The sequence below is a fragment of the Arachis hypogaea genome, chromosome 17 (assembly GCF_003086295.3).
Source record: "Arachis hypogaea cultivar Tifrunner chromosome 17, arahy.Tifrunner.gnm2.J5K5, whole genome shotgun sequence".
Lineage (NCBI taxonomy): Eukaryota > Viridiplantae > Streptophyta > Magnoliopsida > Fabales > Fabaceae > Arachis > Arachis hypogaea.
In genome coordinates, this window is record NC_092052.1 from 115,817,481 (window position 1) to 115,889,569 (window position 72,089).

General features: G+C 35.9%; 2 protein-coding genes and 3 non-coding genes across 5 annotated transcripts; 1 reads left to right on the top strand and 4 right to left on the bottom strand.

The window, feature by feature from the left end:
• Positions 1 to 887: 887 nt before the first annotated feature.
• On the bottom strand, positions 888 to 996 carry LOC112768866 (small nucleolar RNA R71). The gene has a single exon (XR_003186247.1). It is a non-coding gene; the product is annotated as a small nucleolar RNA R71 (small nucleolar RNA).
• A 4,782-nt stretch (positions 997 to 5,778) lies between these two features.
• LOC112767861 (small nucleolar RNA R71) lies at positions 5,779 to 5,886 on the bottom strand. The gene has a single exon (XR_003185302.1). It is a non-coding gene; the product is annotated as a small nucleolar RNA R71 (small nucleolar RNA).
• A 9,172-nt stretch (positions 5,887 to 15,058) lies between these two features.
• Positions 15,059 to 18,062, bottom strand: LOC112763708 (glucan endo-1,3-beta-glucosidase-like). The gene is made up of 2 exons (XM_025809310.1): positions 17,960 to 18,062; positions 15,059 to 15,507 (listed from the first exon to the last, which is right to left on the bottom strand). The coding sequence occupies exons 1-2, from the start codon at positions 18,060 to 18,062 to the stop codon at positions 15,059 to 15,061; spliced, it is 552 nt and encodes a 183-aa protein (XP_025665095.1).
• A 32,625-nt stretch (positions 18,063 to 50,687) lies between these two features.
• Positions 50,688 to 53,852, bottom strand: LOC140180690 (uncharacterized). Its single transcript, XM_072221967.1, has 3 exons — positions 53,840 to 53,852; positions 52,442 to 53,736; positions 50,688 to 51,431 (listed from the first exon to the last, which is right to left on the bottom strand). Exons 1-3 carry the CDS (start codon positions 53,850 to 53,852, stop codon positions 50,688 to 50,690), a joined length of 2,052 nt encoding a protein of 683 aa, XP_072078068.1.
• A 12,217-nt stretch (positions 53,853 to 66,069) lies between these two features.
• Positions 66,070 to 66,177, top strand: LOC112768465 (small nucleolar RNA R71). Its single transcript, XR_003185890.1, has one exon. It is a non-coding gene; the product is annotated as a small nucleolar RNA R71 (small nucleolar RNA).
• The last annotated feature ends 5,912 nt before the right edge of the window (positions 66,178 to 72,089 follow it).

A 72,089-nucleotide genomic window follows, 5' to 3' on the forward strand; every position in this document is an offset into this window, starting at 1 on the left:
ATACCATATTCTGTTGTTATTTTTCAGATGTAGGTCACAACCCACCACGGTGAGTTGCTTGGATGGTGACAGAAGTGGAGGATCATGACACTTTTTAGAGTCTTTTGATTATTCTGTTTATACATCTCTCACTTTTGTATCTTGATTTTGCCTAGAGGCTTGTATTGAGATAGAAAAACTTGTATAAGCTATTTTTAAACTTCAGATTCTGTTTTGTCTGTATACATGACAAGCCGACTTAAACTCCGCGAGCCGTGGCTAGATTCTTATGATATTCTACTCCTATCTTTTGTTATATTATATCCATATCTTGTGCTTTAAATTAGTAGCTCCGTTAATACGTTTTGCACTTTTCAAATCCTGTTTTTGAGCTGTATTCTTCATCGGGCTTCTAGATTATATTAATTCTTTCTATATAGTATATGTATGAGCTTAGAACTGTCATAACCTTTGATTAACCTTTGCTTTATGACGCGAGGTAAAGCTTAGGCTAATTAGAGTGTTACAATGAACAACCTAGAAAAGTGCTTGGCTCATACACTACCCCCAATACAGATCTCTATGGGAAAGGTATTGTGGTGCCTCCTATAGCTGCAAACAACTTTGAACTGAAGCCTCAGCTAGTCACTCTTGTGCAATAAAATTGTCAGTATTATGGACTTTCTCAGGAAGACCCAAATCAATTTATTGCTAATTTCCTGCAGATTTGTGATACTATGAAGACAAATAGAATGAATCCTGAGGTTTACAAACTCATGCTCTTCCCATTTCCTGTGAGGAATAGAGCAATGTTGTGGCTAGATTCTCAACCCAAGGAGCGCCTGGACACTTGGGATAAGGTGGTCACTGGATTTCTGACTAAATTTTTCTGACCATAAAAGCTGACTAAGCTAAGAGTGGTGGTTCAGACCTTCAGACAGAAAGATGGTGAGACCCTTTATGAAGCCTGGGAGAGATTCAAGCTACTGACCAGGCAATGCCCTCCAGACATATTTTCTAAATGGACTCAGTTGGATATCTTTTATGAGGGCTTGTGTGAAATGTCCAAAATGTGTTTGGATAATTCTGCAGGTGGTTCATTTCACATGAAGAAGACACCGGAGGAGACTATTGATCTTATTGAGTTGGTTGCTAACAACCAATATTTATACTCATCTAACAGGAATCCTGTAAACTCTGGGACCCCTCAGAAAAAAGGCATTTTGGAAGTAGAGGCTTTTGATGCTCTTCTTGCTCAGAACAAAATTTTGTCTCAGCAGATGAATTTGATTACTCAACAATTGAGTGAGATGCAGGTTTCAGCTGTCAACACTCATAATGCACCTCAAGAAGCTCCTTATGACATGACTAGTAGCTCTATGCAAGGTGAGAATTATGATTATACTCAATCTTGTTATGAACAAGTCAATTACATGAAAAATGCTCTTAGAAACCCCAATAATGATCCATGTGCTAAGACCTATAATCAGGGGTGGAGAAATCACCCAAATTTAGGGTGGAGAGAGCAACCTCAGAGGCCACAGAATTTTAATAATAATTCTCAAGGCGGTTTCCATCAGAACAATTTCAATAACCACCGGTTTTAGTCATCTCAGCAAGCAACTCCTCAGTCTCAGAAGAACACTGATTTGGAAGCACTAATGGTAAGCTTTATACAGAAAACTAGAGCATCAATAAAAAACTTGGAGGTTCAGATAGGTCAATTAGCCACAAAAGTTAATGAAATTGATCAAAGGACTACTAATAGCCTTCCTGGTAACACAATTCCAAATCTAAGAGAGGAGTGCAAGGCTATTACCTTGATAAGTAAACAAGTGGCAGGTATGGAAGCACAAGTTACTGAGGAGCCGGTTGAAAAAGAAGCTCTAGAGCAGACTGAAGACACAGTAGTACATGCCCCTCCTAGGCGTGCAGACAATCCCTTCCTAGTCTCTCTTGACACTCATCCGACATTGCCTAAGGCTCCTGAGTACAATTCTAAGATGCCTGATGAGCGGATATTTTATACGCTTTCTGGCATTGTTTTTAGTATGTTTTTAGTATATTTTAGTTAGTTTTTATTATATTTTTATTAGTTTTTAAATAAAAATCACTCTTCTGGACTTTACTATGAGTTTGTGTGTTTTTCTGTGATTTCAGATATTTTCTGGCTGAAATTGAGGGACCTGAGCAAAAATCATATTCAGAGGCTGAAAAAGGACTGCAGATGCTGTTGGATTCTGACCTCCCTGCATTCGAAGTGGATTTTCTGGAGCTACAGAAGCCCAATTGGCACGCTCTCAATTGCGTTAGAAAGTAGACATCCTGGGTTTTCCAGAAATATATAATAGTTCATACTTTGCTTGAGATTTGATGGCCCAAATAGGCGTTCTAAGTCAGCTCAAGAATTCTGGCGTTTAACGCCGGAACTGGCACAAAAGCTGGAGTTAAACGCCCAAACTGGCACAAAAGCTGGCGTTTAACTCCAAGAAAAGTCTCTACACATGGAAGCTTCAATGCTCAGCCTAAGCACACACCAAGTGGGCCCAGAAGAAGATTTCTGCATTAATTACTGATTTCTGTAAACCCTAGGCTATTAGTTTTCTATAAATAGGACCTTTTGCTATAGTATTTTCATCTTTGAATCATGTTTTGATGATTGAAACCTCTTTGGGAGGCTGGCCATTCGGCCATGCCTAGACCTTTTGTTCTTATGTATTCTCAACGGTGGAGTTTCTACACACCATAGATTAAGGTGTGGAGCTCTGCTGTTCTTCATGAATTAATACAAGTACTATTGTTTTTCTATTCAACTCAAGTCTATTTCTTCTCCAAGATATTCATTCGCACCCAAGAACATGATGAATGTGATGATTATGTGACACTCATCACCATTCTCACCTATGAACGCGTGATTGACAACCACTTCCGTTCTACATGCAAACAAGCTTGAATGTGTATCTCTTGGGTTTCTAATCTAAGATTGGAACCTTCGTGGTATAGGCTAGAATTATTGGCGGCCATTCCTGAGATCCGGAATGTCTAAACCTTGTCTGTGGTATTCTGAGTAGGATCTGGGAAGGGATGACTATGACGAGCTTTAAACTCGCGATTGTTGGGCGTGTGACAGACGCAAAAGGATCAATGGGTCCTATTCCAGCATGATCGAGAACCGACAGATGATTAACCGTGCGGTGACAGCGCATTTGGAACGTTTTCACTGAGAGGATGGGAAGTAGCCATTGACAACGGTGATGCCCAACATAAAGCTTGCCATGGAAAGGAATATGAATGATTGGAAGAAGGAAATAGGAAAGCAGAGGTTCAGGAGGAACAAAGCATCTTCATACGCTTATCTGAAATTCCTACTGATGAATTACATAAGTATCTCTATCTTTATCTTATTTTATGTTTTATTTATCTTTTAATTATCAATTCTCTATCACCATCTGAATTCGCCTGACTGAGATTTACAAGGTGACCATAGCTTGCTTCAAGCCGACAGTCTCCGTGGGATCGACCCTTACTCACGTAAGGTTTATTACTTGGACGACCCAGTGCACTTACTGGTTAGTTGTGTGGAATTGTGACAAAGTGTGATTCACATTTAAGAGCTCCAAGTCCTTTGGCGCCATTGTTGATGATCACAATTTTGTGCACCAAGTTTTTGGCGCCGTTGTCGGGGATTGTTCGAGTTTGGACAACTGACGGTTCATCTTGTTGCTTAGATTAGGTACTTTTCTTTTTATTTTTCAGAATTTTTAAGAATGAATTCTAGAGTTTCAAGGTGATGTTCTTATCATCACAAAAGCTTATTGATTCTCATCAATTCAGCTACTGAATGTAATGTCCTGCTGAAGCTTGGCCAACCATGTCTAATCTTTTTAGACTGAAGCTTTAGACTAACATTGCATGATTCCTAGAATTCTTATTAAAAGTTTTGAATCCCTTTATTTTCTTTTCCATATAAGTTTTGAAAATCACAAAAAAATTTTAAAAATAAAAAATATTTTATGTTTCTTGTTTGAGTCTAGTGTCAATTTTTAAGTTTGGTGTCAATTGCATTCTTCTTGCATTTTTCGAAAATATGCAATATGTTCTTCATTAATCTTCAAGTTGTTCTTGATGATTTCATTGCTCTGATCTTTAAATTCTCTTGTTTTGTGTGTTTTGTTGTTTCTCATATGCATTCTCAATTTGTTAGTATCTCTTATATGAAAATTTTTTAAGTTTGGTGTCTTGCATGCATTGTTTATTTGATCTTAGTTGCAATTTTTATTGTTTCTCATCATTAAAAATCCAAAAATATTTTCAAAAATTGTGTCTTTTCAAGTCAATAATATAAAGAATTGAAGATTCAGAATATTCAGCAGAGGAATCAAACAGAAAAAGCTGGGCGTTCAAAACGCCCAGTGAAGAAGGAAAACTGGCGTTTAAACGCCAGCCAGGGTACCTGGCTGGGCATTTAACGCCCAAAAGGGTAGCATTTTGGGCGTTAAATGCCAGAATGGATGCCATTTTGGGCGTTTAACGCTAGGATGACACTAGAGGGAAAATTTTGTTTTTAATTCAAATTTTTTTTCAAATCTTCATAATTTTTCAAAATCAAATCTTTTTCAAATCATATCTTTTCAATCATATCTCTTCAAAATCAATTTCTTTCCATTTTTTATTATTTTTGAAAATCCTTGTTATAATTAATGATTTACTTCAAAATTTTCTAGTTGTTACTTGCCTATTAAGAAAGGATCAAAAGTTTTAATTCTAGAATCATATCTTCTAATTTCTTGTTAGTCAAGTAATCAACTTTAATTTTAAAACTTTCTCTTTTTAGTTTGATTTTCAATCATATCTTCTCAATCATATCTTCTCAATCATATCTTTTCAATCACATCTTTTTCAAAATTAACTCTCAATCATATCTTTTTGATTTCTAATTTCAAAATCTTTTTCAAAAATCACTTAATTTCCTTCCCAATCTTAATTTTCGAAAATCTCAATCAAATTTTTAAAATTTCTTTTTATTATTTCAAAATCTTTTTAATTTATTTTCGAAAATTCTTCCCCTCTTCTCACATCCTTCTATTTAAGGGACTAACACTCCTCTTCAAGGTGCAATTCGAACTCTATCCTTCTTTATATGTTCGAATTCTCTTCTATCTACCTCCTCCTTCTATTCTTCTTTTCCTCTGACACCTCAAGGAATCTCTATACTGTGACATAGAGGATTCCCTACTTTCTTGTTCTCTTCTCTTTCATATGAGCAGGAACAAAGATAAAGGCATACTTGTTCAAACTGATCCTGAACCTGAAAGGACCTTGAAGAGAAAGCTAAGAGAAGCTAAAGAACAATTCTCTTTAGAGGGCCTAACAGAGCTTTTCAAGGAAGAAGAAACCATGGCAGCCAAAAACAACAATGCCAACAATGCAAGGAAGGTGCTTGGTGACTTTACTGCACCTACTCCCGACTTCTATGGGAGAAGCATCTCAATCCCTGCCATTGGAGCAAACAACTTTGAGCTTAAGCCTCAATTAGTTTCTCTAATGCAACAGAATTGCAAGTTTCATGGACTTCCATTGGAAGATCCTCATCAGTTCTTAGCTGAATTCTTGCAAATCTGTGACACTGTCAAGACCAATGGGGTTGACCCTGAAGTCTACAGACTTATGCTCTTTTCTTTTGCTGTAAGAGACAGAGTTAGGACATGGTTGGATTCACAACCTAAAGAAAGCCTGAACTCTTGAGAAAAGCTACTCAATGCCTTCTTGGCAAAGTTCTTTCCACCTCAAAAATTGAGCAAGCTTAGAATGGAAGTCCAAACCTTCAGATAGAAGGTAGGTGAATCCCTCTATGAAGCTTGGGAAAGATACAAGCAATTGATCAGAAGTTGCCCTTCTGACATGCTTTCAGAATGGAGTATCATAGGAATCTTCTATGATGGTCTGTCTGAACTGTCCAAGATGTCATTGGACAGCTCTGCTGGAGGATCTCTTCATCTGAAGAAGACGCCTGCAGAAGCTCAGGAACTCATTGAAATGGTTGTAAATAACTAATTAATGTACACTTCTGAAAGGAACCCTGTGAGTAATGGGACAACTCAGAAGAAAGGAGTTCTTGAGATTGATACTCTGAATGCCATATTGGCTCAGAATAAAATATTGACCCAACAAGTCAATATGATTTCTCAAAGTCTGTCTAGAATGTAAGCAGCAATAGGCAGTACTAAGGAAGCTTCCTCTGAAGAAGAAGCTTATGATCCTGAGAACCCAGCAATGGAAGAGGTGAATTACATGGGAGAACCCTATGGAAACACCTATAATCCTTCATGGAGAAATCATCCAAATCTCTCATGGAAGGATCAACAGAGACCTCAACAAGGTTTCAACAACAATAATGGTGGAAGAAACAGGTTTAGCAATAGCAAGCCTTTTCCATCATCTTCTCAGCAACAGACAGAGAATTCTAAGCAAAGCCACTCTGACTTAGCAATCATTGTCTCTGATCTAATTAAAACCACTCAAAGTTTCATGACTGAAACAAGGTCCTCCATTAGAAATTTGGAAGCACAAGTGGGTCAGCTGAGTAAGAAAATTATTGAACTCCCTCCTAGTACTCTCCCAAGCAATACAGAAGAGAATCCAAAGAAAGAGTGCAAGGCCATAAACACGTCTCACATGGCCAAACCTGGAGAGGAGGAAGAGGCAGTGATCTCCACTGAGGAAGACCTCAATGGACATCCGCTGACCTCCAAGGAGTTCCCTAATGATGAACCATGGGAATCTGAGGCTCACACTGAGACCATAGAGATTCCATTGAATTTATTTTTGCCATTCATGAGCTCTGATGAGTATTCTTCCTCTGAAGAGGATGAAGATGTTACTGAAGAGCAAGTTGCTAAGTACCTTGGAGCAATCATAAAGCTAAATGCCAGGTTGTTTGGTAATGAGACTTGGGAGGATGAACCTCCATTGCTCATCAAAGAACTGGATGACTTGACTAGGCAGAGATTACCTCTGAAGAGACAAGATCCTGGAAAGTTCTCAATACCTTGTACCATAGGCACCATGACCTTTGAAAAGGCTCTGTGTGATATGGGGTCAAGCATAAACCTCATGCCTCTCTCTATAATGGAGAAGCTAGGGATCATAGAGGTACAAGCTGCAAGAATCTCACTGGAGATGGCAGACAATTCAAAGAAATAGGCTTATGGACTTGTAGAGGATGTCTTGGTAAAAGTTGAAGGCCATTACATCCCTGCTGACTTCATAATCCTAGAGACTGGGAAGTGTATGGATGAATCTATCATCCTTGGCAGACCCTTCCTAGCCACAGCAAAAGCTGTGATTGATGTTGACAGAGGAAAATTAATCATTCAAGTGAATGAAGACTCCCTTGTGTTTAAAGCTCAAGGATATCCCTCTGTAATCATGGAGAGGAAGCATGAAGAGCTTTTCTCAATACAAAGTCAAACAGAGCCCTCACAATCAAACTCTAAGTTTGGTGTTGAGAGGCCACAACCAAACTTTAAGTTTGGTGTTGAACCCCCACATTCAAACTCTAAGTTTGGTGTTGGGAGGTTCCAACATTGCTCCGAACATCTGTGAGGCTCCATGAGAGCCACTGTCAAGCTATTGACATTAAAGAAGCGCTTGTTGGGAGGCAACCCAATTTTCACTTATCTATGTTAAATTTCTATTTTTTATTTTTTCTATAGGTTGATGATCATGTGAAGTCACAAAAACAATTGAAAAAGCAAAAACAGAAGGAAAAACAGAATGAAAAACAGAACACCCTGAAGGAGAAACTTACTGGCGTTTAAACGCCAGTAAGGGTAGCAGAATGGGCGTTAAACGCCCAGTCTGGCACCATTCTGGGCGTTTAACGCCAGAAATGGGCACCAGACTGGCGTTTAACGCCAGGAATGGGCAAGAAGCTGGCGTTAAATGCCAGAAATGGGCAGTAGCCTGGCGTTTAACGCCAGGATTGGCAGAAAGGGGCGTTTTGCACGCCACATAGTGTAGGGACGAGAAATCCTTGACACCTCAGGATCTGTGGACCCCACAGAATCCCCACTTACCCCACCTCTCTCTCTCTTCTTCACCCATTCACCAATCACCTTAATACCTCTTCCCAAAAAACCGCTCACCTATCAAATTCCACCATTCTCTTCACCACTCACATCCATCCTTCATAAAACCCCACCTACCTCACCATTCAAATTCAAACCACTTACCCATCCAAACCCACCCATAATGGCCGAACCATACCCCCTCCACTCCTATATAAACCCATCTTCACTCCTTCATTTTCACAAAACATACACACTACTTCTCCCCCTTGGCCGAAACACTAAGCCCACTCCATCTCCTCTATTTCTTCTTCTTCTACTCTCTTCTTTCTTCTTTTGCTCGAGGACGAGCAACCTTCTAAGTTTGGTGTGGTAAAAGCTAAAGCTTTTTTTCATTTTTCCATAACTATTAATGGCACCAAAGGTCAGAAAAACCTCTAGAAAGAGGAAAAGGAAGGCAAAAGCTTCCACCTCCAAGTCATGGGAGATGGAGAGATTCCTCTCAAGGGTACATCAAGACCACTTCTATGAAGTTGTGGCCAAGAAGAAGGTGATCCCTGAGGTCCCTTTTAAGCTCAAAAAGGGCAAATATCTGGAGATCTGACATGAGATCCGAAGAGGAGGTTAGGAAGTTCTCACCAACCCCATTCAACAAGTCAGAATCTTAATGGTTTAAGAGTTCTATGCCAATGCATGGATCACCAAGAACCATGATCAAAGTGTGAACCCGGACCCCAAGAATTGGCTTACAATGGTCCGAGGGAAATACTTAGATTTTAGTTCGAAAAATGTAAGGTTGGCATTCAACTTGCCCATGATGCAAGGAGATGCACACCCATACACTAGAAGGGTCAACTTTGATCAAAGGTTGGACCAAGTCCTCATGGACATATGTGAAGAGGGCACTCAATGGAAGAGAGATTCAAGAGGGAAGCCGGTTCAACTAAGAAGGCATGACCTCAAGCCCATGGCTAGGGGATGGTTGGAGTTCATCCAACGCTCAATCATTCCTACTAGCAACCGATCTGAAGTTACTATAGACCGGGCTATCATGATTCATAGCATCATGATTAGAGAGGAAGTTGAAGTTCATGAGGTTATATCCCAAGAACTCTACAAGGTGGCGGACAAGTCCTCTACTATGGCAAGGTTAGCTTTCCCTCATCTCATCTGTCACCTCTGCAATTCAGTTGGAATTGACATAGAGGAAGACATCCTCATTGATGAGGACAAGCCCATCACTAAGAAAAAGATGGAGCAAACAAGAGATCCCACTCATGGACAAGAGCATGAGGAAACCCCTCATGAAATCCCTGAGATACCTCAAGGGATGCATTTTCCTCCACAAAACTATTGGGAGCAAATCAACACCTCCCTAGGAGAATTAAGTTCCAACATGGGACAACTAAGGGTGGAGCACCAAAAGCATTCCATCCTCCTCCATGAAATTAGAGAAGATCAAAGAACCATGAGAGAGGAACAACAAAGGCAAGAAAGAGACATTGAGGAGCTCAAACACTCCATAAGATCTTCAAGAGGAAGAACAAGCCGCCATCACTAAGGTGGACCCATTCTTTAATTTTCTTGTTCTTTATTTTCTATTTTTCGAAAATTGTGCTTTATGTTTATTTATGTTTGTGTCTTTATTACATGATCATTAGTGTCTAAGTGTCTATGCCTTAAATCAATGAAAATGAATCCATCACCTTTCTTAAATGAAAAATGTTTTTAATTGAAAAAGAAAAAGAAGTGCATGAATTTCGAATTTTAAAACAGTTTAATTGTTTTGATGTGGTGGCAATACTATTGTTTTTCTAAATGAATGCTTGAATAGTGCATATTTTTGAATTTGATTGTTTATGAATGTTAAAATTGTTGGCTCTTGAAAGAATGATGGAAAAAGGAAAAATGTTATCTGATGATCTGAAAAATCATAAAATTGATTCTTGAAGCAAGAAAAAGTAGTGAAAAGCTTGCACAAAAAAAAAAAGAGAAGAGAAGAGGAAAAAAAAAGAGAAAAGAAAAAGAAAGAAAAAGAAAAGCAAGCAGAAAATGCCAATACCCCTTTAAACCAAAAGGCAAGGGTAATAAAAAGGATCCAAGGCTTTAAGCATCAGTGGATAGAAGGGCCCACAGGAATAAAATCATGGCCTAAGCGGCTAGACCAAGTTGTCCCTAACCATGTGCTTGTGGCATGAAGGTGTCAAGTGAAAACTTAAGATTGAGCGGTTAAAGTCGAGGTCCAAAGCAAAAAAAGAGTGTGCTTAAGAACCCTAGACACATCTAATTGGGGACTTTAGCAAAGCTGAGTCACAATCTGAAAAAGTTCACCCAGTTATGTGTCTGTGGCATTTATGTATCCGGTGGTAATACTGGAAAACAAAGTGCTTAGGGTCACGGCCAAGACTCATAAAGTAGCTGTGTTCAAGAATCAACATACTTAACTAGGAGAATCAATAACACTATCTGGATTCTGAGTTCCTATAGAAGCCAATCATTCTGAACTTCAAAGGATAAAGTGAGATGCCAAAACTGTTCAGAAGCAAAAAGCTAAAAGCCCCGCTCATCTAATTAATACTGATCTTCATAGATGTTTTTGGAATTCATTGTATATTCTCTTTTTTTTATCCTATTTGATTTTTAGTTGCTTGGGGACAAGCAACAACTTAAGTTTGGTGTTGTGATGAGCGGATAATTTATACGCTTTTTGGCATTGTTTTTAGTATGTTTTTAGTATATTTTAGTTAGTTTTTTTATTATATTTTTATTAGTTTTTAAATAAAAATCACTCTTCTGGACTTTACTATGAGTTTGTGTATTTTTCTGTGATTTCAGGTATTTTCTGGCTGAAATTGAGGGACCTGAGCAAAAATCTGATTTAGAGGATGAAAAAGGATTGCAGATGTTGTTGGATTCTGAGCTCCCTGCATTCGAAGTGGATTTTCTGGAGCTACAGAAGCCCAATTGGCACACTCTCAATTGCGTTGGAAAGTAGACATACTGGGCTTTCCAGCAATATATAATAGTTTATACTTTGTCCGAGATTTGATGGCCCAAACAGGCGTTCCAAGTCAACTCAAGAATTCTAGCGTTTAACGCCGGAACTGGCACAAAAGCTGGAGTTTAACGCCCAAACTGGCACAAAAGCTGGCGTTTAACTCCAAGAAAAGTCTCTACACATGGAAGCTTCAATGCTCAGCCCAAGCACACACCAAGTGGGCCCAGAAGAGGATTTCTGCATTAATTACTGATTTCTGTAAACCCTAGGCTACTAGTTTTCTATAAATAGGACCTTTTGCTATAGTATTTTCATCTTTGAATCATGTTTTGATGATTGAACCCTCTTTGGGAGGCTGGCCATTCGGCCATGCCTAGACTTTTTGTTCTTATGTATTCTCAACGGTGGAGTTTCTACACACCATAGATTAAGGTGTGGAGCTCTGCTGTTCTTCATGAATTAATACAAGTACTATTGTTTTTCTATTCAACTCAAGTCTATTTCTTCTCCAAGATATTCATTCGCACCCAAGAACATGATGAATGTGATGATTATGTGACACTCATCACCATTCTCACCTATGAACACGTGACTGACAACCACTTCCATTCTACATGCAAACAAGCTTGAATGTGTATCTCTTGGGTTTCTAATCTAAGATTGGAACCTTCGTGGTATAGGCTAGAATTATTGGCGGCCATTTCTGAGATTCGGAACGTCTAAACTTTGTCTGTGGTATTCTGAGTAGGATCTGGGAAGGGATGAATGTGACGAGCTTCAAACTCGCGATTGTTGGGCGTGTGACAGATGCAAAAGGATCAATGGATCCTATTCCAGCATGATCGAGAACCGACAGATGATTAGCCGTGCGGTGACAGCGCATTTGGAACGTTTTCACTGAGAGGACGGGAAGTAGCCATTGACAACGGTGATGCCCAACATAAAGCTTGCCATGGAAAGGAATATGAATGATTGGAAGAAGGAAATAGGAAAACAGAGGTTCAGGAGGAGTAAAGCATCTTCATACGCTTATCTGAAATTCCTACTAATGAATTACATAAGTATCTCTATCTTTATCTTATTTTATGTTTTATTTTATCTTTTAATTATCAATTCTCCATCACCATCTGAATTCGCCTGACTGAGATTTACAAGGTGACCATAGCTTGCTTCAAGCCGACAGTCTCCGTGGGATCGACCCTTACTCACGTAAGGTCTATTACTTGGACGACCCAGTGCACTTGCTGGTTAGTTGTGCGGAATTGTGACAAAGTGTGATTCACATTTAAGAGCTCTAAGTCCTTTGGCGCCATTGTTGATGATCACAATTTCGTGCACCAATGCCATATCCTCAGAGACTTCAAAAAGAGACCAAGGACAAGAATTTTTCAAAGTTCTTGGAAGTTTTCAGAAAGTTACAAATTAATATTCCTTTTGCTGAAGTTTTGGAGCAAATTCCTCTCTATGTCAAGTTCATGAAGGAGTTGTTGTCAAAGAAGAAGCCTTTAAAGGGAGATGAGATAATGGTCTTGACTAAAAAATGTAGTGCCATAATTCAGAACAACTTACCAAGGAAGATGCCAGATCCAGGGAGCTTTCAAATTCCATGTACCATTGGGAGCACCACCTTTGAGAAAGTCCTATGTGATCTGAGTGCAAGTATAAATCTAATGCCCTTGTCTGTGATGAAAAAATTGCAAATCCAAGAGGTACAACCCACAAGGATAGCATTACAGATGGCAGAAAAATCTATAAAGCCTGCATATGGATTAGTGGAGAATATCTTGATCAAAGTGGGTAAGTTCTTTCTTCTAGCAGATTTTGTGATTCTTGACACATGGGAGGATGAGAATGCCTCTATAATCCTAGGAAGACCTTTCCTAGCCACTGAGAGAGCTTTAATTGATGTAGAAGTCGGTGAATTAGTGCTTAGACTGGATAATGAGCAACTGGTCTTTCATGTCTTCAAAGATATGCATTTAGCAGGTGAAGAGGCGAGGTGCATGCAGACTAAGCTTATTAATCCAAACCTTCAAGAACCCCTGATGATGCTCAACAGAATCTGCAGCTCAAACCTCCTTTGGTAACCATCAACAAAATTTCCCTGACATCAAACCTAAGTTTGGTGTCGGGAAGGCATCATCCACCAAGGAGGAGGTTCCCAAAAAGAAGAAAGTACCCAGGGGATGGAGAAACAAAAAGATTCCCATTGAAGACTTCTCCCCAAGAATGAAGGTGGTATTCACTACATGCCCAATCCTGCCTCATACAGTGAACAGAATCTTGTCTCTTGAGCATATAGAGTTGATCAATGGGGGCACAGAAAAGAAGTTCACAGTGAGGGTGAAGAGCTGAGTCCCTATGATCCTCCTCCTTAGAGGAGCTGACCGTCAAGCTAGTGACGATAAAGAAGCGCTTGTCGGGAGGCAACCCGATATTTTCGTATCCTTAAGTTTGAATTTTATCTTGATATTTTTATTTTTATTTCATTAGTTTTGTTTTATTTTATATTGTTTTTCCTTTGTTTTATGTGTATTTTGATCATGCAGAGTGATTAGAACAAAATCAGATGCATGAAGACAGAGTTTTAGACACCTTGGAGAAGCTGGTTTCGGACTGGCTGGCGCCTAACTTCACTTTTTGAAGTTAGGCACCATATATAAGCTGATTTTGGAAGAATGTTTCGAGAGGGGTGGCGCCTAACTTCGCCATTCTCAAGTTAGGCGCCAGGTGAAAAACATGCTTCAAGTTAGGTACCATGGGGGAGAGAAGCATATGAAGTTAGGCACTGAGTTATTAAAGTTAGGCGCCAGCCACTCAAAAAAAAAATTATATTCACGCCTAACTTGGTTGGCACCAAGTTAGGCGCCAGGGCTACTTAGTGCATTCGGGGGGTGGCACTCCTAACTTCAATATCATGAAGTTAGGCGCTAGCTTCATTATACCCTTTAACCATATACACCAAATCCCACGAATTTCCCAACCAAATCACTTGGGATTCCTCATAGCTTTCCTTCCCATATATTCCCTTTTCCTTTCTTTCTTTCCCCATTTATTCCCCTTTCCCAAATCCATGACCCAGCCCTTCACCATTCAACCCGTGATCCCATCAATACATCCCCATGCCCCTTTGACCAAAAGCCCAAATATATATAAGCTTTTGAAAATTGATTCGGACCGGCCGATCGAACTGGTTGAACCGTGAACCGCTAAGAAAAATAACTCGAACTAATGCCAAAACCGTAGATTTCAAAAACCGCAAATTGAACCGGTGAACTGGTCGGTCGAACCGAACCGTGACCCGGCCGGTTTTTTGAGTGGGTATTCACACGTTGTTGTTTCAGGCTTTTAGCTGCTGCACTTGGCTTAGCCCTAACTCAGATGTCCAGATCCACATTCTTCCACTCATTCTAGAATGCTCTGCCTCTCTAACACAGACTCAGTCCAGGGCAGGGTTCCTCTCAATCGAGCTCCTGGCCGTCCCTCACCTCCAACCAGCCACTGCCTCGTGCCGCCGCCGTCGTTCCTTCGAGCAGCCACTGTCTGTTCGCTCACTTTCCCTCCATCGCGCAGCAGCCATCGATCGCAACTTTCCTCCATCACGCAACCATTGCAACCTTCCTTCTTCGCGCAACCTAGCTCTGTCCCGTTCAAAGCCCATCGCGCAGCCACGCTTCCTTGTCTTGGTCACTCGGTGAAACTGTCTCCCTCTTGCATGCTCTGTTGAAGGCTTCTTCTAGCTTCTAGGTAAATTTTTTAATTAACTATATTGAACCATTGGTTGATTCTATGAAGCTCTGTGAACTGTGAAGTATTGAAGTTACTGAAGTGTGAACTGATTTACTGATTTACTGAAGTGTGAACCTCTGTGAATAATTTTTTTTAGCTATGATTGAATAATTGTTTGATTCTTCTAGCTTCTAGTTCTAGGTAATTTTTTTTATTAACTATGTGATTTACTGGTATTTTATTTTTCTGTGAAGTGTGAAGTGTGAACCAAGGTTCTGTCAACTCAAACTGTGAACTGATTCAACTGAAGTTCCTGAACTGAACTGTGATTAATCAAATTTTGATAGTAAGTACCTGCATTTTGAATTAAAGCTCCAACTCCACCAAAACATGGCCAGCCACTCTCAGACACAACATTTTGCAAATTATTTGCACATATTTTCTCCAAAGTAGCATATGTTGAATCCAACATAGCATCAAACAAATTCTGGTACCCAACATCATTGTTATCTTGTTGATTAAAAATAGCATATTCTAATTGTATATTTGTTTGATCATTAGCATAAGCAAAATAAGGATATATATTAGCAAGTAGTGGTGACCCATTTGGGACTAAGAAATTAATAATTTTTTGCATGTAAGCAGTAGCAGCTTCACCGAAAACTCCATCCCTAGGTGGGTATGAATTTTCAAGTAGGCTTGAATCAATTGCAGTGGAGCTTTTAATTTGGCCTAAATTGGATGATGCAAGTGCATCATGAATGTTTTACAATAGCTTTAATCTTTAATTTATTGATAGTGGAGACTTTAATTTGTTCTAAATTGGATGATGCAAGTGCATCATGAATGTTTTACAATAGTTTTAATCTTTAATTTATTGATAATGTGTTATATATTTTGTTAGATGAGATTGATGCTAATTTAGATCAAGGTGGTGGTGGCGGTGGTGGTAGTAGTAGTACATTTTATACTGCACCATTTGATTTTTCTGGTCCAAGTAGTGGAAATTATGATGATATCCACGAAGAAAATCTGTAGCAAGTTATGGCGGATTTTGATGATTGATGACAAACTTGGATCAGTTGAATGTTGGCATTTTATGTTTGATTGGTTGTTTTTATTATTTGACTTTTGAGTTTGTATTTGAATGAGATCCTAACATTATGGTTTATATAATACTTTTAATTTGAATGATATTTTAAGATTTACATTAAATTATAATTATGTTTTAATCTGTTTATTTATATTTTATTTATTATTTTATTATAAAACGATTTTTTCGGTTCAACTACGGTCGAACCGGTTGAACCTTTGAACCAGTGAACCAATAGTTAAAGCGGTTCGATGACCGATTCGGTTTTCAGAACCTTGATATATAGATCATACCCCCCTCCCATTCCATATACATACCCCACTCCAATGTAACCATATGTGACCCCCTCTTTATAATAATAATAATAATAATAATAATAATAATAATAATAATAATAATAATAATAATAATAATAATAATAATAATAATAATAATACATAAATAAATACCGATATATATATATATATATATTAATTTTAACCTCTCTTGTCTTTTTATTATTTTCTTTTTCTTCTGTAATAATTTTTGTTCTTACTCATCCGTGCACTGTTTATGTCCCTGCTTGTTTTCAGTTTTTCTTTGCTTGAGGACAAGCAAACTTTTAAGTTTAGTGTTTTCGCTTCGCTTGTGACTTTTCTGTTTATTTTAATGGTACCAAAGGGAGTCGAATCATCTTCATAGAGGAGCACAGCTTGAAGAATGAGATGGCTACTAGGATAACTGAGGTGGTTGAGTTTCTTTCATTCTATATTGTCTTCCATTCTTAATATGTTATATTCCTATTTTCTGCTATTTTACTTGAATGTCTGCATGATCTTTAGTAATTTTGAGTCCTAGGTTCTAGTTTAATTCTGTTATTTTGAAATTTCAGTTATTTATCTTTTAATTGAAGATATTTCTCATGTATCGCTCACTAAACTTGAATTCAAAAGAAAAGAAAAAGAAAAAGATGTATTGTATGAGAAATAGAGTTTATATCAAAGAGTGGTCTTATTTACTTAAATATGGTGGTATTCTTTGTGATTCTAAATGCATGACATGAACTGTGCATATTTGAATTTGAATCAAAGGATGTTGATGTATGAGGAACAGGAATTTAGAGAACTATTATGAATTCTCTGAAGTAAACAAAAGCTTAATTCTTGAAGCAAAAGAAACAGCAAAAGAAAAATAAAAGCAAGGTCCAAGACTTTGAGCATCAATGACTAGGGAGGTCAGACATGATTAAAAGCTCAAAGAGTTATTTTCCTAGTCATATGCTTGTGGTGTAAATGTGTCAAGTAATCCTTGAGACAGAGCACTAAGAGTCGAGATCAAGTGCATTTAACAGAGTATGCTAAAGGCTTTGAGCACCACTTTCTAAGAGTAACTGAAAGAAAAATCAGAACTTAAAGAGAGTTACCCAGTTAAGTGTTTGTGGTGTTTTTGTGTCAAGTGAAGCTTGAGACAAAGCATTTAAAGTCACGGCTAGGCTCAAGGTGCAAAGCATCAAAGAAAAGATAATTAAAGAAAATTTTCTGTGTTCAAGGATTAATCCGAAGTAAAAAGATTAGAGAATTCATAATATTATCCGGATTCTAATTCCGAATGACAGTGACATTCCTCTGATTCAAAGGATAGTGAGATGCCAAAACTATTCAAGATTGCAGTGTATAAACCCCACTTTAAGAGGATACAGGAGCTTAATTGAACACTCACTTCTCAAGCAAATTCACAACCTAAGCCTATATTAGTTTTGGTTGCTTGAGGACAAGCAACAATTCAAGTTTGGTGTTGTGATGCGTGAGCATCTTTCCTATCTTTTCCTAGTGAATTTGCATTCAAATTGTTGAGTTTAATCAAGATTTAAATATCTTTTAGCCACTATGAATGCTACTTTGAGTTGTGTACAATTTTGTTTATTTTAGATAGCATTCGGATGGATTTGACAGAGTTTTTGTAGAAGAAGAGAAGAAAGTGGATGATGCTGTCAACCCTGACCTCCTTGTACTCAAATAGGAATAACATGAGTTACAGAGATCTAATTGACATGATTCTAGCGGCATTGAAAAGCTAACTTCCAAAGCTTTCCAACGATATATAATAGTATACACTTCTCTTCCAGCTGTATGGTCTTGGTGGCGTCTAACTTGGAATTCTTCAAGTTAGGCGCCGGAAGAAACACATACCTTTTCCTTGGTGTTGCATCACCCATGCCTAACTTCACTTTTGTGAAGTTAGGTGCCAGCTTTGGAGTTTGGAGTGGTCCCCTTCTCCCTAATGAGCCAGCACGTGATTCCTTAATTATTTTGATTAAACTTTATTTTAATTACAAATAGGAAAAGATATTATTTAGTTTTAGAAAATATATTTTACATTCATTAGGATTAGATATAAAAAGGAAAAAGAATCGGCCCTTCGGGCTCTTCTCTTCTCTTCTACCTCATTCCGCACTTTACAGTTTTTCAGAATCCTTGTTTTCTCTCTGAACCATGAGCAACTAAACCTCCACTGTTAAGGTTAGGAGCTCTGTCTATTGTATGGATTGATACTATTACTTTTCTATTTTTATTCATGTACTGATTTCTGTTTCAAGAATTGTTTTCGTTCTTTATTTTATGAATTTAGGTGAAACGGAAGTATGACCCTTGTTCTAATTGAGTTCTTGTATAACTTGGAAAAACTCTTTACTAGAACAACAGCTTGAAAACAAATTCTCCTAAATTTCTAATTATCTAGACTTAACGGGATACGTGACATATAATCCTCTTATATTTGGGTAATTAGGGTTTCTGTGGCATATAAACTAGAATTGAACTTAACCCTCTGATTGGAATCAAGTGACCAAGGAATTGGTTGTTGATGAAAGTTAGAGGAGACTAAAAAGGTCTATGAAATTAGGGTTTAGTCACATATAATTTGGCATGGATTGAATCTTGTATGATTAAAATAGTTAGTAAGAAAAGTCAATCCGGAAGATAGATATCTCTGTAGCCTTAACTGTTTTCTCCATATATATTTCACCTCAATTTACCGCATGTTTTCTGATTCTCTGAATTACTGTTTGATGTAATTGAACTCTCAAAACATCATTTTCTATTTGTCTTACTAAGTAAATTACTCAACTATTTTTGCTTAGTCCATCAATCCTCGTGGGATCAACCCTCATTCACTTGAGGTATTACTTGGTACGACCCGGTGCACTTGCCGGTTAGTTTATGGTTATAAATTCCGCACCAACAGTCCATAGGTAAGTCCTATACAAGTGGTTCCCAAGAAAGGAGGGGTGACAGTGGTCAAGAATGAGAAGAATGAGCTTATTCCTACTAGAACCATTACGAGGTGGCGTATGTATATTGATTACAGGAGGCTCAACAGTGCAACAAGGAAGGATCACTTCCCCTTGCCTTTCATTGATCATGTTCTTGAGAGGTTAGCTAGACATGCATTTTATTATTTTCTAGAGGGTTATTCTTGCTATAATCAGATTGCAGTGGACCCTTAAGAACAAGAGAAGACGGCATTCACATGCCCCTTTGGTGTATTTTCTTACCGGAGGATGCCGTTTGGACTGTGTAATGCTCTATCAACTTTTCAGAGGTGCATGCTTTCCATATTTTCTGATATGGTTAAAAATTTTATTGAGATATTTATGGATGATTTTTCTGTATTTGGTAATTCTTTTGATTCTTGCCTGAGACACATTTTCTTGGTCTTAAAACGGTGCCAAGAAACAAACCTTGTTTTGAATTGGAAAAATGTCATTTTATGGTAACTGAAGGTATTGTTCTTGGGCACCGGATTTGAAGTAAAGGAATATGTATTCATAAAGCTAAGGTGGAGGTAATTGAAAAATTATCACCACCCACTAGTGCAAAGGCAATCCGGAGTTTCTTGGCACATGCAGAGTTTTATAGAAGATTTATAAAGGATTTTTCTAAAATTGCCAAGTCCTTGAGCAACCTCTTGGTTGCGCACATTCCTTTTTATTTGGATGATGATTGTTTGCATGCCTTTGAAACTCTGAAAGCTAGACTTGTTTCTGCTCCCATCATAGCTCCTCCTAACTGGGATTTACCATTTGAATTGATGTATGATGCCAATGATCATGCTATTGGGGCTGTCTTGGGATAGAGATAAGACAAGCTTATGCACGTCATTTACTATGCTAGCAGTGTGTTAAATGACGCATAAAAGAATTATACAACTATAGAAAAAGAGTAATTAGCTGTAGTTTATGCATTTGACAAGTTTAGGTCCTATTTAATTGGTTCTAAGGTTATTGTTTTTGCTGACCATACTGCTCTTAAGTACCTTCTAACCAAACAAGATGCTAAACCAAGATTGATCAGGTGGGTGCTCCTTCTTCAGGAGTTTGATGTTGAAATTAGAGATAGGAAAGGGTCAAAGAATTAAATGGCTTACCATCTTTCCACGATTGATCCTAAAGAGGGAATGCAACATCCCACTCCTATGACTGAGACCTTTCCGGATGAGTAACTCTTTGCGATTCAAAGGGCTTCGTGGTTTGCGGATATTGCAAATTACAAGGCCATGCGGTTCATCCCTAAGGAGTACACTAAACAAGTTAAAAAGCTTTTAAATGATGCTAAGTACTTCTTGTGGAAAGAACTTTATCTTTTCAAGAGATGCTCAGATGGTATTATCTGGCGTTGTGTCTCATATTAGGAAACACAGCAGATTCTTGATATTGAGAAAATTGTCGTGTCGGTCTAGAATTCCTCTTATAGAAACAAGAACTTCATTGTAAGTATAGCTCCAAACCAACAAACAATTCTCACATAAAAAATTTGAGTTATCACAAGTACAAACACCAATACAAATTAACCGAAGTATTTAAACATCGGGTCGTCTCACAAGGAATTGCAATGAAGTGCTCAATTATTGGCTATGAAGAACAAGGGGGTTTGATTTGTAATTGGCAAGGAAATATAAAAGCAATGAAGTAAATAACAAGAACAAATAAAAGAAATGGAAAGAAATCTTGGCTAGACTTAGGTAATTGAGATCACCATCCTTGTCTACAAACTATACATTGATAATTATAAGGGACCAACCCATTAAGTCTACCTCTAAAAGCTTTAAGTACGTAATGTCTACTCCTAAGCTTGAAGTACGTCAAATAGGCTTGATCAACATCAACCATAAGTCCCAACCTAGCTATTAATTAGCTTAATAGTTGGTTAGTGTCAATGGATATCAAATTGACCATATAAAGTTCTCAAATCACCAATTCAATGAGACCCGATGACTCAAGGTCACTCAATTCCCGTAGCCTAGGCCAAGAGTCAAGAAAACTACTCAATAACTAGAGAAAGCATTTTATCAAACACCTAGTGTGCAATAAAAGTAAACATCACAAAATGCAAGAATTAGTGAAACCCATAACTAACATAAGCAAGAAATCAATAATAGCAACTAAGATCAACATAAAAGAAACATGAAAACATAAAATTGCATTAAAAGAAAGGTAGATCCAACAAGAGTGCATGAACATAAAACAAAAAAATAAGGAAATTAACAACAAGAACTAGAGGAATAGAGATGTAACAACAAGAAATTAAAAGGGAAAACTAGATCAAAACAAGAATTAAAAGTTGAATATAAGAAAATTAAACATAAACTATCCTAAATTCTAGAGAGCATGGAGAGCTTCTCTCTCTAGAATTCTACCCTAAAACATGATGAAAACTCTACTATGACTACTTGGTTCATTATCCCCCCCCCCTCAATCCTTGGGTTCAATAGCATCAGAAATGAGTTGGATTGGGCCCAAAATGCCTCAGAAATCGCTGGCCACGTTTTACCCAAAATGGTCCACACTGGTCCTGCGAAGTGTGCACGTGGAGGACGCGTTTGCATCGCATAACTACAAGGAAACTATAGAAAATTTTATATCATTTTGAAGCCCTCAGATGTTAGCTTTCCAACGCAACTAGAACCGCCTCATTTGGACCTCTGTAGCTCAAGTTATGATCGATTAAGTATGAAGAGGTCAGGATTGACAGCTTTGCGATTCCTTCATTTCTTCATGGGTTTTCCATTTTTACATGCTTTTTCTTCATTCATTCAATCCAATGTTTGCCTTCTAAACCTGAAATCACTTAACAAACATATCAAGGTATTGAATGGAATTAAAGTGAGTTAAATTTAGCTATTTTAAGGCCTAAAAAGTATGTTTTCACACTTAAGCACAAATTTAGGAAGAATTACAAAATCATGCTATTTCATTGAATAAATGTAAGAAAAGTTGACAAAATCCCTCAAATTAAGTACAAGATAAATCACAAAATTAGGGTTTATCAATTCTTTGGCATTGTCATGGTTCCGAGTATGGTGGCCACTTCGGTGGTGAGAGGATGGCTACTAAGGTCCTTCAGAGTGATTTTTATTGGCCAACTCTCTTTAGAGATGCTTGGGATTTTGTGAGGAACTGTGACAAGAGCTGGAAATCTTCCATACAACCATGAGATTCCGCAGCAAGGAATACTAGAGATTAAGTTGTTTGATGTGTGGGGTATTGACTTCATGGGGCTTTTCCACCCTCACACTCAAACACTTATATTCTGGTGGCAGTTAATTATGTGTCCAAGTGGGTGGAAGCAGTGGCCTTATCCACCAATGATGTCAAAGTGGTGTTGAGCTTTCTTCAAAGATATATTTTCAGCCAGTTTGGTGTCCCAAGGACACTAATTAGTGATGGAGGAAGCCACTTCTGCAATAAACAGTTGGACTTACTTCTTCAAAGGTATGGAGTTCGTCATAAAGTAGAAACTCCTTATCACCTTCAGACAAGTGGACAGGTTGAGATCTCTAACAGAGAACTCAAGAGGATTCTGGAAAAGACTGTTAGTACTTCAAGGAAGGATTGGACTAGGAAGCATGATGATGCTCTCTGGGCATACCGAACGGCATTCAAGACTCCTATCAGCATGTCTCTGTATCAGTTAGTCTATGGTAAAGCCTGGCACTTGCCAATTGAGTTGGAGCACAGAGCATATTGGGCAATAAAGTTCCCGAACTTTGATGCCAAAGCTATGGGAGAAAAGAGACTCCTTCAACTGAATGAGCTTGATGAATTCAGAAATTCAACTTATGGGAATGCTAAGCTCTATAAAGAGAAGACAAAGGTGTAACATGATAAGAAAATAGCCATCAGAGCATTTGAACCAGTCCAAAAAGTCTTATTTTTCAACTCAAGGCTCAAGCTCTTTTCCAGGAAGCTGAAGTCCCGGTGGTCAGGACCGTTTGTGCTGACTAGAGTATCTCAGTTTGGTCATGTAGAGCTCCAGGAAGAGAACCCGGATAGGAGGTTCACTGTTAACGGCCAGAGGCTGAAGCACTATCTTGGAGGTGAGATTGATCGTCAGAGGTCCGCTTATCTGTTGACTTATCAGAATTGACTAATAAACTACTATTTTATGGTTTATCTTGTGCTCAATTGAGTGGATTTTATCAATCTTTTATACACTTATTCATACAAAATGCATGGTTTTACATTTTCCTTCCTAATTTTGTGCTATGATTGAAAACATGCTTCGTTTCTCTTAAATTTTACCAATTATAATCCTTTCTTATTACCATTCGATGCCATGATATGTGTGTTAAGTGTTTTCAGAGATTATAGGGCAGGAATGGCTTAGAGAATGGAAAGGAAGCATGCAAAAGTGGAAGGAATACAAGAAACTGAAGGAATTGCTGAGCTGCCCAGCCTGACCTCTTCGCACTAAATCGATCATAACTTGAGCTACAAAGGTCCAAATGAGGCGGTTTTAGTTGCGTTGGAAAGCTAACATCCGGGGCTTCACAATAATATATAATTTGTCATAGCTTCCTCGAAGATAGGCAACGCACACGCGTAGATCACGCATACGCGTGACCTAGAGAAAATTCAATCCACGCGTATGAGTGGACGATGCGTACGCGTGACTTTGCCGCGTGCTGGACGTATCAGAAATCGCTGGGGGTGATTTCTGGACTGTTTTTGACCCAGTTTTCGGCCCAGAAAATACAGATTAGAGGCTATAAAGTGGGGAAATCCATCCATTCATACATACAACTTCTCATTCACATAATTTTAGGTTTTAGATGTAGTTTTCTAGAGAGAGAGGCTCTCTCCTCTCTCTAGGTTTTAGGATTTAGGATTTCTCTTAGTTTTAGGTTCATTCCTTCTCCATTCCAGGTTCAATGTTCCTTTAATTTAGTTTCTCTTCTACTTTTATTTATTCTAGTATTTTGGTTTCTCTATTTCACTTGCTAATTACTTATGTTGCCAAATTGGCTTATGAACTCTTCATGTTAGAATTTAATTTCTATTTAATGCAATTTGAGGTATTTCAGATTTATGATTTTAATTTATCTTTTTATGTTCTTAGCTTGAATTGATTAATTGGTGACACTTGAGTTATCAAACTCCTTTGTTGATTGATAATTAGAATTTGCTGGTTGATTTAGATCCCTCTAAAGCTAGTCTTTCTTTAGGAGTTGACTAGGGCTTGAGGAATCAAATTGATTAGTCCACTTGACTTTCCTTTATTTAGTAAGGGTTAACTAAGTGGGAGTAATGAATAATTCTCATCACAATTGATAAGGATAACTAGGATAGGATTTCCAGTTTTCATACCTTGCTAAGAACTTTATTAGTTATTACTTTAATTCTTGCAATTTACTTTTCCTGTTAATTATTCAAAAACCTCAAAAAAAAAATCTTCCATAACCAATAATAAATACACCTCCCTGCAATTCCTTGAGAGATGACCCGAGGTTTAAATACTCGGTTATCAATTTTATTAGGGGTTTGTTACTTGTGACAACCAAACTTTGTACGAAAGGATTCTCTGTTGGTTTAGAAACTATACTTACAACGAGAATTTATTTGTGAATTTCTTTACTAGCAGAAAATCAGTTCGTCATTGACCGTCAAGCTAGTGACGTTAAAGAAGCGCTTGTTGGGAGGCAACCCAACTATCTGTATCCTTAGTTTTACAATTATTTTAATTTTGGTGTTGATTATTTTCTTCTATTTTTCTATAGTTTTCATGCTTTTTATGTGTGTTTTGGTCCTGCAAAATGTTGAAAACAGGAACAGATGGAATCAGAAGAAAAAACAATACACTCTGAGGAGAATTCTATTCGGGGGCACTGGCACTAAACATCAGACCTGGCATTTGGCACTAGGAGGGCACAAACTTCAAGGTAAGTTAGTAGAGGCATGGCGCTAAATTCTCCGACCTAGCGTTTAGCACCACAAGGCACGTAATTTAAGGAAGCCCACTATGGATGTGGCGCTAAACACCAGGCTGGGCGTTTAGCGCCGAGGAGCACGTAACCCAAGAAATTGCCACTGTCTCAGTGGTGCTAAACGCCAAGCTGGGTGTTTAGTGTCATGGTGGCTAGACAATGTGAAGTCCTCTCTGTCCACACAGTGCCAAACGAGGGCATTTGGCATTTAGCGCCAGAAGAAGGACCAAAATCTACATCCTCTCTACCGGGTGCGTACGCACACCACTGTGCGTACGCACAAACTACTCTCTCCCTCAGGCATGCGTGTTCATGGACTTGTGTACGTACGCATGAACAGCTTCATCCTCAAAAAAAGAAAAAAAAAGGGGGGGGGGACTCACTAGCAGTGAAAAAAAAGGGATTTGAATTTTGAAAAGAGAATAACCATGGACTCCACACCACTCCCCACTCCTCATATTTCTCAATTCTATTAACTCCTCCCTCCCCATTCTAACTGTTTCCCTTCACCTTTCCCTACCAACCCACCTTCCATTCCACCAATCCCCACCCAACCCCCAAAATCTCTCCTTCCCATACAACCTCATCAAATCTCCATTAAATTTTTACCCAACCCCCTCCCATCCCAACCAAACCCCCTCTCACCATCCTATATATACACCCAAATTTTTACCCACATTCCACATTCAACAAACAAATTCATCCCTTCTTTTCTTTCTTTAACCCTTCCAACCCTAATCACTTACTTCTTTTCAATACTCATACTCCTCCTCTATTTTATTTTAATATTTCCCATATTTTTTACCCCCCATTCGCTACTATTTTCTTTAATTTTCTTCTCTATCCACTACCACCATCTACTTTCTTATTTTCTTTATTTTCTTTTTCTTTGCTCGCGGACGAGCAAATATTTTAAGTTTGGTGTGGCCACACTTCTTTTCTTTTTTATTGATCTTTCTGGATGGCAGCCAAAATCGGAGAGTCTTCCTCTAGGAAGAGAAAAGAGAAAGTTCCAGTAATCGGTCCTTTTGATTCGAACCGATTTAGCTCCAAAGTGCATGAGGAGCACTTTTATGAGATCACTGGGAGGAAGAAGGTTATCGGAAGTCTGGTTTGACCTTAAGCCGGACGAGTATCCGGAGATTCAGGCTGAGATCTAGAGGAGTGGCTAGGACACACTATGTAACCCAGTTACTGAGGTTGGCAAACTGATGGTCCAAGAGATCTATGCCATTGCTTGGGTCATAAACAAGCATGTGAAAGGCGTAAACCTCAACCCCAAGAACTGGCGCACTATGGTTAGAGGGCGGACCCTAGAGTTTGGTCCGCAGAAGGTGAGAGAGGTGCTCCAATTGCCACAGACTGGAGAGGATCCTCATTCCTATACTGAGAGGATCAGTAGAGACTGGAGGTCGAACTAGATACTTGGATATATATACCTTCCGGGAGCTCAATGGAGGATCAACTCTGAGGGCTAGCATTACCATTTAGGGTGGCATGATTTGTGGCTAGTTGCTCGAGGATGGTTGGAGTTCATGCAGCGCTCCATCATCCCGACGAGCAACCATTTTGAGGTTAATATAGACCGAGCAGTGATGATCTACTGTATCAAGCTTGGGAATGAGGTAGAGGTGGAGTGGGTGATTCCACAGGAGATCTATAGCATTACTTTTAATGCCTCCACCCACGCCAAGCTGGCATTCCCGCACCTTATTTATCGCCTTTACGATGCTGCGAGAGTGCGTATTGAGCATGATACACTCATCTCCATAGAGAGGCCCATCTCTAAAATGACCATGAAGTATGCTCGGGAGTATGCTAGAGCTCCGAGGGAGGAGCCAGTTCCCCCACCTCAGCTAGAGCAGTCAGTGATACCTCAAGGACAGTATTTTCCTCCACAGGAGTATTGGCAGCAGCTGACCTCCTCCATTGATCAGTTGAGAGTGAGTCATGAGGGCTACACTGCTCTTCTGCAGCAGCTTTTGGAGGAGCAGCAGATGAGGCACGACTTCGGATGGTGGGGAGGATTCCTAGGAGCTCCATCAGAGGGAGAAGGTAGCCACAAGGACGACTAAGGTGGTTGAGTTCTTTTATGTTATTTCCTTATTTTTGCTTTAATTTTACTATTTCCTGTTTTCTATTATTTATTTTCAATCCTTTGCATGACTTTTAGCATTTTTTATTTTTCTAGTTTTAGTAAGTATTTTAGTATTTTAATTTCAGTTTGAAAAATTGTCTCATGTATCACCCATTGATCTTGAATTCAAAAGAAAAAGAAGTGATATAATGCATGAGAACTTGAGTTTATATTCTGAGTTGTCTTATTTATCTGTTGTTTTGGATGCATGAAAAGAATAGTGCATATTTGATCATGGAGTTAAGGGTGTTAATTCTTAAGGTACAAAAATTTAGAGAAGTATTATGAATTCTCTAAATTAAACATGAAATTAATCCTTGAAGTAAAAGCTCAAAAGAATTGTTTTCCTAGCCATATGTTTGTGGTGTGAATATGTCAAGTAAAGCTTGAGACAGAGCCCTTAGAGTCAAAGCCAAGTGCAAATAAAGAGTATGCCAAAGGCTCTGAGCACCACTGATTCAGAAAATTCAAAAGAAAAATCAAAACTCAAAGAGTTCCCCAGTTAAGTTCTTGTGGTGTTTTTATGTCAAGTAAATCTTGAGACAAAATATTTAGAGTCATGACTAGGCTTAAGGTGCAAAGCACCAAAGAAAAAAAAGAAAATGCTGTGTTCAAGGATTAATCAGAGGTTAAAAAGAAGAGAATTCATAATATTATCCAAATTCTAGTTCTGAAGGATATCAACATTCCTGAACTTTAAAAAATAGTAGATGTCGAAACTGTTCAAGATCACAGAGTCATTAACCCCACTCAGAGAATAGACATGAGCTTAATTGAAACTCAATTCGTAAGCAACCTCACTTCTCTGGTTCATACTATTTTCAATTAATTGAGGACAAGCAACAATTTAAGTTTGGTGTTGTGATGCATGAGCATCTTTTCTATATTTTTCTTAGTATTTTAGATATGAATTTATTGAGTTTTATTGAGATTTTAGTGTTTGAAGCCTATTTGGATGCTACTTTGAAGTGCATTGTGGTTCTATTTATTTCAGAAAAAATTCAGGCGAGTTTAACAGAGTTCGTGCAGAAGAAAAAGGAGAAAATTTGACTCTATTGAGCTGGCGCTAAACGCTGCTACCTGGCGTTTGGCGCCAGGCATCTCGTGCTGCGTGCAAACCTTCTGTTGAGTTGGTGCTAAACGCCACGACCCGGTGTTTAGCATCAGGTGCTTCATAAAATGTTCCAGAATCACATGCTAGTGGCACTAAACACCGAGTCTGGCATTTAGTGCCAGGAAGACAGCAACTCACAAATCCTTTCTGCCTCAGCGGCACTAAATGCCAAGCCTGGCGTTTAGCGCCAGTAGCCTGTATTTGGAATATGAAGAATGGCTCGTAGCTTTAGTTAATTTAGTTATTTTATTTTATTTTCATTATTATTAAAACAAAACATGATATTTAGGGTTTAGATTTTATTATTTTTATTTTAGATCTAAATCAATTAGGTTAGATATAAAAGGGGAAGAGATTCAGCCCTTCAGGCTTTCTTTTATTCTCTTCTCTCTTTCTCATTCCACACCTTGTACACTTTTGGAACCATAGCTTTTTTCTGAGCCATGAGCAATGACGAGCGGCGAAAGTTAGACCAATTAAGAGATTATAATATAATAGAACAGCATTGCGAGTATAGCTCTTAACCAGCAAAAATCCGCCTCATCAATTTAGAAAGGTTGTCACAAAAAGTTTAGAATAAAAAAAATACTGGAAGTATGAGTCCCAGGTCGTCTCCCAACGAGTTGCGAGAAAGAATGCTATTTTATTAATTAGGAATTTTCACGAGAGTTTTGAGAGTTGAATAATGAGCAATTAAATAATTGTAAATTAAAGCAATAAAAACTAAGAATGATTATTAATATTCTAGATAAAAAGCCTTGACTGGGGGAATGATTAATTGGAAGTTATATCCTTGTTGGGATCTCTTAAGTGTAGTATTAAAAAGGTTGTTGTTTTCACTTAGTTAACCCTTACTAAGTAAAGGAAAGTCAAGTGATTGAGCTAACTCTTATTCGCAAATCCTAGTCCTCTCCCTTGGGAAGGTCTAGCATTAGTAAATACAGAACTAGCCAACAACTTCCAGTTTAATCAACACCTAAGCCTTCCAACTCAAGTGTCTCCTCCTAATCAACCCCCATGTCAAGTATGGAGTCTACTCCATTGACATGAATATAACGCTCACAAAAATAATAGAAGAAGACATGATAAATTAAATAAAATAGGGTTCAAAATTAATTAAAAAGTAATCATTTGCACTAACAATTCATGAAAGTAATCCACTTACTACTTTAAACAAGAATTAAAAATATGGAATAAATAAAAGAGTAAGTAAGGAAACAAACTATAATAGTATCTTCAACGGAGGTAATGACTCTTCAATATCCAAAAGCAAAAGCAATAAACTGGGAATGTAGAGAGAACCTAGAGGAAGAGTAATCCTCTCTAAATTCAAATCTAAAAATCTAAAACTATCTTAATGAGAATATATGAATGTATCTCTATGTGTGTTGAGTTTCTGCATGTTCCCTGGCTTTATTCTGTGTTTCTGGGCCAAAAAATGGGTCAAAACGCGGCCCGAAATCGCCCCCAGCATTTTTTGTTAATTCTGCAGATCGCGCAGGTCACGCGTACGCGTCGTCCATGCGTTCGCGTCATTTAGCGATTTTCCTTGTCACGCGTACGCGTCGTCCACACGTTCGCGTCATTTGTGCGGACTCCAATCCACGTGTTCGCGTCATGCACGCGCACGCGTTGCTGCAATTTTCTCCATTCCGCGCGCTCGCGTGAGCCATGCACGCGCATTGGTGTTCGCTGGTCATCTCTTTAGTTTCTTGTGTTCCTTCCATTTTTGCAAGCTTCCTCTCCATTCTTTAAGTCATTCCTGCCCTATAAAGCCTGAAACACTTAACACACGGATCACGGCATCGAATGGTATAAAGGAGAATTAAAATGTACTAATTAAAGATCTCTAGGAAGCAAGTTTTCAATCATAAAATAATACTAGGAAGGGATTATAAAATCATGAAAATTGTATGAATAAGTAGGTAAAGGCTTGATGAAACCACACAATTAAACACAAGATAAACCATAAAATAGTGGTTTATCAAGCAACTAAACCTCCTCTGTTAAGGTTAGGAGCTCTATTTAATCTACGGATTAACACTAATGTCATTCTACTTTGATTAATGTATTGATTTAAATTCAAGGATTACTTTCATTCTTCATCTTAGGAATTAGATTAAATTGGAAGATAACTCTTTTTCTACTTGATTTCTTGTTGAATCTTAGAAAAATTAACTCACTTGAATGATATCTTGAAAGTAATTCCTCATAATTCTCTAATTACTTGGACTTAACGTGATGTGCGATATATAATCACCTTATCTTTGAGTATTTAGGGTTTGTGTGGCTAATAAGCTAGAATTGGACTTAACCCTTTAATATAAATTAAGTGACCAAAGAATTGACGGTTGATTAGGTTAGAGGAGATTAAATCACTAAGGAATTAGGGTTTAATCAATTAAAGCTTGGCATGAATTGAATCTTTCATGATCAAAGTAGTTGGTAAGAATTGTTAGTCCGAAAAAATAAATATTTCTGAAACCTTAACTGTTTCCTCACATATTTTTCACAACCAATTTACTGTTTGCTTTCTTAATTTCTCTGATTACTATTTAATACAATTGACTTAAAAACACTCCTTTATGCTTGTCTGACTAAGAAAATTACTCAATTATTGTTTCTTGATCTATCAATTTTCGTGGGATCGATCTTCACTCACCTGAGGTATTACTTGGTACAACCCAGTGCATTTGCCGGTTAGTTTGTGGTTTTAGAAATCCGCACCCAGTTGAAAGCAGGTGAACATGATTTAGGAATATTGGGACTGATTTGGTTTAAAATATTTTGTTTTAAATTAAGAGTTTTGTCAAATTTGTGGTTTTAAAGTTTTTTGTAAAAATGTATTTCTGACCAATTTCGGCGGGCCATATCTTGGCTTCCGGATCCCAAAATTTTGTGAAACTTATTTTGAATGAAAATTGGGCTCATGAAGTTCATAAGATTCGAAGAACGGGTTAAAAATGATTTTTTTTACAAAAAAGTTATGCGCGTTTGAAGTTAGGTGTGTAAAACTGGTTTTCTGTAACTTAACACTTTTTGAAGGACTTTGGATTTATGCATACGCGACATGCGACACGACGCAAGCATTGGCCTTTGCCCATGAGTCTCACATATGCGGACATGAAATCCATATGCGAGTTTGGTAATTTTTACACTCATGCAAACGCATGAGGTATGCGTACGCATACTATTCCACCAATTAGTAACCCAAGATTCTAGACTTTTTTGAAATGTGAAAGAGATGCACCAGGGCAAAAAGACTATATTGTAAGATATCGAAGGGGAATGAATGCTTTCTTTTTTGCCATTTTTTGTCTTTATTTAATGAACGAACTCATGCGTACGCATGACCAGCCAGCTTTTCACAAGTTGCTTTTTTGAGTTTTAAACCATTTCTCTAGCTTTCCAAACCTCTATGACACTTGTTTAGGGTCCGTTAGAAAGCTTTTAAGCTTGAGAACAAGAGCGAATAGATTAAATGAGTTAAGAGAATATTGAGGAGGATTTGCAGAGTGATGACTAAGTAATGAGATGCTGGTAATGTTGAGTAAGAAGTAATTGATAAAGATAATGATAATAATAATGAAATGTGACTGAATTGAGAGATGATTAATGATGTTATTGATTATGAAGGAAGTTGAGTAAGGTGGAGGATGAACTTGTATATGAAATTGAATCTGATTGAGATATATGTGACCGGACAAGAGACTGTGGCGTTGTCCACTTGCTCCGGATAAAAGTTGAGATATCGAGTAAGATGAAGTGGCATTGTCCACTTGCTTCGGATAAGAGATGAGGAAGAAGAATGATGAAAACTGAGTTTAATTATGAATTTTGAATGAATATGAAATATTTGAAATGATATTGAGAATGAATTTTTGTGCATGAGATACATATAGTGGTTCGTCCCACTTACTCCGGGTAAGTGATTGTGATGCTTGTGCAATGGCAGCAGTAGTGGTTTATTCCACTTGCTCTGGGTCAAGCGGGTAGCTTGTGAGGGGTTGTTGCTTAGACTCGCTCGCTCCGCGAGGTGGTGTTTATATCCAAGGTTAACTACCAGGACATATCGAGTTTGGCTATATAACCGACAGATGATATCATCAGCCATAGGGTAGGCATACATCATATGCATTTGTATGTTTTGTTTGAGTGTGCATTACTTTGGTTTGCCTAATTGATTAGCCATGCTTATCTGCTATTTGTCCTACTTGCTGTAATAACATTCTATCTGTGTTTTCTTTGCCTGTATTATATGTCTTTACAACTGAGAGATCCCTCATGCTGGAGGAGGTGATGCTGAGGGTAGTTCCACCGGTGATTAGGAGGTTTGGGTTGATAGGAGGTGAAGAGTTAGATTAGAACTAGAATCCACTAATAGATTCTCGAACTTATGGTTTAATATTCTTTAAGTTTAAAATTCTGAGTGTCAGTATTCTAGGATTGCCTCTGACTTTTTCGAGACCTTATATATTATTTATGCGGGCACCTTTACCATGTTAAGAACCCCTAGTTCTCATTCTATACATATACTCTTGTTTTCAGATGTAGGATGCGAGGCATCGCACTGAGTATTCTGGAGACTCTTTGGAAGTGAAGATATACTCTTTGGGGCTCTTTATATTATGTATTTAGTTATATGTGTACTATCTCCGATTTTGTATAAAAAAAACATGTTTTATCCCTCCTAGAGGTTGACTTTAGAGAATTAGGATTTGTTTTTTGTCTTTTGGATTACTGTTGGGTTGTATATATATATATATATATATATTCTAGCCAGCCTTTGCTTCGCAAGCCGAGTCTAGAACTTGATTATGTAACTATCTTTTGGAACTCTACTTATATAACATGTCTATTGTTTTTTCTGTATAAGCTTTCGATCTTAACGTTTTTTGAGTGTGACATAATTGTCTGGTCTTGGTTTTTGCTTAGCGTTTTCCTTCAAGGCTCCTAGATATATTATCTTTGCTGTATTTATATGTGTATATTTTGTTTTTAGTGGTCATAGTGCCTCACCACCTGATGCGTGAGCATCATGTACCCTTTTTTCCTTTGTTTTCTAGTTATTTTTTGTTAGAAATTATTAAGTTTTATTATATTTTAGTGCAAAAATTCTCTTTGGATACTACTTTGAGTTGTTCTTTTTTTATGATTTCAGGTGAAATTCGGGCAAATTTGGCAAAGTTTTATGCAAAAACAAAGAAAGAAAGTAGATGTTGTCAACCCTGACCTCCCTGCATTCCAACGAGCATAACTTGAGTTATAGAGGTCCAATTGATGCAGTTCCAACGGCTTTGAAAATCCAACTTCTAGAGCTTTCCAACGATATATAATATTTTATACTTTTCTTCTGGAATCACTGCCAAATTTGGCGCTAAACGTCGAGCCTAGAGTTTAGTGTCCAAGAAGGACAAAACTAGCGCCAGAACTTTCCCCTACCGGCGTTAAATGCCATATACGGGTCAAACTCACCCAATGGTGCATCTTTAGTGGGATTTAGCTTTTAATTGTTATCTTTTATCTTATTTTAGTTATTTTTATTTACAAACAAAATCTTTTAGATTTAGAATTGAATATTTTATTTTAGTTTCAAATCAAATTAGGTTAGTATAAAAGGAAAAAGATTCACCCTTTAGGGGGATCTTCTCTCTTCCGCATGCACGTTTCTCAGAACCCTAGTTTCTTTGTAAGATATGAGAAACTAAACCTCTTGATTAAGGTTATGAGCTCTATTTATTTCTATGAATTAGAACTGTTGCTTTTCTATTTTAATTAATGTACTGATTCAATTTCAAGGATTGTTTTCGTTCTTAATCTTATGAATCCGGATGGAAGGAGAGTATGACCCTTATTCTACTTGAGTTCTTGTGATTCTCGAGAGAGTTATCTCGCTTGAACAACAACTTGAAAATAAATTCCTCCTAAATTGCTAACTACATTAACTAATTGGGATATGTGACATATATTCCTGTTAGCTTTGGGTAATTAGGGTTTTTGTTGCCATAAACTAGTTTTGAACTTAACCCCCTAATCAGAATTAAGTGACTACGAGAGTAGCGGTTAATGATGGTTAGAGGAGGCTAAATCACTAAGAGATTAGGGTTTAGACATTTACAGTTTGCCATGGAATGAATCATACATTGTTAAAATAGTTGGTAAAAACTTTTAATCCGGAAAGATAAATATCTTCGAAACCTTAACTATTTTCTCTTACTATTTTCACAGCAAACCCTTTAGTTGCTTTCTTTATTTTCTTGTTTATTGCCTTATGTGAATTTCAACCATCAAAACTCCTTTTTGTTCGCCTAACTAAGTCTAATTGGATAGCCATTCTTGCTAAGTTCGACAATCCTTGGGGAATCGACCCTCACTCACCCGAGGTATTACTTGGATGACCTGGTGCACTTGCCGGTTAAGCTGTGCGAATCATAATTCGCGCACCACCACCTTTGATTTACGTCCTAGGCATAAAGCTCTGTGTGGTAGGATGTTACAACGGTAGCCACAACCACAGCTTCATTCCACTTTCGCAACAACCGCAACAACTTTAATCGCTAAATGCAATCTCGAAAACTTAACCCTATTGCAATAATGCCACATATTCCTCAGTAACATATAACAGAAAAGCAACTAAACGAGTTTTCGAAGCAAAACAACTTACAGAAAAGCTTCTCGCATGCAGCAGTCCAGCGGCTTGAACGACGACAATGGTGGCTGGGGGCGACGACGACTCCTCCGACAAAAAGCTCGTGGCAGGCGTGGCGGCGAGTTGGGTGGTGGCGGTAGCAGCCCCTCCCCTCGGCTCACCCTTCTTCCTCTTCTCCCTCTCCGCTTCTTTTTCCTCTCCTTCTCTTCTCGTTCTCTCTTCCCCTTTTTGTTTTCTTTTTTTTTTCTTATTTGTGTGTGTGTGGCTATGAGGAGAAGAGATGTGAGAGTTAGGATTTTATGTGTCACTTAGATTAGGGTTTTGAGTAGTATAGGTATTTTTAATAAAAATAGGGGTAATAGAGTAATTGAAAACTAATTTTAAACCAATAAAATTATCTTTAAAAAATACTATTTATTCATAAATTTATAAATTATTTTCAAATACATACTCTAATTCAATAATTAGAGATAATCAGATTAATCTTCTTTAAAATTTAAATATTCAAATAAAAGCATATAAAATTCTTATTATGATTTAATTACTAAAGTTTTAAATCATAAATAAAAAATTTTCTAATTCATATATAAAATCTCTTAAAATATAATCTTAAATGAATATAATAAATCATAAATAATTTATTATTTAATTTTTAAAATTTTGAAATCTTACAACTACACTACAAAATTGACAAAATTAGTTGGTTAAATCTCACTAATACACACTTTTTTTTCCAAATCATTTCACTCATTATTCAACATTTTCACTTACTTCTATTTACAAGAATACATGAATGAAAATGGAGTTAACGAAGTTATGTCTAAGCGATCTAATATTAATGTTGATAATTCAAAATTAGGAGAAGGAACACGTGTGAAGAACACTCGAACGTTTCTGTTGAGATATCTTCCAAATTTTTTATATAATATTATTTTTTAGTAATGTATCACCAAATATTAAGTGCTAATATAACTAAGGATTAAGTACTGAAATCGTCTCTAAGGTATGGGGTGAAAATCAAAATCGTCCCCGACCTTTTTTTGTTATTAAAATCATTCTTAACGTTACAAAACGTTATAAAATCGTCCTTTTCCACTTCAATTTTATTTTTTTTTTACCATATTACCCTTTATTAGTAATAAAAATAAATAAAAATAATATTAAAAAATTAAAATAAACTCCCCCTCTCCTTTTCCCCTCCCGTAACTCCCTCACTATCACACCTACGCATCATGTTCTGCATCATCTTCATCATCCTTATCACCTTTTGTCCATAACTTCTGCATCATCTTCATCATCCTTAGGCAACTCTCTTCCTCTTCCTCTTCTTTTTCTCATGGTCATCACCACTGTCTCCATAACTATCACACTTTTCTTCTCTCTAAATCACTATCACCCACCCACAAACTAAATTCAGCAACAGCAACAACAAATTAACCAACAAGTTTAGCAACATTAACACACATTTAGCAACAGCATCAACAAAATGAACAACATCAACAACAACATCCACAAAATAAATCAACAAAAATTTTAAATTTAACAATTTAGCAATCATCAACTGCAACTTCAGATCCAAATTCAACAGCAACAGAAATTAAAAAAATTTAAAAAAATGATATTTATCAGTTTATGTTCTTCAGAAAAAAATAAAAAAAAGGAAGAACAAAAAGAAAAGGGATTCGAGGCTGAAGACGACAAACTCGAAGACGCTTCTATCGATCCCACCACCCTCTGCTCTCCACCTTCCCAACCTTTCACAACTGACCTCACTCCTCCTACCCGCATCGATCCCCATGGAAAGTGGTGAGCTCTAAGAAGCAAAACAGAGAATCAGAGAAGCAGAACAGGAAGAAGAATAGATTTGAATCTGGAAGCAGGAGCGATACGGCAAGAAGGCAGAACGGAGGCACAACACTGTAGGAGGCAGAACGGAGGCATGGTGCTGTGAGAGGAAGAACGTATGCCGGCACTGCGAGAGAAAGAGCGCGACGGAGAAGGAGTCGGCGCCGAAGAAGAGTCAGAGGACATGGTTGTCGTCGAGGGGTAAGGATTGAGGTCGATGATAGAAAGAGAGAAGAAGGTGGAGAAGGAGATGATGAGGAAGGTGAGGCCAACGTTAATGGAGGAAGGGTTGAGGTTGGTGATGGAAAGGGAGAAGAATGTGGAGAAGGAGGTGGGGGCGGAGATGATACGGTGGCGGAAAAAGAGAGAGGAATAATTGGAGTTGTGGTTGGGAGAGAGGGTTCCGAAGAGGGGTAGGAAGAAGGAGATGAAATGGAAGAGAGGGAGAGACACAGAGACAGGATGGGGGTTTGGGGGTGGGGGTGTTGGTTTTTTTTTTATTTTATTTTTATTAATTTTAAGGGTAATTTGGTCAAGAAAATGAAATTAAAGTAAAAAAGAACAATTTTATAATATTTTGTAACGTTGGAAAAAAGTCGGGGACGATTTTGATTTCACCCTAGACCTTAGGGACGATTTCAGTACTTAATCCTATAACTAATGGTGTATTTTTTTTATAATATTATTTTTTAGTAATGTATTTTTTCACACCATATTGTTTTTCACATAATACATTACTACTTGATATATGATTAGAAAAATAAATGTTAAATAATGATGATGACAATATATAAGTAATTAATACGTTACTAATAAGTTTTAATTCAAATTTTAAAATAAATTATTTATCTGTTTTTAGAATATTTTTTCAAAAGTGAATAATTTCAAAAAAGTAATATTGATAGGGATTATGTGGTAATTTTTTTATTAAATATAAAAACTATAATATAAATCTATAAAAAATATGTTTTAGTAATTACACATTTATTAGAAATGTATTTTGACTATAAACATCAATACTCAAATATTATATATTTTTATCACACTATTTAATATTCTTTTATATTTTCTTAATCAAATTTTCTGTTACAATTGAAGTAATAAAAATAATTAATTACAATACTTACAAAATTTACAATAAATGTATTAAAAGAAGGCTGAACCAAATGTATTCTAAATAATAAATTATAATTTAAAAATTTACCTTGATAGAGTTAACATCGTATATTTGGTTCTTGGTGACTTTAAGATCTAATATATGTATGCAAATTTCAGCAAGAATAATAATTCTTCCTCTCCAATTAATTTATTCCCCAAAAGATAATTACCGAATTTCTAAAAATTTAGACAAAAAATACTAGCAAAAATATAAATGATCTTATATAAGCATCTGCTATATCAAGGTAACAGAAGGTAAAATTAAATATAAAAATGTAAAAAAGTAATTAATCTAAAAGGTCCTTTAATTTATATGAAATCAGATATAAAAATATAAATTAAACAAGAGTAGAGAGCTATCTATCTCAATCTATGTAGTTCAAAAAATTTGTTTATCAAATTAAAGAAGGTGAGCCACTTTCTATCATCATTACTCACCTATTGTAATTGATGGCTCATTAAATTACCAATAACTATTAAAAGTAATAGGAATATTAATAATTGATTTGGTAATTACAAAAAGAGAGAAATCCGAATACAATCTATGGTTTGAACCATTCTTGAAGGTGCAAAACAAGTTTAGATGATAGTGCCATTAATGACCTAACTCATGCGTATTTATCAAATCAAAAACTTTTGTTTTGTATCAAATAGCATACACATGATATATATCAGTTTAAACCCAGAAAATAGTTTGGAGGATGAAAACCTAACTTAATATCACTATTGCCTCTATGTCCTTGGCTTAAAAGTAGAAATAAAGTGCTGTCACGCAGTGACGAAGAATATAGTGACCACGACAAACAGCAGTGAGACGCAAGAGCTAGTGGAGAGGCGGACACTGGAGCATTGCGAATAAGGGTCGGAGGTAGAGGACGTGAAAAACAATGATAAAAATAGATGGAGTAAAAGACGAAGTAGATGTGACAGTAATGGTGGCAGTGATGACGGAGCTGGTGGCAAAAATTGCCTCCAAATCTAAGAGTGAGGATGTTTTATTTTTAGGAGTGAATATTTTTTGAAAAAAGGAGTGTTCTTTTTTTTTATTTTATATTAATTTTAATAAAATATAATATTTAATTATGATTAATTACGTATGATTAATGTTATATATGTATTTGTATTTATACAAAAATTATATTTAATATATTTTTAAAATATATTAAATTTTAATTTTTAAAATTATTTAATTATTAACTTACTGAAATTAATGATGTTATGTGTTTATATTATCTATCTTGGTCCACATAAATGAGATATAGTTCCTCACAAATATTAGAGTATGAGAGCAGTCACCATTTATGTATTACGTAATTGATTATCAATTTGGTTAAGCTTGAATACCTTTAAAAATGCCATGAGTGTTTCATAGGACACAAACTGAAATCCTAATGTACAAATGTTCAATGACATTAAAATAGGAGATATATTAATTATCATAAACAAATTAAAGTTCTTCGAGAAATTTTTTTAGGTATTTCTATGTTTTAATAGTTTTAATAGTTGATTTTAATCATAAAATTTACATATAACTAAAAGCTAAAATGATTAGAACATTGGTATTTCTAAAATACCTAAAAGTCTTCCCTTCTTCAAAACTTGCACATATTTTTCAAGCTTAGCTTCCTTCTAAATCAAACCAAACTTCATTTCTATCTGGTTATCTCATTTAAATCGTTGCATTTTGTGGTCCACACAACTCTTGTATGATGGGATATTATTGAAGGAGAAGATGGAAACGCTGGGCAGGAAGCAAAGCATCACGGTACGTACAGTACATACAAAAGGAGGGCCATCATGGCATTATCGGATTTTTATTTAAATAAATTAAATAAATATTTTAATTATTGAAATAATTATAAAAATTATTATCAAAATTCATCCTCTAGTCTTATTTCGTTTACAGTGTAAACGAGATAAGCTTGCACATATATCGTTTACCGTGTAAACGAGGTATGTGCAAGCTTATCTCGTTTACACTGTAAACGAGATACGTATTAAATTAATACGTTTAAAGTGTAAACGAGATGCAGTAAGACAAATTTTTAATTGCTATAAAAGAATGTGCAACCCTTGACATTTTTCACATACATTTCATTTCTTTTTCTCTCCCGTTTTTCTTACAAAGAGTAGGCAAAAATGTCCAGTAATAGCGGATATGTGGTTGTTTATGTGTAACCCAATTGTTGTATGAGAAACAGCGACAATAGGATGATATTTGAGTGTGAGAATCTGTTACTATTGCGCACTCGACGCATAAGTTCCTTATCCGAGTTGAAGAGTTTGATATTTAGCAATCTTGGTGGCACAGGGAGAAAAGAGATCGCAAAGATGGGGTATAGGTTGCTAGCACCGTTGGGTAATGGAGTATTCCAGTTTTGACTATTTCGGCTCCAGGGCGATGAGCATGTGCGACTCATGTTTGACATCCATGGAAAAATCATGACAGAACAAGTGATGGAGCTTTCCGCCTAGGTTGGTGATGTTGGTGGTGGTGGTTCTGCACACTCGACATTTGTGCAGGGATGACCCACCTCTCGCACCACCACCAATTCATGTTGCTAGTTCAGTGGAAGACATAGAGGTGGGTGAGGAAGACTCCAACGAGGAGTACGTTGCGGATAATAACGATAGTGATTCCTCTGAAGATGATGATGAGGAGGAGTTTATACCGGAGACACCGGCCGAGACAGTAGTGCGCTATATTTTGCCTCCCCCCACCCTATTCTGGTGGTATTAGATGTACCAAGTCACTATCATACATTAGATCTAGACGCCATGCATAAGAAATCTCCGTTTTCCAATACCGAAAAAAAGGATTACAACCTAGATGGTGGGGTAGAGTTTCGGATCGGTCATAGATTCAAATGCCGAGATGCAGTAATGCATGGTGTGAAGAACTATAGTATTCGCAGAAGTGTTGAGTACCGAGTGGTCAAATCGGACCGATTAAAGTACCATATGCATTGCTGTCAAGCTGCAAATGGATGTCTATGAAGTCTCCGTGTTGTTAAGACAGAACCTCGGATACTGGTGAGTTCAAGTTTAATTGAGGTGTATGTACTCATTTATGATTGCTATATATTGAGTAGTTTCCAACCATGGATGTTTTATTTCATTAGGGAAGTCCGGAGGGTTGGTGGAGTGCATACTTGTTTAGCACCCACCATGTCCCAAGACCATCGACAGTTGGACAGCAGCCTCATCTACAAGGTCATCTTGCCGTTGATACAGCATAACCCATCTGTCAGCATCCCTGTCTTGCAAGGTGCAGTCCGGTAGAACTATCACTTCAAACCCTCCTATAGAAAGGTCTGGATAGCAAAGTAAAAGGCAATTGCGTAGATATACGGAGACTGGGAGGATTCATACAACAAGGTGCCGAAGCTGCTGCAGGCACTGCAGAGTTGTTGTCCCAGAACGATTTGTGAGCTAAGGGTCGTACCTTACTACGATGGAGACCTTCTGGTCCTCGACTGTAGCATGTTTGACAAAGTATTTTGGGCTTTCCCATCATGTGTTGAGGCTTTCAAGCATTGCAAGCTATTTGTTTCTGTCGATGGCACACATTTGTATGGCAGATACGGTAGAGTGTTGCTTATTGGAGTGGCACAAGACGGTAATAGCAATATCCTTCCTATTGCTTTTGCAATTGGAAAGTTCGAGAGTATGGAGTCATTGTCGTTCTTCCTGGCTAATCTGAGACGACATGTCATCCACAAGCAGGCCTGTTGATTATTTTTTATAGATCACAGGCGATCAAGGTTGCACTAAGGGCCGATGATAGTGGTTGGCAACCCCCTAGGGCGTTCTACGCTTATTGTATAAGACACATGGCTGCAAACTTCATGTCTCATTTCAAGTCGACCGAGGACAAGTGATACCTTATAAACGCCACTTATAGTCCAAGCAAGGCTGGGTACGAGTGGTACATGGATGCCTTGAGAGGTTTGTCGCGAGAGATGACAGACTGAGTTGGTCGTTTCAACAAAGAGATATGGCTGCAACACTGCGATAGCGGTTGCCGGCTTGGTCATATGACAACAAATCTGTCGGAGTGCATCAACGTAGTTCTCAAGGGTACACGGTACTTGCCGATTTCTGCCATCGTTCGCATCATGTACGAGAGATTGCAGAAGTTGTTCGTGACGAAGGGTAGGGAGGCACAGTCACAACTGGATGCTGGGAATCGCTTCTCCCAGAGGCTGATGGCTGCCATTGAGAAGAACAGAGAAAGCATCCCGAAGCTGCGTTTTACTCATTGTGATCAATGGGCTTCTGTGTTTGTTGTGGAGGAGTTAGAGTCGTTCGAGGGTTGGTCGCAAGGTTCCTTCCGAGTTTGGCTAGCATCGGGTACGTGTAACTATGGGCTCTTTCAGTCTCTCCACTACCCATGCCGACATGCGCTTGCCGGGTGTTCCGTCACAAGAATCGAGTGGACTCTGTATGTTCATCCGGTTTACAGGTAGGAGACTATGTTCAAGGTGTACGAGATGGAGTTTCCATCGATACTCGATGAGTCCCTACTGCCGGAGTGGTATGGGACTCTGCTTCGTCCTGACCTACTCATGGGCAGGAAGGCTACTGGGAGACCTGTCTCTTGCTACAAATACAAAAAAATATTTCCTCTAATGCTGCATTTTTTTCTTTTTTTTCCTTATTTCTTTCTTTCTTTTAGTTAAATAAATGCAAGTTCATCCTCTTTCAAGTAATTTTGCAGCATTATGTATTTTTTCTTCTTCTTTGTTTGATTTTTTTGTTTTTATTTTTGTTAAGAGAGTAAAACAAGAAAAAACTTGAGAAGGTAAAACAAAAAGGAAAAGATGCATAAGAAAAAAAAGAAGAAGAAGATGGTGATGATGATGAAAAAAAAGCAGCAGAAGATGAGGAGGAGGAAGAAGAAGAGTTTTGAATTATGCAGAACTTATCAGAATAAAAATACACCCAAAATTCTAAAAATACACCCAAATATCTTCGTGCTACACCTAAATATCTTCTTGTTACACCCAAATTTGCAGCAAATACAGAAAAATATTTCCTCTAATGCTGCATTTTTTTCTTCTTCTTTTATCCTTATTTCTTTCTTTCTTTTAGTTAAATGAATGTAAGTTCATCCTCTTCCAAGTAATTTTGCAGCATTATATGTTTCTTCTTCTTCTTCTTTGTTTGATTTTTTTGTTTTTATTCTTGATAAGAGAGTAAAATAAGAAAAAACTTGAGAAGGTAAAACAAAAAGAAAAAGATGAATAAGAAAAAAAACAACAGAAGATGAGAAGGAGGAAGAGGAAGAGGAAGAGTTTTGAATTATACAAAACTTATCAGAATAAAAATACACTCAAATATCTTCGTGTTTCACCCAAATATCTTCGTGTTACACCCAAATTTGCTACAAATACAGAAAAAAATTTCTTCTAATGCTACATCTTTTCCTTCTGAATTGAACCACACCTTAACTACTTGATTGAATTCAAAACAATAATCAATTTCATTTTGGTTCAATTGACAATCTGAACCTGAATTATTCATTATCTTCAACAACGAGATAACTGATGCTGGAGGAGAAAGAGAAAAAGAAAGGAGGAGAAGAAATTTCAACGAAAAAAGAAGGAGGAAGAGGAGGAGGAGGAGGAAGAGGTAGTGTTGATGATGACGACGATAACGAAGAAGAAGAACGTGCAGTAATGGTACGAAGCCCGTGAATGTAAATGACTTGTAAAAATTTGAATGGGAAAAACGCTTGTATGTGGAAAATAATTCTTTAAATATTTGTATTTGTATATAAATATGTGTATTAAAAATTTGAAAATACTATTTAAGTACACGTATTAAAAATTTAGATGAGCTACTTAAAATTAAAATGTTTTAAAATTTAAAATTCAAATTAGAATAAATTAAAAAATAAAAATCAAATCGATACCATTTAAGTTGCAACAAATTATATTCATTTTTATCTTTTGAATCAATCTAAACCGTAATGCAAAGTATCATCTTAACTCATTTGCAAATTATGCATATCAAATCTCGTTTGCAACAAGATATGTGTAAAAAAATTTAAATCCCTTTCTCATGAGCAACCAAAATATGTGTGTAAAAATTTATGATTTATTTGGTTGACACTGGAAATAAGATAAATTCATAACTATTTGATTTACATTGCAAATGAGATAAATAAAAATTTTTTTTGAGGTATCTGTAAATATTAAATTTTATTTATTTAAAATATAAATACAAAAAATATTAAATGATTAGTATTTTTTTGGATTTGAATTTTCTAAAGTGAAAAAGTTGAGAAAGTGGTAAAGTAAAAGATTAATCACTAATTGATTTTGTAACTTCCGTAAAATATGTGTCCTATTATTTTAATTTGAGAGTTTTTTTTTCTTTTGATAAAAAATAAGGGCCAAATCCCAAAGGACAAAAGAAATCATTAGCTAGAATATAAATCTGTAGTACGGCGGGTTACAGTACTTCTACTTATATTTTCCGTTAGAAGTGGAACAAGGTCTTCAAGGGAAAGATCCATAAAGCAAAACTCTTCATTATCTACATTAGACCTTGTTAACTAATCATCACAACAATTAGCCTTGCGATAGATGAAATTGAATTTCAATTTTCATGGCCTTTTTTTTTCAACTCGCTTATATCTCTAATAGAGGTATTTTTACTGCAAGTTTAAGCTTCCTCCATACATTGGAATGTTATCTGTAAATCATCTCAACTACTACTCCGCACATACTCATGTCCCACGCCATACGGAGGCCATGAAGTGTCCCCCATAGCTCAGCTTGATCAACATTACAGTTCTCCAATCTAGTTTTGAAGCCACCGATCCATTCTCACAAGTTGATTCGTAGTAGCCCTCCACAAGATGCTTTAAAATATTTTGACATTATAGATCCATTTATGTTGAGTTTAACCCATCCTTAAGGAGGTGGTTGCCATTTTATTTGGAAGTTTTCTATTTTACAATGTTTTATGAGCTTTAGTTTTCTCCAAATTTTTGTGTTTCTTTGTATTTAAATTTTGATGACATCAAAAATATTGTGAAGCCTCTTATTTGGGGGAGAGAAGGTCTTTATACATTGTCATTTCCATAACCACTAACATGTGGTTAGAAAGTAATCCTTCCATTTTTCTTGAGTTGATTTCTCTAAGTTAAGTTTCATCCACTCTTGCAACTAGCCAGTAAAAAGGATAGGTATAGAGCTAGGATTTAGAAGCTTTACCCATAGAAAAGAAGCTCCAGAACAATCTTTTAGAGCATGGATAGTTCTTTCTGGTTGACCCTAGCAAATTTGGCATAAATCTGATATTCTTAGGAGTTTGATTCTTCTGTTAGATGTGAGGATTCAGTTATGCATAGCTTGCCAAATAAATATCTGAATCCTCTGCTATCTCTTCCATTTTTATATGATCTTCTATAGGGGTCTTTATCTATTTGAAATTGGGCCATGTGTTTATAAGCTTATACTACTGTAAAATTTTTGTGAAATGTGTGATGCAAGTAAATACTATCTTCATCATTTTTAGATTTGGGTATTGGGACTTTAGTAATACTTCTGACACCATTCTCATAAAAAAAATTGTTTTAACATGTCTATATTTCAGTCACCATTTTGCATTACATAAGTATTGAGTTTTGAGTGTATTAGAACATCTGAGATATTTTTATTTGTCACCTGTCTCAGAATATTCCTCTTTTTTATCCATTTATCATTCTAAAATTCTACTTGATCACCCTTGCCAATCAATTAATGTGTGTTTTTCTTTAGGAAATTAAGACCCAAATTTAACTATTTTTTTTCATAAAAAAAATATGATTTTTTACTGGTTAAGCCGCACTACAAGAATAAAGCCGATTAGCTACTACAAAATTTGTCATAAAATCACCGCTAATCTGATGCAAATTTTGATTTGTGACGGATTAGCTACCGCCTAGCAACTAATGCTTTCCTCGCTAATTTCAAGTCGCAGATTAGTGAGACAAATACAACAGTCGCTAATTCATCGGAAAGTTTTTTTAGCGACCGAATAGATAGTCGCAAATCCATCACTTTTATAAAAGCTAATTTCATAGAAAAAATAGACTAAACGATAGTCGCTAATTAGCGACAAACTCTACTGCAGCAGAGTCATCGCTAAATCTAAACTAACTTCATAGACAAAATTAAATGCTTAGTTGACGCTAATTAGCGAGGAATTTTTCCGAACCTAACTCGTCGCAAATTGGCCACTAAATATGATCGCAAATCCATCACATTTTGTAGCAAATCCATAGCTAATCTTTGAAAAAACTTTAATCAAATTTGTAGGAATTTTGTCGCTAAACCAAAGCTATTCTAAATGAGAAAGCAAAATTATGAAATAGTCACTAATGTGCTAGGAAATAATTTATAGGCAATTAATTGCAATACTATCGCAAATGTCATCGCAAATTCCTTTTAAACTAGTAACAAATCGATAGGTATGTGACAGATGTTTCAGTCACAATATCGTCTTTAATTTGTCACCATTATGAACGAATTTAGAATACCAATTTTTTCGGTATACTAAAATAAACCTCAAATTATTTTTTTATTTGAGTCATTTAAATAAAAGATTATAATGCATACAAATATAATTAGTTCATCAAAATTATAAATGTTTAAAAAAGTTCAAACCATATTTAAAAAAATTAGATATTGAAGCTTAACCTAATAATAACCAAGTCATCAAATGCCTATTCTATCTATTCAATAGCCCTAAAAAACATGACTTAATTAGTAAACTAATGAAGAAAAAATCTCAGTTACAATATCATGTAAAAGTAAGTATTCACTCACTTATTTAGAGATATTTCAATCTTGTGCACAAATGTGATCCTGCTTTCATAAAATTCATTACATATTATACATCTCAATTTCTCATTATACATTAAAAATTAAAAAAAATAAACAAAAAAATTAACAACACCTAAGACTTAGTAGTTGATATAGTGAGATAAATGTATTAACCCACATACTTGCTTCTTCAAAACTGTAGGTATCCACATCAGTATCTATGTTCACAAACATAGTTGGTTGATTTGCTAATATATTGTTGGGTAAGGTAGAAATATTGTTTTTTCCATCATTCTTTCCTTTTATTATTGTGCACAAAATATGAGGAGAATCATCTATTTTAGTATACCTGCAGGCATGAACAAAAATTTAAAATAAGATAAACCTTAAGTGGCCTCTCATGGTTAAGAAGACATCAGATAAACATTATTAATGATATCATAAAAATATATTTAACTTTGAAATATTTAAATACATAGAAAGAAACAAACCTTTATACAACCCCTATATTTGGTGTTAATAACTGAATTTTCTGGACCTGCAATGGAATAGAACAAAGAACTAAGATCAAATTTCAAATTAATGGCCACACTTTTGCATGTTCCCTTGACATTCAAAATATACTTAGATAATTCACTTGGTAATTAATATCTGAAGTTTGAGAATAACAAAATTAAAAATTATATGTAAGCACTAACCACAAGGCATAGCCGACAAGAGGGAAATTCTAACAAATAACAAACTTACTGATGCTTCATCAACCAATATAGATGGCAGTGTCTTCTCTGTTGCAATGACTACACCATTTGCAGCAGCAAGAGTGAAATACAACTACATATTACATGGTCTTGTAAAAAACAGGGAGCTTTTCTACCACAGGTGATCATCATATACTGAATACATTGTAAAAATTTTTGCCTTCTGCTCAGCTAATATATCACCAACATCTAACTAGAGAGCAGATTCTTAAGAGTATCATTTTTTTACAGTAGCTCTTATAAAAACCTAATACCAAAAATAAGTAGAAACCCCACACAAATTTAGTCACTAATTTCTTTCCTACTAAACAATTATAATTAGTTACAAGTACCAGTACAAATAAAAAGAAAAAGATGCCAAGAGGGAAAAGTAACGATCGTTACCTTATTCAAATGGCGGCCATGGAGAGCAAGCTGAGCAACGAGCAACAAGTTTGGCCACCAAAGAAAAACAGAATACCAGCAACAACCTTTGGCGACGGTGACAACAACAAAATTCTGCTGAATTTTAGAATTAGCAAAATGATAAAATGAAAAACAAAAAATAAAAAAAGTAAAGGGAGAAGATCTACTGGCGGCAGTGCAAGCGGCGGAGGTGCGGTGTTGCGAAGAGGAGGCAATGTCAATTCCGAATGCAGCGACAGCGTCGTTCACGAAGAAGCGCTTTCTCTCGATCTCAGTGGCTTAGCATGGAAAATTCTTGTAGTGTGACTACACCTGGAGATTAATTATTCAAGGGATTCACATCACACTATAATGTGAAAAAAAATCATACATCCTACTTATTCACGAAGTCATAACATGAAATCATATATCACAATAACTAACAAACAAACCTGAAATCAAAAGGGACAGAACAATAATCAACCTGACTCAAAAATCACTAACAAATTAGCAGAAGCACACAAACAAGTTAAAATCATTAACAATTTTGCAAAAATAGCAAGTGCAGAAGGAACTATAATCAACCTGACTAAAAAAAATCAAGATGCAAAAAAAAAAAAAGCAAGCGACCAAATTACACATAGAACCAAACTGAATAAGAAAGAACAAATAAAATCAAAACAAAAAACAAATCAGAATAGAACAAATTCAAGAATCAGAATCGTAACAACAAACATACAAACAGAACATCAAAAATTAGATTCATAGAAACAAAAATTCAAAACAGGATTAAGAAAATAAAAACCCTAATAAAATAAACAGAGCAATAAAATAAACAGAACACAAATCAAACCCTAAATCATCACTATAATTTCAAAAAAATTAGCAGTAAAGAAATAAAAGAACAATAATCAACAATAGGAATATATAACCAACCCGACACGAAGGCTCTATTTCTGGTACATGCTGCTATCTTGGATGGAGGACGACGGCAACTGTTGGTGCAGGGAGGAGTAAGATTTATACAGAAAAGGTGATTATACATAGAAGCATAGATTATGATTTATATACTAGGACACAAGAACAAAAGCTATAACAAATTACAGAGAGGGATAAACCCTAAATGCAATAGATTACACAGAGAAGGAGAAAGTATCACACCTGAAGCCAGGTAGAAGTGGAAGAGGACTGGAGGAGGGACAACCCACGGCTTCGGCAGGATGCTGTCAATGGCAGACGGCGGCTTCTTCCTATTGGATGCGAGCTGGCCACAAACGTGCAAAGCAGAGCATAGAGCAGAGGACTAAGGGTGAAGTATGAGACGCGCAGCGGAGAGGAGAACGGACGAGGTGGCAGAGACGAGAATTGCCCGGCGGTAGAGAGGGGAATTGACGACGCCGCAAACTGTGAGAAATAAAGTCTACCCAAAGCAGAGAACAATGAAGAAAGAAGAAGAAAATGAATGTTAACTATTACTATCTCCTTTACAGTAAATTGAAGAGTCTTATTTATATATGAACTCTAGAAGCTACTAACTCTAGTTTCAAAAGTAACTAATGTGGTTAATTATTTTTCCTTTATATATGCTATTATCCCCCCACAAACTCATGGTGGTTTGAATGCCAACCTGAGTTTGCTTTTAAATTTGTCAAAGCTGGCTAATGACAGAGGCTTTGTTAACACATCTGCCACTTGTTCAGTTGATGGAATATGTGTGACAGCAATAGAGCCTGTGATCACCTTGTCCCGAACAAAGTAGAGATCTAACTCAAAGTGTTTAGTCCGATTATGTAAGATTGGATTATATGCAAGCAGCACAGCTGAAATATTGTCACAAAATACAGTGGGGGAAGCTGGGCAAGGCTGATGCAATTCAGCCAGAAGATTTTGAATCCAAAGGAGTTCCATGAACACTGCTGCCAGGGCTCTATATTCAGCCTCAGTTGAGCTTCGACTGACCGTGGGTTGTTTGCTGCTTTTCCAAGACACCAGATTTGAACCATAGTACACACAAAATCTAGTTTTAGATTTTCTATCATCAAGATCACTCGCCCAATCTGAGTCTGAAAAAGCAGAAAAACGTAAATCAGTGCATCTATGAAATTGCAATTTAAGCTCAGCAGTACCTGTCAAGTATCTCAGAACTCGTTTAACTGCAACCCAATGTTCTTGGCAGGGGTTGGACATAAATTGACTCAGTTTGTTCACTGAAAAATTGATATCAGGTCGTGTAATTGTTGCATACTGCAACCCGCCCACTATGGAGCGATATAAAGTTGGATTTTCAAAAGGAGTTCCAGCATTGGCAATCAATCTAAGAGAGCTTATCATTGGAGTCATACTTGGTTTGGATTCATTCATGCCGGCACGTGTTAGAAGGTTATGTATATATTTAGTTTGGTTCAAAGAAATTAAGGAAGAGGAATGTGTTATAACTTCTATACCTAAGAAAAAGTTGAGCTCACCTAAATCTTTCAATAAAAAGGTAGAATGAAATTTGCTAAGAACAGTTTTTATTTCAGATTCGTTATCTCCAGTGACAAGCATATCATCAACATAAATAAGAACATAAATAGTAGAAATAGAAGTATATCTAGTAAATACGGAAGGATCAGATTTTGTTACTGTAAAGCCAAAAGATTGAAGGGTGGAAGTAATTGTTAAGTACCAAGCCCTTGGGGCTTGTTTAAGGCCATATATGGCTTTATTTAATTTTCATACAAGTTTAGGATTAGAGTGACAGAAACCTGGAGGTTGGGACATAAACACAGTTTCATGAAGAGTTCCATTTAGAAATGCATTGTGAAAATCATATTGTTGAATTTTCCAACCTTTTGATAAAGCAATGGTTAAAATCATCCTAATTGTAACTGGTTTTATAATAGGTGAAAAAATTTGATCAAAATCAATTCCAGCAGTTTGAAGAAAACCTTTTGCAACCAACCTAGCTTTATGTCTTATGATCTCATCTTTTGCATTCTTTTTAACAGCAAATATCCACTTACAACCAACTACTTTTTCATTTTCAGGTAATTCAACTAAGGACCATGTATTGTGATATAATAGTGCTTTATATTCTGTGAGCATAGCATCTCTCCATAAGGGATTGTGGAGAGCACTTTGAATACTTTTAGGCAATAAATCAAAATTAGAAGAGACTGAGAATTTTGCTACCTGAAGAGCTTTTGGAGTTCTAGTACCTGTCTTGGACCTTGTCTGCATTGGATGGATATTTTCTGAAAGAGTGGTTGTAGATGGGGGGTTTGAGGAAAAAGGCAAATCAATGTGAGTAGAAGTAATCGATATGAGATCTTGGGTAGAAGTTGCTGTCTCATTAGCCTGTGAAGCTGTCTGCATTAGATGTATTTGTTCATGTTCCTCACTATGATGTGTATCACCAGAATTGATGTTGGGCATTGAAGATGAAGGATCAACAGAAGAGGGATGAATGGATGCAATCTGAGGTAAAAAATCTAAAACAGTAGCATTGCTAGTGCAAGTTTCATTAATAGTAGTAGAAAAAAAGAGTGAGATAGAAATTGATGTTCATGAAACACTACATCTCTAGAGATAATTATTTTTCCACTTTTAGTGAGACACCTATATCCTTTTTGATTCAAAGCATAACCTAAAAATAAACAGGGTTCAGATCTGTATTCCAATTTATGAGCAGTGTATGGTCTCGTGTGAGGAAAACATAAACATCCAAAGATTTTCAAGAAAGTATAATCAGGTTTATGATGATATAATAGTTCAAAAGGTGATTTATAACATGTAACAGATGAAGGCATGCGATTTATCAAATATACCGAGGTTGCAAAAGCCTCATTCCATAGAGTTAAAGGAAGTGTAGCAGTAGATAATAAAGCTAAAGCAGTTTCGACTATATGCCTATTTTTTCTTTCTGCTTATCCATTCTGTTGAGGGGTATGGGGACAAGTGAGTCTATGAATAATTTCTTCTTGTTGTAAAAATTCAATAAATGTGTGAGATAGATATTCTCTAGCATTATCAGTTTGAAGTGCTTTAATAGAGTATCCTAACTGTTTTTCCATCTGAGTTTTGTACAATTTAAAAACACTAAAGACTTGTGACTTGTTTGTTAAAAAATATATTGTAGTGTGTCTTGAATACACATCAATGAATGAAGTATAATATCTAACACCTGTATGAGCAGTGATTGGGGATGGCCCCCAAATATCAGAAACAATCAACGATAAAGGGCAATCATAAGTAGTATTGGATGGAGAGTAAGGTAACCTATGAGATTTTGCTAAGCAGCAATGTTCACATACACTAGAATCAGAAGCATTTTTATTATACAGAGGTAATGAACAATTAGTTATAATAGACTTTACAATTGGTAAGGCTGGATGACCAAATCTTTTATGGTAAACATCCAATGTCAAGGTTTAAGCAACAAAAATTTGAGTATTGGATTGTCTAAAGTCTGATTTAGGAAGAGTCACTTTTTCAAAACGATACATTCCATTAATTGCTGTGCCTTTGAGAAGCACTTCTTTGGTAGCCTGAGATTTCACAAAACAAACATTAGGCCAAAACGAAAAATACACATTGTTGTCTCTAGCAAATTTGGATACACTAACAAGGTTATGTGCAATTGAGGGAACATGCAGTAAATCATAGAAATAATATCTTTTATCTGTTGGTTTATGATGCAAATATGAATTACCAATATGCTGAATTTTAATACCTGAACCATTACCAATATAAACTTGATCTTGTCCATGATATTCTTGTGCTTGTTGTAGGTTTGACGGATCAGGAGTACAGTGATGAGAAGCGCCAGAATCAGCATACCAAGATGGATCAGCAATTGTAGCAGGTGTAGCAAGCATTGCTTTGGGATTATGGAATGAGGGAGGTGGAGGGAGTGCATTGTGCATCGAAGAGGTGGGTGAATTTTGTTGTGCATGTTGAAATTGTTGGTCAAATCTAAAATAACAGTAACTAGCAATATGCCCCAACTTGCCACAAATTTGACATTGTGGCCGATTTGAGTTCCAAGAACCTCTTCCTCCACGATTTGTTCTTCCTCCACGCCCTCTTCGACCATAAGTGCCTCTATTAGGTGTAGGCGGTGTGTTTCTTGCATAGGTAGAATCAAAATTAGTCTGAGGAGAAGGTTGGGATTGAGTAAAATTGACCTGTACCATTGAGGGTTCTGGTTTCTTGAACCTCTCCACAATGTCTTCTTGAGCCATCAAGAGAGCTTCAAGGTCTGGAATGGAATAGGGTGGATCTTTGGCAGTGACATATGTCAAGAATGACTGATAATCTTCATTTAATCCATCTAAAATGACATTGGTGTATTCTGCATCAGTTAGAGGAGCTCCAACAGTGGCGAGTGCATCCACCACTTTTTTTATTTGAAGAAGATAATCTGATGCTGGACCAGTCTTCTTGATCGATTTTAATTGCAGTTGAAGTTGCCTAATACGAGCTTTTGTTTGTGATGCAAAGTGGGTGTGAAGTCGGCTCCAAATGTCATGTGCAAAAATACAACTAAGAACTCGATGTTTGAACGAGGGATCCAGGGATGAGTAGAGCCAGGAAGAGACATTGTAGTCATCAACCCTCCATTCTTTATATGTCTTTGTTTCATTTTGTGCCTTTTCATCAGCAGCTGATGCGTATCTTGTTGGAATCTTCTGTTGGTCCAGATGATCTTGAAGTTCTTGACCTGAAATTGTAAGAATAGCTGAATGGCGCCAGGTGAGAAAATTATCATCGTTGAGTTTTTCTGGTAAAGGAACAGAAAGGGGCTTTAGAATTGACGCAGAGGGTGATGCTTGAGTAGCAGCAGCTTATTGTTGATAATTTCTGGCTCCATGGATCTTGGGCACTATCTGATACCATGTGAGAAATAAAGTCTACCCAAAGTAGAGAACAATGAAGAAAGAAGAAGAAAATGAATGTTAACTATTACTATCTCCTTTACAGTAAATTGAAGAGTCTTATTTATATATGAACTCTAGAAGCTACTAACTCTAGTTTCAAAAGTAACTAATGTGGTTAATTATTTTTCCTTTATATATGCTATTACAAACAGAGAGAATGGTGACGGCGCGGGTGAGAAGGTAGAGTGACGAGGGATGGCGGCACGATGAGAGAGAGAGAGGGGGTTGAAGGGGCGGGTGAGAAGGGAGAGTGGCTGCAGATGGTGAAAAAAGGAGAGTGGTGTTGGGAAATATGCAAATAGGGATTAGGTTAGCTTTCTTCTCTGTTTTCTTTTTTCTTCATGAGTGAGAGTTAAAGGGTTGAGTGAGAGTGTGTGCCGCTGAGTGAAAGATGACGAGGGATGAGTGGGATTAGTAAAATTAGGATTAGAATTACCTAAAAAAAAATGTTTAAATGTTTAATGTAAAAATTTGTATAAAATTAGAGGTAGAATAGGAATTTTTTTACGATATATTGTCATTTTATTTTAATTAATATGGGAGATAAATGGTTTTATTGGGTGATTTTTACGTAATTTAAACTGTTTATTTAAATACGTAATTTAAAATTATCAATTTAATATTAAAAATTTTGTAAAGTTATTTTTATATTCTATTATTTAAATGTTCAAATTATATCGTTCAAATTATATTAAAATTTTTAAATTTAAATTATATCATTTAAATTTTGTTTATCAAATTTTTTAAATTTTATTTTTTTTGAATACTAATACATGGTTTCTAGAAAAATAATGTGATGACAGTTTTAAATTAAGTGACTCAATCGCTACAGTTTAAATAGACAGTTTTAAATTACGCGTTTAAATGGACAGTTTTAAATTACGTGATTTGAGTTAAGCCCATTAAAACCGCCTATCTCTCATGTTAACTGAAATGTTCTCATATTAATTTGAAATGATTATTCTAAAAGAGTACTATATTAAATAAAATTATTGTCTCCTAAGTATTATTTTGTGATATTATTAGATTAATTTTATATTGTATAAATACTATCTTACCAATTAACCCCATCAAACCGGCTAATCTGATTCAGTTTTTAGAACATTGTATATCATAAAAATTAATTTTTATGTTTTTTAAATCATAAATTTGAGATAAAAAAATAAAAATCTTGTAAATAATAAATTATTAATAAATAAAAATAAAAATAAAAAATTTATGAGTTATTTAATTTTTTAATGTATAGAATAATGAAATTTGAATTAATTTAAGTATAATATTAAAAACATTACGTTATTATTATAGGTAACAATCAAGATAAAAAATTTATAAATGTTTGTTTATTTGTTATTTTTCAATTTTATTTAATTTGAAGCAGATATAAAAATTTAAATTTAAAGAATTCATTTTTTCACATCATTTTAATGGTTAAAAATTTTTTTCTTTTAATTTTATATTTAATATCTTACATCATCTTTAGTTTCATTATTCATTCAAATTTTTTAATTTTTATTTTCATTATATTTTTCTTATCATTTTCCGTATAGATATCTATCATTATTTTTTTCACTAAGTATAAGAAAGATAGAAAAGAGTATTACATGTACTCAGTAGAATAAGGAAAAAGACAACAAAAATAGAAGTTATGTGTAAAATAAAAAAAAGTAATGGTAAAAAGAAGGAAAGAAAATTATGATAATTATATTTTTGACCAATTTTTAAGATGACAGTTATATTAATCAAAGACAATAATATTATAAATGTATAAAAAAGAAAAGCGAAAATGATAGTGTATAATATGATGAGATGCTATAATAAAAATAAAAATTAATAATTTTAAAAAATAATAAAATTAAAGAAAATTAAATATGTTCAAGATAAGATTGAAGAAATATTTTTTTTAGCTATTAGAATTATGGATGGAGATAAAGAATAATTTGGATATAAATTTTTAAATTTGTTTCTAATTAAAAAGGATTGAAAAAATAAATAAATTTAATAATATTTATAAACAACTAATCTTTATATAATATTAGTAAGTGTTTATATTGATTTTGTTACACACAATAACAACAAAATATTTTTTTAATCTTGTTTTTTAATTTTAATTTATTTATTTTATACATTTTACATGTTAAATCATTTAAGGTATTTTATATTTTTATAATTTATTTTTAATTATTAATATTAAATTTATAATTTTAAAAATAAAAATATAAAATTAATTTCTTAAACTCAATAGAAAAGTGGTTGAACAGGCACGTGAACCACTAGTTAAAGTAGTGATGGAATAAGGACTAACGTGTTTCCTCACAAATTAGTAGCAACTTGAAATAAGTGAGGAAAGTCTATCAGTTGTTAAGTGGTCGCTAATTCCTCACTAAATAAGCTTTTGATTAGTGACTCAATTGCGACCAGTTACTTCTAACATTTTCTCAGTTAGCTTTGGATTTGTTATAACTCTGCGACAGATTTTCAATGAGATTAGCGAGTAATTTGCTACAAAATAGGTAGGATATAACTTTTCTTTGCGACAATATTGCCGTTGCCAAGTCGCTCGCTAAATTAAACTTGCGACAATTTAGCGACAGAGGTATTTCGCTCGCTAATCAGCGACTTGAAATCAGCGAACGAAGTGTGTTGGTTGTTAAACGGTCGCAAATTTCTCACTACTTAGGTCCTAGTCTGTATTTCCACTTTAGCGACTAATTAGCAAGGAACACTTCCCTAGCTGAATGATTTATCCGTTGCAACGAGTTAGCGACAACTGTTTTCTGTCGCTACCCTAATTTTAAATTTTACAATATTATGTGACAAATTAGCGAGAAACTAGTTGCTCGCTAAAAATAAAAACTTTGATGACAAATTAGTTAGGAAATTGTCCATCGCAAAATGCATTTCAAGTCATTGTGACGGATTAGCTAGTAACATTATTCCTCGCTAATTAGCCTTTTCGCACAAAGTTTATTTAGCGACGAACTAGTGTGTGAATTGTTTCTCGCTAATTGTATATCAAATACTTGCGACGGAATAGTGACAATAATATTTCTCGCTACTTTACTTCTATTCGATTGAACCCATAAGTGACTGATTTGCTAGAACATTGTCACTCGCTAATTAATTTGTGACAAATTAGCAAGGAAATTTTTTCCGCTCTTTTTTTAGCTACAAAAGTTAATTTGCGAGAAACAAACTTACTCGTGAATCTTTTGCTAATCAGTCGCTTTTTTCAAGTTCGGATATTTTGTGACTGCTCATTAATTTTGTCGTTAGTGTGTCACTAATTCCTCGCAAGTTAATGACAGATTAATAACAAAAAATATTTCTCACAAAAGTTCGTTGCTAATTCGTCAAATTCTTGTAGTGCCGCTCTTCTAACTCTGTTCTACACTGTATAACTCTTGAAATACTTCTCTCCACAAATGGTCTTTTAATGTTAGAAGCCTCCAAATATTTTTTACCAAAAATGGATCGGTCATCAAATTGAGATTTTTAAAATCTAACCCACCTAAAAGTTTGGAAAGACAAAGACATATGAAATTAACTCCTTACTTTATTATTTTACTAACTTTTTCGCTTTAAAAAGCTTAATCTTGTTTTCTTATATTTAAGTTAACAATGACTAACTTTTTATTTTTTTTACTAAAAATATTGTCTCTAACATTCTGCATTTTTAAATAGATATTAATTTAAATATATTGTTAATACTCCAATAACTATACCCACAATAACTCATGTTTTAGTTGAAGACTTGTAGTTGTATATTATTCCACGACATACATTATTAAAGTTTAAAATAAACAAAAATATTTGAAAGTCATAGTTTGAAAACTATAAGGAATCATAATTTATTTTTTGGTTTTTTAATACATTTTTTTATTTTTTATTTTTATTTATTATTAAAATAAATTAATAATTTTATATGTAATAAATATATAATTATAAATACTATATAATAATTATAAAGATTAAATTAAATTAAATAACTTTATGTTATAATCACCTACGTAACATTACTCAAAAATAAAAATAAATATATACTCTGTAAAACCAAATTAAATTCACATGAAAATAAGAGTAGTGAATACGTACACGTCTTTATTATTAGTTGTAGTTGTATATTATCCCACTACTTATATGTTTTTTCCATGGGTGTTAATTCATAATAATTTACAGAAAGATCCATGTTTCGAGACAGAGACAACTATAACTTCTAACGAAAAAATAAACTAAAAAATTTAAGGTAAGTTAGATGTTCTTGACAGAACCGTCACATGTAGACACTCATGGCATTTTATCCACAAACTTGATCAACCTTTTGTTTACTTTATATTTGAGATAACATGCATTAATCAACAATTATTTTTTTCTATTAAAAATGTTAATTTTTTTAATACTTTACTGATCTTCTAACATAGCACAACTAAACCAATTTAACAAGGGAATTTGCATGCCGACGAGCCGTACCTCAAATGGCAGGCATTTGACCCCCTCCTCTTGCCAATTTTTGACGAGTCGTCGCCACGTTATTAACATGTGCATGTATACATGGACCTTCAGCCACCTAATTTCTATTCTTATTTCTTTGGGTGTTCAGTGTGTCAAAAAGAATATACACAGATAGCTGATACATACCTCTTTAAAAGAATAATTTTAAAATGATATGTTTATTGTTGGTGGATCTCAACTCAAGTAGAAATGTAGAATCCACAAGTTTTTTTTTTTTTTAAAAAAAATAGCTATAAGTCACGTGGGTTAAAAAGAGAGAGTTTTTACTTTTGGAAAAGAAAGAAAAGAAACAGAGTTCGAGAGAGGATGATATGGAGGATAAGGAAAAGGAAAAAGAAAAAAAAGGAAAAAGAATCCTCTAATTTTACATATATTAAATTGATAAATTTATTTTATTTTTTATAAAATTTTAATATGTTGTTTTTGGTATAAAAATGAATATTAGGGATCAATAGAGTAATTAAACTTTTATTATTTATATTGTCTTTTTTTTTATTTGATTTGAGATATTCACTTTGTGAAGGATTTATGTTAATTTTATCAGTTTTGATGATGGATTGTATTGATTGTTGAGATACTCTAGTACTACTAGAAAAACTAATTGTATACACATTATTTAATAGTAGAAGATTTTGCTGAACTAGGTCTCGTAAATTTTTTACCCGTCTTTTGGAGATTTTTCTATGATAAAATTCTGGTGTTTTATTATTGTAATTTCTATTATTGTATTTGCTTCTTAGAGTATTTTTAGTATTGTCTATTTAATTATACAGGTTGTGAAAAAATTATTTTTGGTGTTTTCGGTGTCAGGTAAGTTCTTGTTTGAATTTCAAATTTTTTCAATAAAGTGGTATTCAGAGGTTTGATTGTTTATTTCTATGCTGATTAAAAAGAGAAAAATATTTAGGAGCCAAATATAGTAAAATTAAATTCCAAAAATTATTCAATTTAAAAGACCCTCATGGAAGATATGTTATATAGCAAGGATTTGTATGATCTTGTCTAAAAGTACTAAATTCGATGCTGAATAGAAGAAGTTGAATCGGAAGGTAGTTTATTTGATTAAGCAGTGGCTTGATTTCAATGTGTATTCACATGTTGACTGGTGCGCAGAAATTGTGACGATTCTATTCCTTGGTAACGGCGCTGAAAACTTTATACGCACGTTCATAATCTTAATTCTTTGTCACAACTTCGCCCAACTGACCAGCAAGTGCACTGGGTCGTCCAAGTAATAAACCTTACGTGAGTAAGGGTCGATCCCATGGAGATTGTCGGCTTGAAGCAAGCTATGGTCACCTTGTAAATCTCAGTCAGGCGGATTCAAATGGATATAGAGTTTTAATAATTAAAAGATAAATAAAACATAAACTAGGATAGAGATACTTATGTAATTCATTAGTGAGAATTTCAGATAAGCGTATAGAGATGCTTTCGTTCCTCTGAACCTCTGCTTTCCTGCTGTCTTCATCCAACCATTCCTACTCCTTTCCATGCCAAGCTTTATGTAGGGCATCACCGTTGTCAATGGCTACATCCCATTCTCTCTGTGAAAATGGTCCAATGTGCTGCCACTGCATGGCTAATCATCTGTCGGTTCTCGATCATACTGGAATAGGATTTACTATCCTTTTGCGTCTGTCACTACGCCCAGCACTTGCGAGTTTGAAGCTCGTCATAGCCATCCCTTCCCAGATCCTACTCGGAATACCACAGACAAGGTTTAGACTTTCCGGATCTCAAGAATGGCCATCCATGGGTTCTAACTTATACCACGAAGATTCTAATATCTCGGACTCGGTCCCCAGTATTAGATATCTAAGAGATATTCATTCTAGCTTGTTTGCATATAGAACGGAAGTGTTTGTCAGGCACGCGTTCATAAGTGAGAATGATGATGAGCGTCACATAATCATCACATTCATCATGTTCTTGGGTGCGAATGGATATCTTAGAATAGGAATAAGCTTGAATTGAATAGAAAAACAGTAGTACTTTGTATTAATTAATGAGGAACAGCAGAGCTCCACACCTTAATTTATGGTGTGTAGAAACTCTACCGTTTGAAAATACATAAGTGATAATGGTCCAGGCATGGCCGAATAGCCAGCCCCCATGAAAGTCTAAGATAGCATAAAACTAATCAAAGATCCTTAGAAAGATAGTAAAAAGTCCTATTTATACTAAATTAGTTACTAGGGTTTACGGAAATGAGTAAATGATGCAGAAATCCACTTCTGGGGCCCACTTGGTATGTGCTTGGGCTGAGCATTGAGCTTTCCACGTGTAGAGGCTTCTCTTGGAGTTGAACGCCACTTTGTAACCTGTTTTTGGCGTTTAACTCCACTTTGCAACCTGTTTCTGGCGTTTAACTCCATAATGTAGCATGGAACTAGCGTTCAACGCCAGTTTGCGTCATCTAAACTCGGAAAAAGTATGGACTATTATATATTGCTGGAAAGTCCTAGATGTCTACTTTCCAACGCAATTGAGAGCGCTCCATTTGGAGTTCTGTAGCTCCAGAAAATCCACTTTGAGTTCAGGGAGGTCAGAATCCAACAGCATCTGCAGTCCTTCTTCAACATCTGAATCTGATTTTTGCTCAGGTCCCTCAATTTCAGCCAGAAAATACCTGAAATCACAGAAAAACACACAAACTCATAGTAAAGTCCAGAAATGTGAATTTTAATTAAAAACTAATAAAAATATACTAATAACTAACTAAATCATACTAAAAACTATGTAAAAACAATGCCAAAAAGCGTATAAATTATCCGCTCATCACTACACCAAACTTAAATTGTTGCTTGTCCCCAAGCAACTGAAAATCAAATAGGATAAAAAGAAGAGAATATACTATAAATTCCAAAATATCAATGAAACTTAGCTCCAATCAGATGAGCGGGACTTGTAGCTTTTTGCCTCTTGAATAGTTTTGGCATCTCAATTTATCCATTGAAGTTCAGAATGATTGGCATCTATAGGAACTTAGAATTCAGATAGTGTTATTGATTCTCCTAGTTCAGTATGTTGATTCTTGAACACAGCTACTTTATGAGTCTTGGCCGTGGCCCTAAGCACTTTGTTTTTCAGTATTACCACCGGGTACATAAATGCCACAGACACATAATTGGGTGAACCTTTTCAGATTGTGACTCAGCTTTGCTAAAGTCCCCAATTAGAGGTGTCCAGGGTTCTTAAGCCACTCTTTTTTTTTTTTTTTGCTTTGGACCTTGACTTTAACCGCTCAGTCTCAAGTTTTCACTTGACACCTTCACGCCACAAGCACATGGTTAGGGACAGCTTGGTTTAGCCGCTTGGGCCAAGATTTTATTCCTTTAGGCCCTCCTATCCATTGATGCTCAAAGCCTTGGATCCTTTTTATTACCATTGCCTTTTGGTTTTAAGGGCTATTGGCTTTTTTCTCTTGCCTTTTGGTTTTAAGAGCTTTAGGCTTTTTCTGCTTGCTTTTTCTTTTTCTTCTTTTTTTCGCTATTTTTCTTTTTCTTTTTTTTTTCACAAGCTTTTGTATTCACTGCTTTTTCTTGCTTCAAGAATAATTTTTATGATTTTTCAGATTATCAAATAACATGTCTCCTTTTTTCTTATTCTTCAAGAGCCAACATATTTAACATTCATAAACATCAACTTCAAAAGACATATGCACTGTTCAAGCATTCATTCAGAAAACAAAAAGTATTGTCACCACATCAAAATAATTAAACTAGTTTCAAGGATGAATTTGAAACTCTGTACTTCTTGTTCTTTTGTAATTAAAACATTTTTCATTCAAGAGAGGTGATGGATTCATATTCATAACTTTAAGGCATAGACACTTAGACACTAATGATCATGTAATAAGACACAAATATAAATAAACATAAAGCTCAGAAATCGAAAAACAAGAAAATAAATAAACAAGGAGATTAGGGAATGAGTCCACCTTAGTGAGGGTGGCGTCTTCCTCTTATTGAAGAACCAATGGTGCTCTTGAGCTCCTCTATGTCTCTTCCTTGTCTTTCTTGCTCCTCCCTCATAGCTCTTTGATCTTCTCTAATTTCATGGAGGATGATGGAGTGCTCTTGATGCTCCACCCTTAGTTGTCCCATGTTGGAACTTAATTCTCCTAGGGAAGTGTTGATTTGTTCCCAATAATTCTGTGGAGGAAAGTGCATCCCCTAAGGCATCTCAGGGATTTCATGGTGAGAAATTTTCTCATGCTCATGTTGAGGTCCATGATCTCTTATTTGCTCCATCCTTTTCTTAGTGATGGGCTTATCCTCTTCAATGAGGATGTCTCCCTCTATGTCAATTCCAGTCGAATTGCAGAGGTGGCATATGAGGTGAGGAAAGGCTAACCTTGCCCAAATGGAGGACTTGTCAGCCACCTTGTAAAGTTCTTGAGGTATAATCTCATGAACTTCCACTTCCTCTCCAATCATGATACTAGGATCATGATGGCCTGATCTATAGTAACTTCAGACCGGTTACTAGTAGGAATGATTGAGCGTTGAATGAACCTAGCCATCCCCTAGCCACTGGTTTGAGGCCATGCCTTCTTAATTGAACCGGCTTGCCTCTTGAGTCAATTTACCATTGAGCTCCTTCCTCACATATGTCTATGAGGACTTGGTCCAACCTTTGATCAAAGTTGACCCTTCTTGTGTAGGGGCGTACGTTCTCTTCCATCATTGGCAAGTTGAACGCCAGCCTTACATTTTCCGGACTGAAATCTAAGTATTTTCCCCGAACCATGGTAAGCCAATGCTTTGGATTCGGGTTCACACTTTGATCATGGTTCCTAGTGATCCATGCGTTTGCATAGAACTCTTGAACCATTAGGATCCCGACTTGTTGAATGGGGTTGGTGAGAACTTCCCAACCTCTTCTTTGGATTTCAAGTCGGATCTCCGGATACTCATTCTTCTTGAGCTTGAAAGGAACATCAGGGATCACTTTCTTCTTGGCCACAACTTTATAGAAGTGGTCTTGATAGACCTTTGAGATAAATCTCTCTATCTCTCATGACTCAGAGGTGGAAGCAATTGCCTTCCCTTTCCTCTTTCTAGAGGTTTCTCTGGTCTTAGGTGCCATAAATGGTTATGGAAAAACAAAAAGCTATGCTTTTACCACACCAAACTTAAAATGTTTGCTCGTACCCGAGCAAAAGAGGAAAGAAAAAAGTAGAAGAAGAAGAGAAATGGAGGAGAGGGAGAGAGAGTAGGTTTCGGCCAAGTGGAAGAAGAGATGGTTGTGTTGTGTGAAATAGAAGAAGGAATGAGGGGTTTATATAGAAGTGGGGAGGGGTTTAGGGTTCGGCCATTTAGGGTTGGGTTTGGGAGGGAAAATATTTTGAATTTGAAGGTAGGTGGGGTTTATGGGGAAGAGAAGATGGATGTGAGTGGTGAGGGGGTGATGGGAAAGAGTGATTGAAGTGATTGGTGAAGGGCATTTGGGGAAGAGAGTTATGAAAAGGTGTGAAGAGGAGAGAATAGGATTAGGTGGGGATCCTGTGGGGTCCACAGATCATGTGGGAATCCTGTGGGGTCCACAGATCTTGAGGTGTCAAGGATTTTTCATCCCTGCACCCTTTAGACGTGTAAAACGCCCTATACATGCAATCCTGGCGTTTAACGCCAGACTGCTGCCTGTTTCTGGTGTTAAACGCCACTTCCATGCTCTGTTCTGGCGTTAAACGCCAGCTTGGTGCCTGTTTCTGGCGTTAAACGCCAGACAGGTGCCTGTTTCTGGCGTTTAAACGCCAGACTATTCTCCTCCAGGGTGTGCTATTTTTCATTCTATTTTTCATTCTGTTTTTGATTTTTCAGTAGTTTTTGTGACTTCACATGATCATCAACCTAAAGAACACATAAAATAACAATGGAAAATAAATAAATATAATTAGATAACATTGGGTTGCCTCCCAACAAGTGCTTCTTTAATGTCAATAGCTTGACAGTGAGCTCTCATGGAGCCTCACAGATGTTCAGAGCATTGTTGGAACCTCCCAATACCAAACTTAGAGTTTGAATGTGGGAGGTTCAACACCAAACTTAGAGTTTGGTTGTGGCCTCCCAACACCAAACTTAGAGTTTGACTGTGGGGGCTTTGGTTGACTCTGCAGTGAGAGAAGCTTTTCATGCTTCCTCTCCATGGTTACAGAAGGAGATCCTTGAGTTTTAAACACAAGGTTGTCCTCATTCAGTTGAAGGATCAATTCTCCTCTGTCCACATCAATCACATCTCTTGCTGTGGCTAGAAAAGGTCTTCCAAGGATGATGGATTCATCCTCATCCTTCCCAGTATCCAGGATTATGAAATTAGCAGGGATGTAAAGGCCTTCAACCTTTACTAGCACGTCCTCTACTTGTCCATAAGCCTGTTTTCTGGAGTTGTCTGCCATCTCTAATGAGATTCTGGCAGCTTGCACCTCAAAGACTCCCAGTTTCTCCATTACAGAGAGTGGCATGAGGTTTATCCCTGATCCAAGGTCACATAGAGCCTTCTCAAAAGTCATGGTGCCTATGGTACAAGGTATTAAGAACTTTCCAGGATCCTGTTTCTTCTGAGGTAATCTCAGTTGATCTGGATCACTTATTTCATTGATGAGCAAGGGAGGTTCATCTTCCCAAGTCTCATTACCAAATAATTTGGCATTCAGCTTCATGATTGCACCAAGGTACTTGGCAACTTGCTCTTTAGTAACATTTTCATTCTCTTCAGAAGAAGAATACTCATCAGAGCTCATGAATGGCATAAGGAGGTTCAATGAAATCTCTATGGTCTCTAGATGAGTCTCAGATTCCTTTGGTTCCTCAGAGGAAAACTCCTTGTTGATCACTGGACGTCTCAGGAGGTCTTCCTCACTGGGATTCACGTCCTCTCCCTCCCTTGTAGGTTCGGCCATGTTGGTTGATTCAATGACCTTGCACTCTCTTTTTGGATTCTCTTCTGTATTACTTGGGAGAGTACTAGGAGGGGTTTCAGTGACCTTTTTACTCAGCTGGCCCACTTGTGCCTCCAGATTTCTAATGGAGGACCTTGTTTCATTCATGAAACTTAAAGTGGCCTTAGATAGATCAGAGACTATATTTGCTAAGCTAGATAGATCCTGCTCAGGACTCTCTGTCTTTTGCTGAGTGGATGATGGAAAAGGCTTGCTATTGCTAAACCTGTTTCTTCCACCATTGTTAAAGCCTTGTTGAGGCTTTTGTTGATCCTTCCATGAGAAATTTGGATAATTTCTCCATGAGGAATTATAAGTGTTTCCATAGGATTCACCCATGTAATTCACTTCTGCTATTGCAGGGTTCTCAGGATCATAAGCTTCTTCTTCAGAAGATGCCTCTTTAGTACTGTTGGATGATTCCTTCAATCCATTCAGACTCTGAGAGATCATATTGACTTGCTGAGTTAATATTTATTCTGAGCCAATATGGCATTCAGAGTATCAATTTCAAGAACTCCCTTCCTCATAGGCGTCCCATTACTCACAGGATTCCTTCAGAAGTGTACATAAACTAGTTATTTGCAACCATGTCAATGAGTTCTTGAGCTTCTGCAGGCGTTTTCTTTAGGTGGATGGATCCACCTGCAGAATGGTCCAGTGACATCTTTGATAACTCAGACAGACCATCATAGAATATATCCAGGATGGTCCATTCTGAAAGCATGTCAGAAGGACACTTTTTGGTCAGTTCCTTGTATCTCTCCCAAGCTTCATAGAGGGATTCTCCTTCTTTCTGTCTGAAAGTTTGAACATCCACTCTAAGCTTGCCAAGCTTTTGAGGAGGAAAGAACTTGGCTAAGAAAGCCGTGACCAGCTTATCCCAAGAGTTCAGGCTGTCTTTAGGTTGAGAGTCCAACCATACTCTAGCTCTGTCTCTTACAGCAAACGGGAAAAGCATAAGCCTGTAGACCTCGGAATCAACCCCATTGGTCTTAACAGTATCACAGATCTGCAAGAATTCAGTTAAGAATTGAAAAGGATCTTCTGATGGAAGTCCATGAAACTTGCAATTCTATTGCATAAAAGAAACTAATTGAGGCTTAAGCTCAAAATTGTTTGCTCCAATGGCAGGGATTGGGATGCTTCTTCCATGTAAATTGGAATTTGGTGCAGTAAAGTCACCAAGCATCTTCCTTGCATTGTTATTATTTTCGCCCATGTCTCCTTCTTTTTCGAAAATTTCTGTCAGATTTTCTCCAGAGAGTTGTGCTTTAGCTTCCCTTAGCTTCCTCTTCAGAGTCCTTTCAGGTTCAGGATCAGCCTCAACAAGAATGTTCTTATCCTTGTTCCTGCTCATATGAAAAAGAAGAAAACAGAAAAGAAAATATGGAATCCTCTATGTCACAGTATAGAGATTTCTTTATGTGAGTAGAAGAAGATAAGAATAAAAGAAGAGAAATTCGAACACCAAGAGGAAGAGAGGGTTCGAATTTTGAGATGAAGGGAAGTGTTAGTAAATAAATAAATAATTAGAAGGAGGTGAGAGAGAAGAATTTTCGAAAATTAAATAAATTAAAATAAAAATATTTTTATTTTTAATTTGAAATTAAAATAAAATTCGAAAATTAGAAAAGAAATAAAACTAAAATTAAAAATTAAAATAATTAGTTAATTAAAAATGAATTTTGAAAAAGAGGAAGGTGATTTTCGAAAATTAGAGAGAGAGAATTAGTTAGGTAGTTATGAAAAAGATATGATTGAAACAAAAAGATAGGATTGATTGAAAAAAGATTTGAAAATCAATTTAAAAAGATAAAAAGTTAAAAAAAATTTTGAAATTGATTTTGAAAAAGATATGATTGAAAGATATGATTGAAAAATTTAATTTGAAAAAGATTTGAAAAAGAATTTTAAAAAGATTTGATTTTTAAAATTAAAGTTGATTACTTGACTAACAAGAAACAAAAATATTTGATTTTAAAATTTAAAGATTGAACCTTTCTTAAGAGGCAAGTAACAAACTTAAAATTTTTGAATCAATCACATTAATTGTTAGCATTAATTTCGAAAATATGATTTAGAAATAAGAAAAAGATTTTGAAAATCAATCATAAAGTTTTCGAAAATATGAAGGAAAAATTGAAAAAGATTTGATTTTTGAAAAAGATAGAATTTTTAAATTGAAAATTTGATTTGACTCATAAGAAACAACTAAATTTTAAAAAGTTTTGAAAAAGTCAACTCAAATCTTCGAAAATTTATGAGAGAAAAAGGGAAAGATATTTTTTTTATTTTTGAATTTTTAATGTAGAAAGAGAAAAACATCAAAAAGACTCAATGCATGAAAATTTTGAATCAAAACACATGATGCATGCAAGAACACTATGAATGTCAAGATGAACACCAAGAACACTTTGAATGTCATGAACACCAAGGACTTATTTTTGAAAATTTTGAAGAAAAGAAAACATGCAAGACACTAAACTTAAAGATTTTTAATTTTTAGACACTAAGAATTCAAGAATGCATATGAAAAACAAGAAAAGACACAAAACAAGAAAATATGAAGATCAAACAAGAAGACTGGCCAAGAACGAATTGAAGATCATGAAGAATGCAATGCATGAAATTTTTGAAAATAATTTTTGGAAAATTAAAAAGATGCAATTGACACCAAATTTAAAACTTGACTCTAGACTCAAACAAGAAACACAAAAATATTTTTGATTTTATGATTTTATAAATTTTTTTGATTTTTCGAAAATTAATTGGGAAAAACGAAAAAGAAGAAATTATTTTTTTTTCGAAAATAAGAAATAAAAAAAACTTAAAATTAAAATAAAATTACCTAATCTAAGCAACAAGATGAACCGTCAGTTGTCCAAACTCGAACAATCCCCGACAACGGCGCCAAAAACTTGGTGCACAGAAATCGTGACGGTTCCATTCCTTGGTAACGGCGCTGAAAACTTTATACGCACGTTCATAATCTTAATTCTTTGTCACAACTTCGCACAACTGACCAGCAAGTGCACTGGGTCGTCCAAGTAATAAACCTTACGTGAGTAAGGGTCGATCCCACGGAGATTGTCGGCTTGAAGCAAGCTATGGTCACCTTGTAAATCTCAGTCAGGCGGATTCAAATGGATATAGAGTTTTAATAATTAAAAGATAAATAAAACATAAACTAGGATAGAGATACTTATGTAATTCATTAGTGAGAATTTCAGATAAGCGTATAGAGATGCTTTCGTTCCTCTGAACCTCTGCTTTTCTGCTGTCTTCATCCAACCATTCCTACTCCTTTCCATGCCAAGCTTTATGTAGGGCATCACCGTTGTCAATGGCTACATCCCATCCTCTCTGTGAAAATGGTCCAATGCGCTGTCACTGCATGGCTAATCATATGTCGGTTCTCGATCATACTGGAATAGGATTTACTATCCTTTTGCGTCTGTCACTACGCCCAGCACTCGCGAGTTTGAAGCTCGTCACAGCCATCCCTTCCCAGATCCTACTCGGAATACCACAGACAAGGTTTAGACTTTCCGGATCTCAAGAATGGCCATCCATGGGTTCTAACTTATACAACGAAGATTCTAATATCTCGGACTCGGTCCCTGTATTAGATATCTAAGAGATATTCATTCTAGCTTGCTTGCATATAGAACGGAAGTGTTTGTCAGGCACGCGTTCATAAGTGAGAATGATGATGAGCGTCACATAATCATCACATTCATCATGTTCTTGGGTGCGAATGGATATCTTAGAATAGGAATAAGCTTGAATTGAATAGAAAAACAGTAGTACTTTGTATTAATTCATGAGGAACAGCAGAGCTCCACACCTTAATCTATGGTGTGTCGAAACTCTACCGTTTGAAAATACATAAGTGATAATGGTCCAGGCATGGCCGAATGGCCAGCCCCCATGAAAGTCTAAGATAGCATAAAAACTAATCAAAGATCCTTAGAAAGATAGTAAAAAGTCCTATTTATACTAAAGTAGTTACTAGGGTTTACGGAAATGAGTAAATGATGTAGAAATCCACTTCCGGGGCCCACTTGGTGTGTGCTTGGGCTGAGCATTGAGCTTTCCACGTGTAGAGGCTTCTCTTGGAGTTGAACGCCACTTTGTAACATGTTTCTGGCATTTAACTCCACTTTGCAACCTGTTTCTGGCGTTTAACTCCAGAATGCAGCATGAAACTGGCGTTCAACACCAGTTTGCATCATCTAAACTCGGGCAAAGTATGGACTATTATATATTTCTGGAAAGCCCTGGATGTCTACTTTCTAACGCAATTGAGAGCGCGCCATTTGGAGTTCTGTAGCTCCAGAAAATCCACTTTGAGTGCAGGGAGGTCAGAATCCAACAACATCTGCAGTCCTTCTTCAACCTCTGAATCTGATTTTTGCTCAGGTCCCTCAATTTCAGCCAGAAAATACCTGAAATCACAGAAAAACACACAAACTCATAGTAAAGTCCAGAAATGTGAATTTTAATTAAAAACTAATAAAAATATACTAATAACTAACTAAATCATACTAAAAACTATGTAAAAACAATGCCAAAAAGTGTATAAATTATCCGCTCATCATTGACACTAAAACTAATATCGAAAAGATGTGGAAGAAATTGAAGGAGTTATATAAAAGGAAAAATGTGCAAAACAAGTATTCTTGATTAGGAAGCTAGTTAATATGAAATATATTGGAGGTAAATTAATGTTCGAGAATTTGAGCATATTTCAGGAGACTGTGAACCAATTGACAAATAACGACATCACTTTAAATGATTAGTTGCAAGCCTTGTTATTATTGAGTTCTTTGCCTGATAGTTGATAAGTTCTGGTTGTGACATTGACTAACTCATCTCTAAAGAAAAATTGATGTTAGCAATGGTTAAAGAGAGTATGTTGAATGAAAAAGTTAGAAGAAGAGAGCGAGATTTGATCAATACCTTTCTCCCAGTCAGAAGCACTTGTTTCAGAGTTATGGGAGAGAAATCGAAATAAAAAATCTCATAGTTCTAATAGATCATAGAGTCAAAGCAAATCAAGAGAAAAGTACAAGTCAAGAAAGGAGTTCATTTGTCACTATTGTGTCAAGTTGGAGCATATCAAGAGCAGATGTAGAGCCTCATGTAAAGAAAAGGGAAAATGGCCCCTGAATCTCAATTTTTCTTTATAAATATATAAAATTTTCAATTTGGACCTCGTAAAATATTTAGTTTAGTCTTTTCTATATTACAAAATTAAATTTTTTCCCTCTCGAAAGTTTAGTCTAGCTCCGTCTCTAATCAAAAGGTATTATATGTTCTTGAAAAGAGAGTAATAAAAAAGAAGCAATGGAGATAAAGGTAAAAAAAATGATAAAAAAAACTACTACTATTGTTTATAAAGATGATCTTATCACATATGATGAAAAACTATGTTAATCTTGTTTGTGAGAATTTCACTTGAATTATGAACTTTGGTGCCTCATGTCATTTCACACCGAGATGCAAATTTTTCAATTCTTATACTGTTAAAAATTTTGGCAACATTAAATTGGGAGATAAAGGGGTGTTTGATATTATTGGTATGGAATATATGTGGCTTAAAACTAACATAGGATACAAATTACAATTGAAGAATGTTAGGCATGTATCAGATATGCGGTTCAGTTTAATTTTAGTGAAGGGATTGAATCAAGAGGGTCATTGTACTTCTTTTGATGGTGAAAAATATAAGATTACCAAAAGGGATCTCATTGTTGCTGAAGAAGACAATAGTCTCACTATTCTTTACCAGTTGCAAACAAAATTGTGCAAAGAAGAGGTGAATGTAGCTGATGATTCCTTCTCTAATTTGTGGCATATGCGTCTTGGTCATTAGAGCATGAAAGGACTTAGCGTCTTAACTAAGACGTACTCATTCCTAGTGAAAGGTACAACTTTAAATACATGTACTCATAGTTTTGTTAGAAATTATGCTAGAGTATCATTTCATAGTTCTAGACCTCAGAGATCACATGTTTTAGATTTAGTTCACACTGATGTATGCATTATAGATGTTAAAACAATAGGAGGTGCATTATATCTCGAAAAGTGTGGACTTTTGTTTTGAAATATAAAGACCAAGTATTTAGTGTTTTCAAACACTTTCATGCCAGTGTTGAAAGAGAAACAAAAAGAAAATTAAAATGTGTTTGAGCAGATAATGGTGGTGAATACAGAGATCCATTTGAAGAATATTGCAAAGGATATGGGATAAAGTTTGAGAAGACAGTTCCTAAGACTCCTCAACATAATAGAGTTGTAGAGAGAACGAGTCGCACTATCAATGATAAAGTCAGGTATATGCTCTCTTATGCAAAGTTGTCTAAATCCTTTTGGGGTGAAGCAATGAGGACTGCAATAGATTTGATAAACCTTTTTCCTTCAGTTCCACTAAATGGTGATGTTCTAGAGAAAGTTTGGAGTGTGATGACACGTCATCTTAAGCAGTTTTTAAGGTCCTTTTTTAATTGTTTTCTTAAGTTTTCTTAGATTTTTAATCAAATTTCTTATGTTTTCTAGTAAAATTTCATAACTAATCAAATATTTGGAATTGTGTTAGTATTATTGTATTTTCAGGTGTTTTTTATCTCAAAATAATCAAGGATTAAAACCTTTTTAGCAAGAAAATACAAAACTGGTTCGAGAACGATTCAACCGAGCCCAAAAGCCATCAAACTGAACGCCCAGCCTTCAAGC

Excerpts from the sequence above, each read along its gene's own strand:
- LOC112763708 (XM_025809310.1), bottom strand. The coding sequence starts at position 18,062 with ATGGGTGATGCAACACCAAGGAAAAGGTATGTGTTTCTTCCGGCGCCT. Across the intron at positions 15,508-17,959 it reads CATACAGCTGGAAGAGAAGT|GCCAAATTAAAAGCTCCACT; the intron begins GTATACTATTAT and ends CATCCAATTTAG.
- LOC140180690 (XM_072221967.1), bottom strand. Across the intron at positions 51,432-52,441 it reads GAATGTATCGTTTTGAAAAA|ATTGCATCCATTCATCCCTC; the intron begins GTGACTCTTCCT and ends TTTTTACCTCAG.